Source organism: Loxodonta africana, chromosome 2, assembly GCF_030014295.1.
Source record: "Loxodonta africana isolate mLoxAfr1 chromosome 2, mLoxAfr1.hap2, whole genome shotgun sequence".
NCBI lineage: Eukaryota > Metazoa > Chordata > Mammalia > Proboscidea > Elephantidae > Loxodonta > Loxodonta africana.
Genome location: NC_087343.1, coordinates 109428925 through 109501013, shown reverse-complemented (window position 1 = coordinate 109501013; position 72089 = coordinate 109428925).

Genomic DNA, 72089 nt, shown 5'->3' with positions numbered 1-72089 from the left:
AAAAAAGCACTAAAAAATAATACAATACATGAAATTGTGATACACTGGGAAGTCCTTGATGATAAGGACAAAATGACTCATCCCCAGGATCTCTGTAAAAAACTTACAAAAAGCTTTTGAAACAATGTGCTCTTGTCATTTTCTGGCTCTTGCTAAGCCTTTGCATTTCTTATTTCTCTTTCAATTTTTATATTTTTCCAGAGCAACTGGCCTTTGTTTTATAAATTTTGACATTTTCATAACATAAAAGTCCTTTGCAGCATCATTTTGTTCCATCTCCTTTAACTTCTGTTGACATTTTGCATTTTGTAGGTGGGTCACATGATGTCCCTGAGAGAAAACAGTGACTGGAAGGGTTACAACATCCACCTGCACTGCAGACTGTGACAGAGACTTCTCAGTGATCACAGTAACTAGATTTTTATAATGGGGGACTATTAGAAATAAAGTCCTTTTGATATAATGTTGTTTTGTTAATTCATAGTTAAATCACCTTCTGTTTGAACTCCTCCATGTGTCCACCTGGTTTCCAGAATCTCCTGGAGACAAAATTTCCCTGTGGAAAGAGAATGAAACTTTGCGGAGTTTAAATAAACCTAAGTTTGAATTCATGCTCCACTCCTTACAATATGAGTGATGTTGGACAAGCTATTTAACTCTTCTGAGCCCCCATTTCCATTTTTTTTCTGTAAATGAGAACAATCTCTTAGAGGGTGATTTTCTAACTTCAGCACGATTGGTGTTTTGAGTTGGATAGTGCTTTCTGGGGAATGGGCTGTCTTGTGCATTGTTGGGTGTTTAGCAGCATCCCTGGCCTCTCCCCACTAGATGTCAGTAGTCTCTCCCCAGTTTTGATAATCAAAAATCTCTCCCTACTTGGCTAAATATACCCTGGTGGGGGGCGGGGGGGAGGTGGAGACTGCCCTGGTTGAGAACCACTGCCTTACAGGATGTTAAGATTAAAAGTGATAATATTTGTGAAGTGCTTGGTATATGGAAATAACTGACCGAGTAATAGCTGGTAACCTCTTGGATATCATTCTCAACTCTGATTTCAGTTGATATTTTGGATGCTGAGAGTGAAAATACGTAGAACCAGGAGCCAGAGGTCTTCGAATCATAAGAAAGAATTTAGGGGATCATTGAGCTGTAGTCAGGCATGAAAACAATCTGGAAAATACATGTTTGGTGCCATATATTACAGTGTGATGTGGAACTTCAGACTCACTGTTATCTCCACCTGCCTGTTTTAATCAGGCAAAGATGAGGGCAGTGCCCTTGGTCTTACAAGGAGGTAAGAGACAATTTGGGTGGACAAGAGGTGATTTGAGCATATTCCATTAGTCAACAGTGATGCTAGGAAGTCAGAAAGAGTAACAAAACAAATAAGGAATGTCAGCCAGGAGGCTGTCTTCTTGGGAGAAATGCATATTGCAATACAGGATCCGTTAGTCTTTCAGTAAGATCTTAAAAATGACTCCCAAGAGCAAATTTCAGTTTTCAATTGTCTCTTCTATGTTGTTGTTTTATTGTGTAATATGTGATATTTCACCTTGATTTATAATGCAGTATATGAATTATCAGTTGTGAATTCCAGGAATCTATGCCCATATTCTCCTACGCAGCTATAAATATTGCCTTGGAAATCTTTGTGGCAATACACCATATACTCTGGATATTGCTCTATGTTCTGCGGACAGTGCTATAAATTAGCTTGAAAGGAAAAGGGTAGTAAATGTGAGTCATAGCACCAGATGCTGCTATAAACAAACTGGGGTGGGCCCAGTGACATTTTGAAATCATTCAGAAGGGTTTCGTGAGGTCATCTGTCCTACTACAGGCATATTCTTATTAATGGTTTCTCTGCATTCCCCTCCCCCCTCCTTTTTTTTTGAGACGTGAGAAAGAGGAGTCAGGGAAGAAGTAGAGGACTGGAGGCAAATGGGAGGAAGTGTCAGCTTTAGCAATTAAATTTATTAACTCAATTACCTGGGGTACCAATAAAAGCTGTAATCATGAAGCCATCTAAAAGGCATTTGCTGTTTTACTGCTAATGGGGCCCTTGCCAACAGGAAATGGAACCAGATGCTCTTGGTGGGTGCTGGCAGCTGTTTGGTAGCACAGAATCAGATAGGTTGGACTGAGTTAGGGCATCTGGACTAATGACAAAAATGCTTTGTATTCATACAGTGTCCTCAACCAAGGAATACCAATGCATACGTTGTAACAATGAACTCATCAATCCTTACCAGGCCTCCCCGAGGGAGATAGCTGAAAAGGTAGGATGATTATTTTATGGATGGAAAGAACTTTAAGCCAGGCTACACAGAGGTGCATCTTCACAGGCCAGCTGTGACTGAACCTGCTATAAAATCGTAGCTGAGGTACGCCTCCGGATTCCCTTCTCCTTCCCTGCTCTGCAGGAAAGGGCTCTTCTAGATGTTTTAAGACTTCCTTTAAACCCGTCAACCTAAGCATCCAGTGGGTTGCTCAGGAGGTGGCATCTTCTTGGTACCGTGAGGTCTGTAATCAATTATTATTTTATGAACAGTTATTACAAGGGATTTCTTGGGTTACTAGGACATCAGGGAATGTATCTAAATATTTAGGTGATTTATTTTCTTTTTTATATACATTTATTAAAAATCTTCTAAATGCTAAGCATTGGGTTCAAGAAATAAAATTGAGGAAAATAGTTTTGTCCCACTCAGAGCTCTCAGGACAGGCTGCCAAGTGGTATTTACAGTTCATGTAGGTGGTTGTGATGGGCACACACATTCTAACACGTTCTTGGGTGGTTGGGGAGGCATCTTGGAAGTGATGAGAAGGACATGTTTAAGTGAGGTCAGAAACGAAAGCAAGAGATAACTAGATAACCAGTAGCTAGAAAGGACAATTTCATGTAGATAGCACAGTATGTAAAAAGGCCTAGAGGCAGCAGAACATGTTCTCCTCTAAGAACAACAAATGGTACAGAAAGTTAGGAGATAGGTCAGAAGGTGTAGAAAGGAAGTTTCATTGTAGAAGGTAAAATAAAAGTTATTAAAGGGCTACATTTACCACAGGCCTCAAAAGGCAGGGGAAGGATTTAGAGCATATGCTGAGATCAGTGGAGGACAACATTGAAAGTGCTAAAATAGAATTTTCATTTTGTAAAGTCATTCTGGAGTTCTGGAGATGAGTAAAACTACAGGTAAGAAGGCCAGTCAGGTCACAGCTACAGTAATCCAAGAAAGAGATGAGGAAAATCTGTCCGTGTGCAAGAAATAATGGAAGGGTTTTAGAAATACATATTGAATGGGATCCTCCAGATATGGTAATTGTTTGGATGAGTTGAGCCAATGATTTGAATTGAGCATTAGTTCCTACTAGGGCCTGACCCAAGCCATGGTATCTTCAATGGCCTCATATGCATGTGAAAGCTGGACGATGAATAAGGAAGACAAGAGAATTGATGCCTTTGAATTGTGGTGTTAGGGAAGAATATTGAATATACCGTGGACTGCCAAAAGAATGAACAAATCTCTCTTGGAAGAAGTACAGTTGGAATGCTCCTTAGAAGCAAGGATGGCAAGACTACGTCTCACATACTTTGGACGTGTAGTCAAGAGAGATTAGCCTCTGGAGAAGGACATCATGCTTGGTAAAGCCGAGGATTGGTGAAAAAGAGGAAGGCCCTCAACAAGCTGAATTGACACAGTGGCTGCATAGGGTCACTATGAGCCAGAGCCAACTCGACAGCACCTAACAACAGGGTTGTTCTATTCCTGATTCTGACTTACTACTGAGTTCCAATCCAAGGTGAGTTGAGAGTACCAGAGTCCTGAATTGTTGGCATTCCTTGGACTGCAATAATTTCCCCCTAGCTTGTTGATACCATTAAAAACAGGACTACCAATTTAGTTGTTACTTTTATAATTTTGTGAAAAGCAGTAACTCTCTATTTCTTATTTTGGAGATAGAAAACTATCCAATGATTATTATTAATTATAATAAATAGCCTTGGAGATTGTTGAAACAGTTTATGCGAATGTAAACAGATTTACAGGCCTATAGAATTTCCATGTGCTCTTCCTACTTCAGGATACATTGCAATCATCTAACAGGCCAATGGAGAAAACAGATAATGCCTAATATATTCTCCTCTGATTTCCATAAAAGAGCACTTCTACAAAAGATTTATGGAAGTGTCCATCTCATTATACTACTTCCAAAGCATTGAGCATTGTGTTATTGTTTTTAGGTGTCATCAAGTTGGAACTGACTCATAGTGACCCTGTGTTCAATAGAACAAAACACTGCCTGGTCGTGCACCATCTTCATGATCATTGTTATGTTTGAGTGCGTTGTCACAGCCGCTGTGTCAATCCATCTCATTGAGCCTTCCTCTTTTTTACCGACCCTCTACTTTACCAAGCAAGATGTCCATCTCCAAGGACTGATCCCTCCTGATAACATGTCCAAAGTATGTGAGACATGAACAAAGATATTGTTCAATAATTTCTACATTTGTTTGGATCACCTTTCTTTGGAATAGGCGTAAATAAGGATCTCTTGCAGTGGGTTGGGCGGGTAGCTCTTTTCCAAATTTCTTGGTATAGACGAGTGAGCACTTCCAGTGCTGAGTCTGTTTGTTGAAACTTTTCAATTGATATTTCATCAATTCCTGGAGCTTTGTTTTTTGCCAGTGTCTTCAGTTCATGTCTTAGATATCTTGTGCTGCTATAGCAGAAATACCACAAGTGGATGTTTTTAACAAAAGAGAAACTTATTCTCTCTCAGCCTGGTAGGATAGAAGTTCAAATTCTTGGTGTCAGCTCCAGGAGAAGGCTTTCTCTCTCTGTTGGCTCTGGAGGAAGCTCCTTGTCATCAATCTTCCCTGGACTAGGAACTTCTTAGTGCTGGAACCCTGGGGCCAAAGGAAGCTCTTTTTTCCTGGCACTATTTTCTTGGTGGTATGAGGTCCCCATGTCTCTCTGCTCACTTCTTTCTTTTGTATCTCAATAGAGATTGGCTTAAGACACAGTCTAATCTTGTAGATTGATTCCTGCCTCATTAACTGCCAATAATCCCATCTCATTAACATCATAGAGTTAGGATTTAAACATGTAGGAAAATCACATCAGATGACAAAATGGTGGACAATCACACAATACTGGGAATCATGGCCTAGCCAAATTGATACACATATTTTTCGGGGACACAATTCAATCCATTACAGTGCAGCTTAGACGTCTTCCTTCAGTAGTATCCATTCTTAATCATAAGCTACCTCCTGAAGTGACTGAATATCAACCAATTCTTTTTGATACAGTGACTGTATGTATTCCTTCCATCTTCTTTTGATGCTTCCTGCATTGTCCAGTATTTAGTCCATAGAACCCTTCACTATTGCAAGTCAAGGCTAAAATTTTTTCTTCAGTTCTTTCAGCTTGAGAAATGTCTCCAGATCTTTGCACGTATCATTATAATACTTAACTTTATCTTCTTGAGCTTTGAAATCTTCTGTTCAGCTCTTTCACTTCATCATTTCTTCAGTTCAATTTATCTACTCAGAGTTCAAGAGAAAGTTTCAGACTTCAATTTTGGTCTTATCTTTCTTTCCTGTCTTTTTAATAACCTCTTGCTTTTGACATGTATGATGTCCAGGATGTCATTCCACAGCTTGTCTGGTCTTCAGTCATTAGTGTTAAGTGCATCAAATCTATTGTTGAGATGGTCTCTAAATTCAGATGTGATATACTCAAAATTGTCTGTTGGCTCTCGTGGACTTGTCCTAATTTTCTTCTGCTTCAGCTTGAACTTGCACATGAGCAATTGATGGTCTGTTCTGCAGTCAGCCCCTGACCTTGTTCTGATTGCTGCTATTGAGCTTTTCCATCTTCTCTTTCCACAGATGTAGTTGATTTAATTCCTGTGTATTCCATCTGGCGAGGTCCAAGTGTCTAGTTGCTCTTTATATTGTTGAAAAAAGTATTTGTGATGAAAAAGTCACTGATCTTGCAAAATTCTATCATGTTATCTCTGGCATCATTTCTATCACCAAAGCCATGTTTTCCAACTATTGATTCTTCTTCTTTATTGCCAACTTTCACTTTCCAATCATCAGTAATTATTAATGCATCATGATTGCATATTAGATCAATTTCAGATTGCAGAAGTTGGTAAAAATCTTCAGTTTCTTCATCTTTGGCTTAGTGGTTGGTGTGTAAATTGGAATAATAGTCCCATTGACTGGTCTCCCTTGTAGGTGTATGGATATTATCCTATCACTGATAGCATTGTACTTTAGGATATATCTTGAAATGTTCTTTTTGACAATGAATGCAATGCCATTCCTCTTCAATTTGTCATTTCCAGCATAGCAGACCACATGATTGTCCAATTCTAAATGGCCAATAAAAGCCCATTTCAGTTCATTAATGCTTATTAATGTTTGCTTTCCATTTCATTTTTGATGATTTCCAACTTTCCTAGATTCATAGTTTGTGCATTCCACGTTATGGTTATTAATGAATGTTTGTGGCTGTTTCTTCTCATTTTAAGTCGTGTCACATAAGCAAAAGGTCCCAAAAGCTTGACTCCATCCACGTCATTAAGGTTGACTCTACTTTGAGGAGGCAGCTCTCCCTCAGTTGTCTTTTGAGTGCCTTCCAACCTGAGGGACTCATTTTCCTGCACTATATCAGACAATGTTCCACTGCTATTCATAAGGTTTTTTTTTTTTTAATTTTTATTAAGCTTCAAGTGAACATTTACCATTCCAATCAGTCTGTCACATGTAGGTTTACATACATCTTACTCCCTTCTCCCACTTGCTCTCCCCCTATTGAGTCAACCCTTACAGTCTCTCGTTTCGTGCCAATTTTGCCATCTTCCCTCTCTCTCTATCTTCCCATCCCCCCTCCAGTCAAGAGTTGCCAACACACTCTCCAGTGTCCACCTGATTTAATTAGCTCTCTCTTCATCGGCATCTCTCTCCCACCCGCTGACCAGTCCTTTTCATGCCTGATGATTTGTCTTCGGGGTTGGTTCCTGTCCTGTGCCATCAGAAGTTCTGGGGAGCATTGTCTCTGGGATTCCTCTAGTCGCAATCATACCATTAGGTGTGGTCTTTTAATGAGAATTTGGGGTCTGCATCCCATTGGTCTCCTGCTCCCTCAGGAGTTGTCTGTTGTGTTCCCTGACAGGGCAGACATCGATTGTGGCCGGGCACCAACTAGTTCTTCTGGTCTCAGGATATTGTAGGTCTCTGGTTCAAGTGGCCCTTTCTGGCTCTTGGGTTCTTAGTTGTCGTGTGACCTTGGTGTTCTTCCTTTGCCTTTGCTCCCGGTGGGTTGAGACCAATTAATGTATTTTAGATGGCTGCTTGTTGGCATTTAGGACCCCAGGTGCCACAATTCAAAGTGGGATGCAGAGTGTTTTCATAATAGAATTGTTTTGCCCATTGATTTAGAAGTCCTCTCAAACCAAGTTCCCCAGACCCCAGCCCCTGCTTCGCTATCCTTTGAAGCTTTCATTTTATCTCGGAAACCTCTTTACTTTTAATCCAGTCCAATTAGGCTGACCTTCCTTGTTTTGAGTGTTGTCTTTCCCTTCACCCAAAGCAGTTCCCATCTACAGATTGATCAATAAAAAGCCCTCTCCCTCCCTCCCTCCCTCCCTCCCCCCTTTGTAACCACAAAAGTATGTGTTCTTTTCCGTTTTTTCTATTTCTCAAGATCTTATAATAGTGGTCTTATACAATATTTGTCCTTTTGCAACTGACTCATTTCGCTCAGCATAATGCCTTCCAGATTCCTCCATGTTATGAAATGTTTCACAGATTCGTCACTGTTCTTTATCGATGCATAGTATTCCATTGTGTGAATATACCACAATTTATTTACCCATTCGTCCATTGATGGACATCTTGGTTGCTTCCAGCTTTTTGCTATTGTAAACAGAGCTGCAATAAACATGGGTGTGCATATATCTGTTTGTGTGAAGGGTCTTGTATCTTTAGGGTATATTCCGAGGAGTGGGATTTCTGGGTTGTATGGTAGTTCTATTTCTAACTGTTTAAGATAACGCCAGATGGATTTCCAAAGTGGTTGTACCATTTTACAATCCCACCAGCAGTGTATGAGAGTTCCAGTCTCTCCGCAGCCTCTCCAACATTTATTATTTTGTGTTTTTTGAATTAATGCCAGTCTAGTTGGTGTCAGATGGAATCTCATCGTAGTTTTAATTTGCATTTCTCTAATGGCTAATGATCGAGAGCATTTTCTCATGTATCTGTTGGCTGCCTGAATATCTTCCTTAGTGAAATGTGTGTTCATATCCTTTGCCCACTTCTTGGTTGGGTTGTTTGTCTTTTTGTGGTTGAGTTTTGACAGAGTCATGTAGATTTTAGAGATCAGGCGCTGGTCTGAGATGTCATAGCTGAATATTCTTTCCCAATCTGTAGGTGGTCTGTTTACTCTTTTGGTGAAGTCTTTAGATGAGCATAGGTGTTTGATTTTTAGGAGCTCCCAGTTATCTGGTTTCTCTTCATCATTTTTGGTAATGTTTTGTATTCTGTTTATGCCCTGTATTAGGGCTCCTAGGGTAGATCCTATTTTTTCTTCCATGATTTTTATCGTTTTAGTCTTTATGTTTAGGTCTTTGATCCACTTGGAGTTAGTTTTTGTGCATGGTGTGAGGTATGGGTCCTGTTTCATTCTTTTGCAAATGGATATCCAGGTATGCCAGCACCATTTGTTAAAAAGACTATTATTTCCCCAATTAACTGACACTGGTCCTTTGTCAAATATCAGCTGCTCATAAATGGATGGATTTATATCTGGATTCTCAATTCTGTTCCATTGGTCTATGTGCCTGTTGTTGTACCAGTACCAGGCTGTTTTGACTACTGTAGCTATATAATAGGTTCTGAAATCAGGTAGGGTGAGGCCTCCCACTTTCTTCTTCTTTTTCAGTAATGTTTTGCTTATCCGGGGGTTCTTTCCTTTCCATATGAAATTAGTGATTTGTTTCTCTATTCCCTTAAAGTATGACATTGGTATTTGAATTGGAAGTGCGTTGTATGTATAAATGGCTTTTGGTAGAATAGACATTTTTACTATGTTAAGTCTTCCTATCCATGAGCAGGGTATGTTTTTCCATTTAAGTGTGTCCTTTTGAATTTCTTGTAGCAGAGTTTTATAGTTTTCTTTGTATAGGTCTTTTACATCCTTGGTAAGATTTATTCCTAAGTATTTTATCTTCTTGGGGGCTACTGTGAATGGTATTGATTTGGTGATTTCCTCTTCGGTGTTCTTTTTGTTGATGTAGAGAAATCCAAGTGATTTTTGTATGTTTATTTTATATCCTGAGACTCTTCCAAACTCTTCTATTAGTTTCAGTAGTTTTCTGGAGGATTTCTTAGGGTTTTCCATGTATACGATCATGTCATCTGCAAATAGTGATAGCTTTACTTCCTCCTTACCAATCTGGATACCCTTTATTTCTTTGTCTAGCCTAATTGCCCTGGCTAGGACTTCAAGTACGATGTTGAATAAGAGCGGTGATAAAGGGCATCCTTGTCTGGTTCCCGTTCTCAAGGGAAATGCTTTCAGGTTCTCTCCATTTAGAGTGATATTGGCCGTTGGCTTTGCATATATGCCCTTTATTATGTTGAGGAATTTTCCTTCAATTCCTATTTTGGTTAGAGTTTTTATCATAAATGGGTGTTGGACTTTGTCAAATGCCTTTTCTGCATCTATTGATAAGATCATGTGGTTTTTATCTTTTGTTTTGTTTATGTGATGGATTACATTAATGGTTTTTCTGATATTAAACTAGCCTTGCATACCTGGTATAAATCCCACTTGATCAGGGTGTATTATTTTTTTGATGTGTTGTTGGATTCTATTGGCTAGAATTTTGTTACGGATTTTTGCATCTATGTTCATGAGGGATATAGGTCTAAAATTTTCTTTTTTTGTAATGTCTTTACCTGGTTTTGGTATCAGGGAGATGGTAGCTTCATAGAATGAGTTGGGTAGTATTCCGTCTTTTTCTATACTTTGAAATACCTTCAATAGTAATGGTGTTAAGTCTTCTCTGAAGGTTTGGTAGAACTCTGCAGTGAAGCCATCTGGGCCAGGACTTTTTTTTGTTGGGAGTTTTTTGATTACCGTTTCAATCTCTTTTTTTGTTATGGGTCTATTTAGTTGATCTACTTCTGAATGTGTTAGTTTAGGTAAGTAGTATTGTTCCAAGAATTTATCCATTTCTTCTAGGTTTTCAAATTTGTTAGAGTACAATTTTATGTAGTAATCTGATATGATTCTTTTGATTTCATTTGGTTCTGTTGTGATGTGGTCCTTCTCGTTTCTTATTCGGGTTATTAGTTTCCTTTCCTGTTTTTCTTTAGTCAGTCTAGCCAATGGTTTATCAATTTTGTTAATTTTTTCAAAGAACCAGCTTTTGGCTTTGTTAATTCTTTCGATTGTTTTTCTGTTCTCTAATTCATTTAGTTCAGCTTTAATTTTTATTATTTGTTTTCTTCTGGTGCCTGATGGATTCTTTTGTTGCTCACTTTCTATTTGTTCAAGTTGTCAGGACAGTTCTCTGATTTTGGCTCTTTCTTCTTTTTGTATGTGTGCATTTATCGATATAAATTGGCCTCTGAGCACTGCTTTTGCTGTGTCCCAGAGGTTTTGATACGAAGTATTTTCATTCTCGTTGCTTTCTAAGAATTTCCTTATTCCCTCCTTGATGTCTTCTATAACCCAGTCTTTTTTCAGGAGGGTATTGTTCAGTTTCCAAGTATTTGATTTCTTTTCCCTAGTTTTTCTGTTATTGATTTCTAGTTTTATTGCCTTGTGGTCTGAGAAGATGCTTTGTAATATTTCGATGTTTTGGATTCTGGAAAGATTTGTTTTATGCCCTAATATGTGGTCTATTCTAGAGAATGTTCCATGTGCGCTAGAAAAAAAAGTATATTTTGCAGCAGTTGGGTGGAGAGTTCTGTATAAGTCAATGAGGTCAAGTTGGTTGATTGTTGTAAGTAGGTCTTCCGTGTCTCTATTGAGCTTCTTACTGGATGTCCTGTCCTTCTCCGAAAGTGGTGTGTTGAAGTCTCCTACTATAATTGTGGAGGTATCTATCTCACTTTTCAATTCTGTTAAAATTTGATTTATGTATCTTGCAGCCCTGTCATTAGGTGCGTAAATATTTAATTTGGTTATGTCTTCCTGATCAATTGTCCCTTTTATCATTATATAGTGTCCTTCTTTATCCTTTGTGGCGGATTTAAGTCTAAAGTCTATTTTGTCAGAAATTAATATTGCTACTCCTCTTCTTTTTTGCTTATTGTTTGCTTGATATATTTTTTTCCATCCTTTGAGTTTTAGTTTGTTTGTGTCTCTAAGTCTAAGGTGTGTCTCTTGTAGACAGCATATAGATGGATCGTGTTTTTTTATCCAGTCCGTGACTCTCTGTCTCTTTATTGGTGCATTTAGTCCATTTACATTCAGCGTAATTATAGATAAGTAAGTTTTTAGTGCTGTCATTTTGATGCCTTTTCATGTGTGTTGTTGGCCATTTCATTTTTCCACATGCTTTTTCGTGCTGAGACGTTTTTCTTAGTAGCTTGTGAGATCCTCATTTTCATAATGTTTAACTTTGTGTTTATTGAGTCGTTACGTTTTTCTTGGCTTTTTTCTTGGGTTATGGAATTGATATTCCTTTTTGTGGTTACCTTTTTATTTACCCCTATTTTTCTAAGTAAAAACCTAACTTGTATCCTTCTATTTCGCATTGTATCACTCTCCATCTGGCAGTTCAATGCCTCCTATATTTAGTCCCTCTTTTTGATTATTTTGATCGTTTATCTATTGATTTCCATGATTTCCTGTTGTGTGTATTATTTTGTTTATTTATTTATTTTTTAGAATTAGTCTTAATTTGTTTGTTTTTGTGCTTTCCCTGTTTGAGTTGCGTTGATATCAGGACGTTCTGTTTTGTGACCTTGTATTGTGCTGGTACCTGATATTATTGGTCATCCGGCCAAACAATCTCCTTTAGCATTTCTTGCAGTCTTGGTTTAGTTTTTGCAAATTCTCTAAACTTGTGTTTATCTGTAAATATCTTGATTTCTCCTTCATATTTCAGAGAGAGTTTTGCTGGATATATGATCCTTGGTTGACAGTTTTTCTCGTTTAGTGCTCTGTATATGTCGTCCCATTCCCTTCTTGCCTGCATGGTTTCTGCTGAGTAGTCTGAACTTATTCTTATTGATTCTCCCTTGAAGGAAACCTTTCTTTTCTCCCTGGCTGCTTTTAAAATTTTCTGTTTGTCTTTGGTTTTGGCAAGTTTGATGATGATATGTCTTGGTGTTTTTCTTTTTGGATCAATCTTAAATGGGGTTCGATGAGCATCTTGGATAGATATCCTTTCGTCTTTCATGATGTCAGGGAAGTTTTGTGTCAGGAGTTCTTCAACTATTTTCTCTGTGTTTTCTGTCCCCCCTCCCTGTTCTGGGACTCCAATCACTCGCAAGTTATCCTTCTTGATAGAGTCCCACATGATTCTTAGGGTTTCTTCATTTTTTTTAATTCTTTTATCTGATTTTTTTTCAGCTATGTTGGTGTTGTTTCCCTGGTCCTCCAGAAGTCCCAGTCTACATTCTAATTGCTCGAGTCTGCTCCCTGACTGTCTATTGCGTTGTCAAATTCTGTAATTTTATTGTTAATCTTTTGGATTTCTACATGCTGTCTCTCTATGGATTCTTGCAACTTGTTAATTTTTCCACTATGTTCTTGAATAATCTTTTTGAGTTCTTCAACAGTTTTATCAGTGTGTTCCTTGGCTTTTTCTGCATTTATCCTAATTTCATTTGTGATATCTTTAAGCATTCTGTAAATTAGTTTTTTATATTCTGTATCTGATAATTCCAGGATTGTATCTTCATTTGGGAAAGATTTTGATTCTTTTGTTTGGGGGGTTGGAGAAGCTGTCATGGTCTGTTTCTTTATGTGGTTTGATATGGACTGCTGTCTCCGAGCCATCACTGGGAAACTAGATTTTCCAAGTAGTCAGCTGGTGCGCTGGCTCCTAGTTCTGAAAACAGTCGCTGTCTGCCCGTATTTGTTCATTTTCCATCTCTAAGTCTGTGCTTGTTGTTCAGAGTTCGTAGATTGTTATGTATGTGATCGATTCCCTTGTTTTTCCGAGTCTTTGTTGCAAGAGGGATCTGCGGTAGCGTCCACCTAGTCCGCCATCTTGGCCCCGCTTCCTATTCATAAGGTTTTCACTGTCTAATTTTTTTCAGAAGTAGATAGCACAGTAATTCTTCCTAGTCTCTCTTTATCTGGAAGCTCGGCTGAAACCTGTCCACCATGGGTGACTCTGCTGGTGTTTCAATACCAGTGGCACAGCTTCCAACACCACATCAACGTACAAGCCCCCATTGTATGACAAACTGACAGGTGAGTGTGGGATTTGAGCACTATATTAACATTTAAAGAAATGTTTTCAGTTCAGAATATAGAGTGATGGATTTAATTAACATTTCTTTGTAATTTCTAACATTTATTGGTAAGGAGGCACAGTGGCATATATTTAATATTTTTCATATTGATAATTTTTCAATAATTATTTTTATTTTTGGCAATATTCACTTATAAAAGTTTTTTTTTTTTTTTTTTTTTTGTGGCAGATGCGCCCTAAGGTGATCTCCTAATGAGCCATACCAATATGTAATCCCTTCCCAATAGAAAAAGGCAAACATGATGAGACGTCCTTCCCTTAGTTGTGTTGTATAATATAAGACTCTCACTTAGCAGAGTGGGAGACTTGGTGGCTTTATGGTTAAGAGCTCAGCTGCTAACCAAAAGGTCAACAGTTTGAATCCACAAGCCGCTCCTTGGAAACCCTGTGGGGCAGTTCTACTCTGTCATATGGGGTTGCTATGAGTAAGAATTGGCAATAAGTTTGTTTTTTCTTGTTTTCTTAGCAGAATGGAGACAGCGATTTCCTGATGGAATTGAAGACATAAGCTTCCATGTTATGAGAAGTCTTGTGAAAGGGCTACGTGGCAAGGAATTGTTGGCAGCATATAGGTGCTGAAAGCAGCCTCTGTCTGACAGTCAGCAACAAGATGAGGCACTTCATTCTACAACGGAAATTAACTAAATTCTATCAGCAACCATGTGAGCTTGAAAGAGGATACTGAGCTCCAGATCACAGTCCATTTGCATTTTGATTGCAGCCTTGTGAGACCCTAAGAATCCACTCTGTACCTGGAAACGTAAACCATAAAAACTGTGAGATAATACATCTATACTGTCTTAAGCTACTAAGTTTGTGGTGACTTTTTATGAACCAATAGATAGCTAATACAGTTTTTATATAATCAAATGTATTTTATGTGATTTTCTCACTATTTTAATTTTGTATAAATACTTTGCCAGTATCAAGATCATAAATAGTCATCTTACAGTGAATTCAAGGTCAGAACAGATATCCAGTATTTATTTGGGAAGAAAATAAAGAAGTGTCTGTATTTCCCATTCATTCATTCATTCTCTTACTCATAAAAAAAATCAACTCCTTTTACATCAATTATGTATGAGGCATGGGATAAATAAGCCACAGTCCTTGTCTTTGAGAGGTTGCAGTCTTGTGTGTATAGAGACTGAAGGTAAGTAAATATTTTCTCTGTAATGGGAAAACGAGCTTTGCAAGAGGTGATAAAAATATCTGAACCAAACTGAGCAAGAGGGTAGTCTGAGCAGCTATATACTCCCGTCACCCCACAAATATGCCCCAAATAACAAACGAAAAAGTAGCAACAACTTTGTCAGAACTCTAGAAACCAGTCAAAGGATTGCAGCAACTAAGTAAATGATGAATCAAAAGAAAGGTGACAAGTAGATGGAATGAAAGCTTTGATTTTCTACTTGCCTGCACCCCACCACCTCCCGGGCTTATCAGAGCCATCTTTTATTTATTTATTTTTTTATTGTGTCTTTTTTTTTTTTTTAGATGAAGGTTCACAGAGCAAATTAGTTTCTCATTAAACAATTAATACACATTGTTTTGAGACATCGGTTGCCATCCCCATGACATGTCAACACTCTCCCCTTCTCAACCTTAGATTCCCCATTACCAGGTTTCCTGTCCCCTCCTGGTTCCTCCTCCTTCCTCCTGGGATGGTGTGCCCATTTGGTCTCATTTAGTTTTATAAGACTGTCTAATCTTGGCTGAAGGGTGAACCTCAGGAGTGGCTTTAGTACTGAGTTAAAAGGATGTCTGGGAGCTGTACTTGTGGGGTTTCTCCAGTCTCTGTCAGACCAGTATGTCTGTTTTTTTGTGTGTGTGAGTTAAAATTTTGTTCTACATTTTTCTCTAGCTATGTCAGGGACCCTTTATTGTGATCCCTGTCAGAGCAGTCAGTGATGGTAGCCGGGCACCATCTAGTTGTACTGGCCTCAGTCTGGTGGAGGCCATGGTAATTGTGGTCCATTAGTCATTTGGACTAATCTTTCTCTTGTGTCTTTGGTTTTCTTCATTTTCCGTTGCTCCAGACAGGGTGGGACTTGTGGGGTATCTTAGATGGCCACTCACAAGCTTTTAAGACCTCTGACACTACTCACCAAAGTTGGATGTAGAACATTTTCTTTATAAACTATGTTACACAAGTTCAGCTAGATGTTCCCTGAGACAATGGTACCCAGGCCTCAGCCCATTAATTCAATCCCTCAGGAAGTCTGGATATCTCTATGGAGCTTCCATGACCTTGTCTTGGTCAAGTTGTGCTGGCTTCCCTGGTATTGTGTACTGTCTTACCCTTCACCAAAGTTATCACTCATCTGTTGTCTATTTAGTGTTTTTCCCTCCCCACCCTGGCCCTCCCTCAGAATCATTAACAATTGTTTCCTTTTGTGTATAAACCCTTTCATGAATTTTTATAATAGTGGTCTCATGGAATATTTGTCTTTTCTTGATTGACTTATTTCACTCAGCATAATGCCCTACAGATTCATCCATGTTGTGAGATGCTTCGTAGATTCATCATTGATCTTTATCATTGCTTAGTATTCCATTATGTGTATGTACCATAGTTTATCCATTCATATGTTAATGGACACTTAGGTTGTTTCCATCTTTGTGCTGTTGTGAAATAATGCTGCAATGAACATGGGTGTACATATGTCTATTTGTTCATTATTCCGAGGAGTAGGATTGCTGGATCATACGGTATTTCTACTTCTAGCTTTTCAAGGAAGTGCTATATCATTTTCCAAAACAGTTATATTATTTTATGTTCCCACCAGCAGTGCATAAGAGTTCCAATCTCCCTGCAGCCTCTCTAGCACTTGCTATTTTCTGTTTTTTTGATTCTTGCCAGTAATGGTAGAGTGAGATAGTATCTCATAGTGGTTTTCATTTATAGTTCTCTAATGAAATTGTTTTCTTTTTGTTATAGAGGTGTTGGATTTGCCCATAGATTTTAGAGACTAGACCTTTGTAGGATTTGTCATAGCCAAAAATTTTTCCCCAGTCTGTAGGTTATCTTTTTACTCTTTTGATGAAGCCTTTTAATAAAAAAAATAAGCACTATTATTTTTAATTTTTAAAAGATTCCGGTTATCTGGCTTATCTTCTGCTGTTTGTGCATTGTTAGTTATGGTTTGTATCCAGTTTATGCTGTGTATTAGGGCTTCTAGCAATGATCCTATTTTTTCTTCTATGATCTTTGTAGTTTTTGGTTTTATATTTAGGTCTTTGATACATTTTGAATTAGTTTTTGTGGATGGCATGAGGTATGGGTCTTGTTTCATTTTTTTTTTTTTTTTTTTTTTTGCAGATGGGCATCCAGTTTTGCCATTTGTTAAAAAGACCGTCTTTTCCCCATTTGTGGGACTTTGGGCCTTTGTCAAAGATCAGGTGTCTGTAGGTGGATGGATTTACATCTGGGTTCTCAATTCTATTCCATTGGTCAACGTGTCTGTAGCTGTACCACTACCAGGCTGTTTTGACTACTGTGGCTGTATAGTAGATTCTGAGGTCAGATAGGGTGTGTTCTTCTGCTTTATTCTTCTTCAATAGTGCTTTACTTACCCAGGGTCTTTTCTATTTCCATGTAAAATTAATGATTAGTTTTTTATATTTTTAAAGAATGCTTTTGGTATTTGGATCTGGATTGCATTTTATATGTAGATTGCTTTGGGTAGAATTGGCATTTTCACAATATTGACTGTACTTATCCATGAGCAAAGTATGTTTTTTCCATTTAGGTAGGTCTCTTTTGGTTCCTTGAAGTAGAGTTTTATAGTTTTCTTTGTGTAGGTTTTTTATATTCCTGGTTAGATTTATTCCTAAATATTTTATTTTTTTATGGGCTATTATAAATGGTATTGTTTTCCTGAAGTCTTTTTCGTAGTTCTCTTTATCCGCATACTAGAATCTAACTGATTTTTGCATGTTTATATTGTATCATGCTACTCTGCTGAATCTTACTATTAGTTCCAGTAGTTTTCTCATGGAGTCTTTTGGGTTCTGTACGTACAGTATCATGTCATCCTCAAATAAGGACAGTTTTACTTCTTCCTTACTAATTTGGTTGCCCTTTATTTCTTTTTCTTACCTTATTGCTCTAGCTAGAACTTCCAGCACAATGTTAAATAGGAGTGGCAATAAAGGGCATCCTTGTCTTTTTCCTGTTCTCAAAGGGAATGTTTTCAGTCTCTCTCCCTTAAGAATGTTGGCTGTTGGTTTTGTACAGATGACCTTTATTATGTTAAGGAATTTCTCTTCTATACCTATTTTATTGAGTTTTTATCGGGAATGGGTGTTGGACTTTGTTGAATGCCTTTTCTGTCAATTGAGATGATCATGTGATTCTTTTATTTATGTGGTGTATTATGTTAATTAATTTTCTAATGGCAAACCATCCTTGGAAACCTGGTATGAATCCCACTTTGTCATGGCATATTATTTTTTTGATATGATGTTGAATTCTATTGACTAGAATTTTGCTGAGATTTTTGCATCTCTATTCATAAGAGATAAGAGATATTGGTCTGTAATTTTTTCATGTGCGTGTGGTGTCTTTGCCTGGTTTTGGTGTCATGGTTATGCTGGCTTCATTGAGTGAATTTGGAAGTATCCTCTCCTTTTGTATGTTCTGAAATAGTTTGGGTAGTACTGGTGTAATCGCTTCTATGAATATTTGGTAGAATTATCCAGTGAAGCCATCTGGGTCAGGGCTTTTTTTTGGTTGTTTTCCAATCTCTTCTCTTGTTATGAGTCTGTTCATATTTTCAACCTCAGTTTGTGTCAGTTTAGGTAGGTAGTGTGTTTCTAGAAATTCATCCATTTCCTCTAGGTTTTCAAATTTGTCAGAGTATAGTTTTTCATAGTACTCTGTTATGATCCTTTTTATTTCAGTTGGTTCTGTTGTAATGTCCCCCATTTCATTTTTTATATTGGCTATTTGTGTCTTCTCCTGCTTTTCCTTTGTCAGTTTGGTCAAAGGTTTGTCAATTTTGTTGATCCTTTCAAAGAATCAACTTTTGGTTTTATTGATTCTATTTTCTGTTTCATTTATTTCTTCTCTGATCTTTATTATTTCCTTTTTTCTGGTGGCCACGGGCTCCTTTTGCTGTTCTCTTTCTATTTGTTCAAGTCACATAGCTCGTGTTTTGATTTTGTTCTTTTTCTTCTTTTTAACTTGTGTGTCTAAAGCTGTAAATTGACCTATGAGCACTGCCTTTGCTATGCTCCAACAGATTTTGGTATAATGTGTTTTCATCCTCGCTTGATTCTAGAAAATTTTTTATTCCATGTTTGATTTCTTCTATAACCCAGTGCTTTTTAAGCAAGGTGTTATTTCATTTCCATATATTTGGTTTTTTCTCCTTGCTCTCCCTGTTATTAACATCTATTTTTATGGCATTGTGATCAGAGAAGATGCTTTGTATTATCTCAATGTTTTGGATTTCATTGAGCGTTGCTTTGTGGCCTAACATGTGACCTATTCTGAAGAATGTTCATGTGTATTGGAAAAGGATTTGTGCTTTGCTATTGTTGAATGGAGTATTCTATATATGTCTATGAAGACAAGCTGGTTGACTGTGATCTTTAGATCTTCTGTATCTTTATCGAGTTTCTTTCTAGCTGTTCTGTCCTTTACTGAGAGTGGTGTGTTAAAGTCTCCTACTATTATTATGAAACCGTCAGTTTCTCTTTTCAGTGTTGTTAGGGTTTGTTTTATGTATTTCGGAGCCCTGATTTCGTGGGTGGTCACTGGGTTCATAGATATTTATTAGGGTTATGTAGTCTTCGTGGATTGTCACTTTAATCATTATATAATGCCGTTCCACTTCTTTTATGATGGATTTTTTAAAGTCTATTTTATCTAAGATTTAGTATTGCCACTCCTGCTCTTTTTTGCTTGCTGTTTGCTTGATATATATATATTTTTTCCATCCTTAGATTTTTAGTAAAAGTATGTCTTTGTTTCTAAGGTGTGTCTCTTGTAGACAACATATTTATGGGTCCTTTTTTTTTTTTTTTTAATCCTTTTTTTTTTTTTTAATCCATTCTGTCACTGTCTCTTTCTGGGTGCATTTAAACCATTTACATTCAGTGTGATTATTGATAGGTGTGAGTTTATTGCTGTCATTTTTGAAGTGCTTTTTTGTGGTGCTACCATTTTCTTTATTCTTTTTACTCTTCTGTGCTGAATTACTTTTGATTGTGTTTTTTTTGTTTCTTTCATTTTTGCAGATTTTTTGTTTACTGAGATTGTTTTTCTTTATTTTGGTGAGTAGGCTTGTTAACTTGTGTTACCTTGAAATTTACTCCTATCTTCCTAAGTTTAAACTGGTCTTTTATTACTTGATAATGCCTTGACTTCCTCTCCATTTGAAAGTTCTATACCTACACGATTTATTACTGCCTTTTAACTGTCTGGTCCCCTGTTGTAAATATTTCTTAGTTTTTTTTTATCCTCGAAAGTTCATTTTCTAGATTGGTACCTGGCTAATGCTGTCTTACATGTTAGATTCAGGTTCTTTTCTGATATTGTTGGTTCTCTAACTGAAGATCTCCCTTTAGTAATTCTTGTAAGTTTGTTTTGGTTTTTACAAAGGAAAAGGGAGAAAGTGAAAGATAAAGAAAAATATGGCACTGAGGGAGCTGGCCTGTGGAGACGATGCAGACCCAGGAAGGCTGTATGCCAGAGGCTCTCCAGCTGAGCCATACAGCACAGTACACAAAGAAGGGAAGTGGGTGGTGAATAGGGCTAGTTGGGTGGGAGAAAGGAAAGGAAGGAAGGGAGAGAGAGAGAAGAAACAACAAAAACAAAAGAAGAAAGAAAAGTAAAAACAAACAACAAATACATAAATAAAATGGCACTGAGCGAGCTGGTTGGTGATGGCGATGCAGACCTAGGGATGCTGTGTGCAGTGACTCTACAGCTGAGTAGTGCAGCACGACCCTCAAGAATGGGCAGGTGCAGTGCCCAGGGCTCTGTGAGTGGAAGAAAGGAAAGGAGAGAGAGAGAAACAACAGAAAAGAAGAAGAAGAAGAAAAACAAGGAAATAAACCAAAAAATCAAAGCCAGTCAAGAAGGGGAAGGGATGGCACACAGGCACAGCTCAATGGAAGAAAGATAAAGAAGGCAGGGACAGAAAGAGAAGCAACAAAAAAAGCTTCCCAGTGGGGGAAGGGCAAACCCCTGTGGCAGGGAGTTCATGTCTCTCTGGTTAAGCAACTGTGGCCCATCGGAAAGTGACAGGGGCCTTGTACAGGGAAAAATGTTGGGAGTCGGAAAGTGTGTATCCCTGGTTACTGGGTGCTCTATCTCTTGTTGGTAGCTCTGTGAAACTGCCTTCTTGTACTCCCTGTCCGAGGTCTTTTTTGGCTGAGTCCAAGATCATGAATCGAGGCAGCAGTGAGCTGGTATCTCTCCAGTAGAGGAACCCTGGTCTTTGGAAAGTTGCCGGGGCCACGTAGAGGGGAGAAGGGTGGGGGGTGGGAAAGCATGCACCCCAAGTTACCAGGTGCTCTGTCTCCTGTTGGGAGCCCCGTAAAGTTGTATTCCTGTACTCCCTGTCTGCATTCTTTGCTGGCTGTAGTCCAAGATGGCAAATCTGTGCTGTGTTAGCTGGTAGGAGACCTCCACTGCATAGCTCTCTGCATTCTCTCTTCTCTGTTTTTCTTATTCCATTTGGTGCTTGATTGAGTCACTTATTTCTTCATTTGGTGCTTAGGATTCCAGGATTGACATTTGTATGTGTTTTACTTAGTTCTTTGGATCTTTGCTGCAGAAAGACACCATGGTTCTTCTGTCTATAGCACCGTGTTGCTGGCATGGCCATCTTAAAGCAGTGGCAGCCAATAGTCCTAGAGAGGAAACCATGACCCTATAGGACAGAGTGAAACTGTCCCATAGGGTTTCCAAAGAGCAGCTAGTGGGTTCAAACTGTTGGTTTGTAGCCATAGCTCTTAACAACTGCACCACCAGGGCTCCAACTGCAAATCATTTCTGACTCATAGTGACTGTATAGGAAAAAAGTAAAACTGACCCACAGAGTTTCCAAGAAGTGGCTGTTGAATTTGAATTGCCAGTATCTTGGTTAGCAGGCAAGCTCTTAACCACTGCACCACCAGAGCTCCCTAGAGGGAACATAAAGTCTTTATTTGAAAACTATTGTGTGTGTCTGTATTATTGTATTTTTATGCAAATGATGCTAGTCTACCATCTATGTTTGTTTACCAACTGTGCCCTCCCCCTCAAGGTGTTTTTTTTAGTGCTATGGTATTTTTTTTTTTTTTTTTTTTGCATGCTCCTATAAAAAATTACCATGCATGCTTACAAAAATACCTGGCGTGGGGGAGCAGCTGGCAAACAAACATAGAAAGTTTGCATTATTTGCATAAAAATATGATAACCTGTCTGGGGATGCCTGAAGAGCTGAAGCAAGGCACTCTTCTTACTTTATCCTGTCTTGGAGCTTATATAGGACTATAGAGAAGTGGGGAATGATCTAAGACTGTAGAAACTTATAGCCACCTGGAGCTAGAGTGCCATTAGGAACTGAAAGACTGGAAGGAGAGTCTGCATAGAAAGTTTCCATTGGAGATTAAGGCTTTCAAAAGTGCCATTTATATGGGGGAATTGAGAAGGCTACATGCATGTTGAGGGCATGATAACATACCCAAAAATTTCCCAAGGAGATCTTATGCTTTAACCTTGGGCTGATCTCTAGGCTAAGTGTTGAATGAGGACTGCTGAATAAATCCAATTAGCAAAGACTGGGAGAGTTTTTCTTCCCCCCCCCGCCCCACCATGTAATTCAATTAAATCTAGTCAAAATACAAGCTGAACATAAGCTAAGCATCAAAGACTTCAGTGTCCACACGTATCCAGGAAAGTAGTCTTTGTAAATATAGTTAAGAAAATTCACCAAACGGATAACTATTACCTTCAACAATTTGAAATAAATAAATAAAGCAAACCATGGGGAAAGGTTACCACACATCTGTCAGTTTGTTGATGGATAAGGAAGACTGAAGAAGAATTGACTTCTTTGAACTGTGGCGTTGGCAAAGAATTTTGAATATACCGTGGACCAACAAAAGAACAAGCAGATCTCTCTTGGAAGAAGTACAACCAGAATGCTCCTTAGAAGTAAGGGTGGCAAGACTACATCTCATGTACTTTTCATGCTACTGGTAGGGATCAGTCCCTGGGGAAAGATTTCATGCTTGGTAAAGTAGAGGGCTAGTAAAAAAGAGGAAGACCCTCAACAAGATGGATTGACACAGTGGCTGCAACAATGGGCTGAAGCATAACAACGATTGTGAGCATGGTGCAGGACCAGGTGTGTTTCGTTCTGTTGTACATAGGGTTGCTATGAGTCAGAACTGACTTGAGGGCACCTAACAACAGCAACAACAACAACATGGAGACAGGAAAAATCTGATTTCAAGAATGACCACCGTATAATATTCAAGTGTTCTAGTTAAAAAAAAAAAATCCTAAGGCATACAAAGAAACAGACAGGATGGGCCATTCAAAAGACCAAAATAAGTGACAGAAAAACATTTCCAGTTAATGGATTCCCTAGAGAAGACATTACAACAAAGATCAAAGAACTCAAGAGAAACATGGTGAAAGGACTTGCTAAAGGAAAGCAGGAAAACAATACATGAATAAAAAAAAAAAATCAGTAAAGAGAATTTATAAAAAAAGGCAAAATACATATTGGAGCTGAAAAACAATAATTAAAAAATTAAGTAGAGAGATTTCACAGCAATTTTGCATTGGCAGTAGAAAGAATCAGTGAACTCAAAGATAATTGAAATAATAATTTGAAATACAAAAAGAAAAAAATGATGAAGAAAAGCAAACATAGCCTAAGGGACTAAAGGGACACAATCAAGCACATTGGCATATGCATTACTGGAGACATAGAAGGAGAAGAGAGAGATGAACAAGCAGAAAGAATACCTGAAGAAATAAAGGGAAACATTTCCCAAATTTGATGAAAGACATAAATCCACATATTCAAGGAGCTCAGCAAACTCCAAGTAAGATAAACTCAATAATGTACAGAACATCTAGACAGAAGTCCAGTAAGGAAATAGACAACCAGAACAACACTAAAAACCACTAGACCTAACAGACATATATGAAACACTCCACGCAATAATAGCAGAATACATATTCTTCTCCAGTGCACATGGGTCATTCTCAAGGACAGACCATATGTTAGGTCACAAAATAAACTTTAATAAATTTAAAATTATTTATATTTTACAAAGTGTCTTTTCTGATCGCAGTAGAATGAAACTAGAAATAAATATCAGGAGGAACACTGGATATTACACAAACGTGAAGATTAAACAGCTCTCTATTAAACAATCAATGGGTCAAAGAATAAATCAAAAGCAAAATTAGAAAATGCTTATAAACATATGAAAATAAAAACACAGCATACCAAAAATTATGAAATGCAGTGAATACAGTGCTAAGAAGGAAGTTAATAGTTGTAAACAACAACATTAAAAAAAGAAGATCTCAAACCGAGTAACTTTACATCTTCAGGAATTATACAAAGAAGACCAAACTAAGCCTAAAGGTACCAGAATAAAAAAAATAATAATAATAAGGATAAGAGTGGAGATAAATAGTAATTAGAAAAACAATGCAGAGAATCAGTGAAACCAGAAGCTGGTTCTATAAGAGATCAATTAAATCAACAAACCTTTAGCTAGACTGACAAGGATAATAGAAAGAAGATGCAAATAAAATCAGACATGAAATTTGAGACATAACTAATGACTCTACAGAAAAAAAGACTGTAAGAGAATACTATGAACAACCATATGTGAGCAAATTAGATAACCTGCATGAAATGGACAAATTTCTGGAAATACACAAGTCACGTATTTGGACTTAACAAGAAATAGAAATTATCGACAGAGGTATAACAAGCGAAGGGATTGAGTAAGTAATCTGAAACCTCTCAACAAAGAAAAATCCAGGCGCGGTGGCTTCATTGGTGAATTCTACCAGATATTTGAAGAATTAACACCAACGCTTCTCAAACTCATCCAAAAAGTAGAGAAGAGTACTTATCCTAACTCATTCTATCATTTCACCTATACCAGAGAAAGTTAAAAACACCACAGGAAACTACAGACCAATATCCCTTTTGAATATTGTCTCAGTTGTTTCATGCTGCTATAACAGAATTACCACAAGTGGATGGCTTTAACAAAGAGAAATTTATTCTCTTGCAGTTTCAGAGGCTAGAAGTCTGAAATCTAGGCGCTATGGGAAGGCTTTCTTTCTGTGTCTGCTCTGGGGGAAGGTCCTTCTCATCAGTCTTCCCCTGGGTCTAGCAGTTTCTAGGCACAGGGTCCAAAGGACGTACTCAGCTCCCAGCTCCCCTTTTTTGGTGGTAGGAGGTCCCTCTCTTCTCTGCTTGCTTCTCTCTTTTATATCTCAAAAGCGATTGACTCAAGATACAACCTCATCCTGTAGATTGTGTCCTGCCTCATTAACATAACTGCCTTTAATCTTGCCTCATTAACGTCATAGAGGTTAGGAGTTACAGCACACAGGTAATTACATCACATCACAAAGTGCAGGACAACCAAACAATACCGGGAATCATGGCCTAGCGAGGTTGACACACATTTTTTGGGGAAACAATTCAATCCATAACAAACACAGATGCAAAAATCCTCAATAAAATACTACCAAAATGAATCCAACAGCATATCAAGAGGATTATACATCAAGACCAAGTGGTATTTATGACAGGAATGCAAGGGCCGTTCAATATAAACAAACCAACCTACGTAATATGGCACATTAATAGAATGAAGGAAAAGAGTCACATAATTATCAATTGATGCAAAAAAGGCCTTTGACAAGATTCAACATTTTTCATGATGAAAACACTCAGCAAATCTGGAATAAAAGAGAAATTCCTCAATATGATACAGAGCATTATGAGAAACCTACCACTAACGTAATACTCAATGGAGAAAGCTTGAAAACTTTCATCTTAAGATCAGGAATAAGACAAAGATGCCTGTTTTCACCATTGCTATTCAAAATTGTACTGGAAGTCCTGACCAGAGCAGTAAGGGTAGAAAAAATAAATAGAAGGCATTCTAATCATAAAGAAAGTAGTAAAATTATCTCTATTCATGGATGGCATAATTATATAAATGGAAAGTCTCAAAGACTCCTTGAGGAAGTTGCTAAAGCTAGTAGATGAATCCAGCAAAGTTTCAGGGTACTGGGTCAACACCCTCAAATCAGTTGTGTTTCTATATTACGACCAATGAACAACCTGAGAAGACATTAAGAAAACAATTACATTTATAAAAGCAACTAAAAGAATAAAATAGGAATAATTTTAACACAGGTGGAAAAAGGCTTGTACGTTGAAAACTATAAAACATTTCAGAAGGAAATTAAAGAAGACCTAAATAAATGGAAAAAAAATCCCATCTTCATGCACTAGAAGGCTTACTATTGTTAAGATATCCATATTTTTTTATCCATACTACCCAAAGCAATCTACAGAGCCAATGTGATTCCTGTCAAAATTTCAACAGCTTTTTTTTTTTTTTTCAGAAATGTAAAACCCAATCCTCAAACTCATACAGAATCTCAAAGGGCCTTGACTTGTCATAACAATCTTGAAACAGAAGAACAAAGTAGGAGGACACACACTTCTTTCTTTCAAAATGTATTTTAAAATCACAGATATCAAAACAGTGTAGTACTGGTAAAAGGATAGATACATGGTCCAATGGGGTAGAATTGAGAATCCAGGAAAAATCCATATATCTATAGCCTTCTAATTTTCGATAAGCATGCCAAGCCCATTCAATGAGGAAAGAACATCCTCTTCAACAAATGGTGTTGGGACAACAAGCAAATCCTTAATATTTTTCTGAATACATGGACAAATAAATGCATGCAATCACGTCAAAGAACAATAAATGTTCAGGAAACAGAAAGAAGTTTGGTTTAACTGGAGCATGGGGTGGGCTGCTGATGGGGCTCTGGGTGAAGAGAGTGACAGAAGATAAAAGGCCCTGTATATGAAGAGCCCTTATACCTACATCCATTCAGTCCTTGACGGCATGGGCTTATCTGATAACACAGCAAAGTTATTTCATTACACATGACTTCTGATTTGATAATAGTTAAATTACAAATACTGGTATATATCGACTTTCTAATTTTTTTTTAATTCACTTCGTTAAGTTTTCCTTATACCAATAGCCCAAAATAAATTAAAAGCATTGGTAAGGATGCCAATATATTTATCGTGTAAAAAGAATGTAAAATTGTTGTCCAAGCACCAACTTAGTTTGTAACTTAAGAAAGTATGCTTTGAAAAGAAAGCCCAGGGTCTGGATAGACAATTTTTTGTAATTGTTATGATAGGATCAAAATTATAGATCCCTCGGAAATCTCTGGAGAACCTAAAACTAGAGAAGAGCCTTTCCAGAAAAGATCTGTGGGGCCTCTTGTTCAGTTTCTTCACTGTAAAGTTACTATACATATGTAGTCTTTGAGAGGATGTCACTATGTGCAGAGCATACTTTAGTAAAATTAAGAAAAAATTTTTTTCAAGAAAATTTTTTATGATATTTTTTGAAAAAGAAATTCAGTCACAATTTGCATAAAATAGGACTCAACAAACATTATCATATAATATTGAATTAAATTATTGTTATTAGTTGCTAAATATTGGATAATGAAGTTTTATTTGTTGCTATTCTAAGTGTGCAACTTGAGAGTATATGTGGAGTAATTATCCTGTGTTTATTGCCTCAAGAAAGGAAATACAGGAATAACAGATATAATGAAAGAAAAACAAATCTGAATCCTATTCCTGTTTATTGTATAAATAAAAACAATACTGGGTAATACCAAATAACTCAAAACCACAATCTTTTGAATTATCTGTTTCTATGAACAGAATTTTTTAAATTACTACTAGACAAAAATCTGTAAGTAAACTTTGCCCCTACAAAGTTTAAGAATAGGCCAGTTAAGAGAAAACCATGCCCTTCACAGTACTGAAAGAATATCCAGCAATCTCCAGTGCTTATTTACAATTTTTGAAAAAAAATTATGACAGTGGACATTGTGAGTCCTTGGTAAAGAAGGGACTCTATAACCAATTATTTTTCTAATTAAGACAGAGAGGGAGAGAGCAACAAGATCCTAGGTTAGAAATGATCATAAGAGACAGGTGTCTCAGCTTCCTATACATTCAAGAGTAGCACAAACGCAGTGATGTACTAGAGATAGCCCCAAATGATTCCTGTGCCGTACCATAGAGCTATTATACTGTTGTTGTTTGTTACCATTGAGTCATTTCTGACTCATGGTGACCCCATTTGTGCAGAATAGAACTGTTTCATAAGGTTTTCAAAGCTGTGACCTTTTGGAAGCAGATCTCCGGGCCTGTTTTCTAAGGCACTTCTGGTTGGGTTCCAACTTCTAACATTTTGGCTAGTTGTCAAGCAGTTAGCCATTTGCACCACCCAGGGACTCCTTGAGACTCAGATCTTGCTTCATATTGTTTTTCTTCCATAAAATCTACTATTTATTAATTGTCTGTTTTTGCATGCTAGAATAAAAATTCCATGAGAACTATAGTTTTTTGTAGTTTGTGTCAACTGCAGCAATATTAAGTGCCAAGCTCAGTCTATGGAACAAAGCAGACATTAATTAACTATATTGAATCCTAGTAAGTACAGTCATAAAAAGTGGTGAGCTTTTGTATAAACAAAGCAGGGGAAATTATTGAAAATCTTACCAGTATTCTAATTTAAAGAAAGAACTTCTGTGTGCATAAAAGTTAATTAATAAATTGAAGCAATTTTTCTTCTTTCAAATTAAAAAAAATATTTAAAGATCAAATCATGAAATTATTCAGGCATACAGAATATAATAATTTGATAACATGAATAACACATCTAATACTCAAACTTTAGAACTAAAATATTATTAATAAAATTGATGCATCATATTTTGCAATACATCTTAAGCTTCCATATATTCCTCACTTAGAAAAATAGCCAGTATCCTAAACTTTGTTTTTATTATTTCCTTGCTTGTCTTAAAAATTTTGCTATACACATATGTATCCCTGTTTATGGTAAGAATAACAAATTTCGTAAATTTAAATGAATGAGTTCATTCTGTAAGTAATGTTTTATGATTCGCTTTGTGTTGTTGCTCAACATTATATTTTTGAAGGTATTTTATATTTTGTGTATATGTGTAGGTTATTTTCAGTGCTGTATTAAATTTTATGTATTTCAAATTAATTTTTCTGTCCATAAACTCTAAGTTTTTTTTATTTTTTTCTCATTTCATGTATTAACATGTATTCCATAAAGATGAGTATGAGTTTGCTTGAAACATATCCTAAGAGTAGAATTCAAAGTAACCATTTAGATAGTCAAAGAAACAGGTACAACCCAAAATGTCTGTCAAATGAAGACTATATTAAAAAACTGTAGTATGCTCACTCCAGTGGAATACTGTCCAGTAATATAACAAAAAAATTACTTGCATATACAACCAGTTAGATGAATCTCAAAAGCATATTGAGCAAAAACTGTTAGACATAAATGGGAACATACTGTATAATTTTTTTTTTTCAAAATCAGGCAAAATTAACCTACGGTGATAAAAATAAGAATAGTGGTGGCTTGAGTAAAGAGGCAGAAGAGAATTTTCTGGGCTGATGGAAAGTTCTATATACTCATCTGGGTGATGATAACAGATGGTAATTTATAGTTTTTACGTTTACTTCTATAACCTCTATGAGGTCTTAGTAAAAATCTTACTAGTAAACTTATTAAAATGACACTAGCTTACTTTAACATGGCAGAGACTTTCCTAATCAGAAAAGTTGCATCAGTAGCAACAGTCTAGTTCTCAAATATTAGAGTGCTTCAGAATCAAACAAAGTGCTTGTTAAAACTCATGTCTCCGGGCCCCACACCCAGAGTTTCAGTAGGTCTGGGGTGGGGCCTTATAACTTGGATTTCTGACAAGTTTCCATGTGATACTGATGCTGTTGTTCCAGTGACCACACTTTCAGAATCACTGGAACTGAATATACAGCAGTAGAAAAAGAAAAGGAAGGAGGAAGAGGAAGAAAGGGAGGAGGGGGGAGGAAGAAGAAGAACGACATCAACAATATTTGATTTATGAATCAACAGAGTTGGTAAGGAACAAAGACCTTTGATCCACCTACCCACTCTTGGGATCCAGGCTGATAGAGAATTAACAATCTCACAGCTCCACTATCTCAAAAATACAATCTTCTTGAGCATAGTATGATTAGGGAAGAGAGTCCAGAGAATCATTCATGTGCTCTTCTCTTCCTCATCTAGTTTCACTTTAGTCCTCATGACCAGAAATAGCACAAACCAGCTAGAACTTAGTCAAAGTTCCCATTTTACAGTAATAGGGCTAAATATTTGGGAGAATATGTGAACTATTTGGTGAGCATTTACTTCTGCTAAAAAGCAAAGGCCAATAGATAATGTTGGATTATTTGAAAGACATGAACAAAACTTAAAGCAGCAGAGTATACAATGTGTGGGGGAAAGGAAAAATATGTCTTCAGAAAAAGAATGCCAATCAAAAATAGGTCTGTTTCCAACCATTATTCCTTGCAAATGGAGCTAAATCATCCTGAAATGGGAGTGGTTTCTAGAACTGGATATTCCTTACATCTTACCTTTAACAAACTGAGTAGTCCTCACACTCAACAAATAAAAACTTCTGGAATGTGGCTGGACAGGGCCATACTATGAATATAATTAGGGTTCTTATATAAACACTTTGGAGTCATTGAGAAAAATTGATGGAGAAAAATTGCCAGTGTGGGAGAACCTTTCACCCCAGCAGATTCTTTGATACACTTGGGGTGCTGAATGGCTAAAATGGACTATTCAATCTATATCAACCTGCAGATTACCTAAGTTTTAAAGTGAACATTTTAATGCTGCTCAGATAAACAGGAAAACATCCCAAAAAGAAAACAACCACATTATTTGGTGATAAACAGAAGTCATAAACAGATTTCTATCCTTTCAAAGATTAAGAAATAAAAACAGCAATTTGGGATTTTGCAAACATTCCATGTTAAAAAAAAAAAAACCTAAGGGACTATTGAGTACGACAAAGAAGTGGAACTCATATTTGAAGAGCTTTAATCTGTCAGAAACAATCCCCCCAAATAAGCAAGCAGGGTCACTATCATAGAATAATAAAACAATGGACTAATAATTATAGCTTCAACGTCAGGTAACAATATTATGTTAACCTTTTTGTATAAAATATTTCAATAAATTAAAAAAAAAAGAAACATCTGTAAAGTGATTGGTATTACCACCATCTATAGTGATGAAACTGAGCCTCCAAGTGGTTAAATGACTTGTGCAAAGTCATATGACTATATTTCACCTAAGCCCTTTAAGAACAACTGTCTTAGTATTATTATTATTATTTTTATAAACTCCTGGTAGCATCACACAAGGAATTTAAGAAGCCAAAAACATAACTGGTGAATGTAAAAATGAATTAGAAATACTTCTAAATAGAATCAATAACACAAGACATTATAAAGCAGAAGTATGAAAGCTAAATAGAGAAATGGCTTAGAATAAAAAGAAAACAAATAAATAAAGTAAGTCATTAAAGACAGGGGATAGATATGTTTTGTTAAGCTCTTCCATCTTCCAGGGGCTTCTTCACCTACATTTCTTAATTGGATTTTGTATTTCTTCACTACTTTAATTTGGGAATATACTGTCAAAACTTACATTAGAGATAAGCAGTATTACAAAGAATTATTTCAGAGCCATAAAAAAGACAAAGAGTGACAAGTTGATGCAAATTGTGATCACTCACCTTGAAATTAAAACAAAAAAAAAAGTAACTTACACACAGATAGTCTGGTGAAATTACTAAATATTGAGAATAAAACTCCTAAAATCATCTACCACAACACAATGAATAATTTATAAAGTCGTAAATAGGCTTTATGATTATACTCTGCAATGTTACAAAAAAAAAAGTGTTAATGTCTACAGAGTGTGGGAGTGTGGGGTAGAGGTAGAATTTGTGGCCTAAATTTCTTTTTTTTTTAAACAAATTCTTATTTATATATGAATAAAAAGCAACAAAGGCATAGAACAGAAATAGCAAAAGCGTATTACCCCCAAGCCCCTACTTAAACTTTTTTTGCTCTAGTCAAAATAAAAAAAAGAAAATCCCAGTGAAAAGATATGACGTGAAAGAGATGATTGTGATCAATAAAAACATTTAAACAGAAAGTGAAATTGAATTACCTACAAATACTGTAATGGTTTATCTTGAATTTATTTTGATGAGTAATTCAGAAAGCCACTTTTGCTGAAACTAAAGTCAGGTTCAAGCAAAGTAACCTTATTATTGCCAATCCTAAATTTTAGATTCATGTATCCTAAGGAGTCTCATATCACAGAAATGCAGCTCAGACGTGGGTAGAATTGCTTGAGAGTGATGGGTCCTGGACAGTAACAATAAAATGACGAATGTCCATTAGTGTGGATAGTTTCACTGCCCAGACAGTTTTGAATGATAGCAAGAACTTGGTGACATTAACCATTCTTGTCTGGCCTCCAACTTGACCACAGGAGTACCGTAGCATTATGCTAAAATGGGGCTGGTGTAAGATTTTTACATAGAATTTTCTTAAGGTAATTAACTACTAAATCAAATGTCACCAAAGCCTTTTAGAAAATTGTGATCTGCTTAAAAAAATACTTTATTGGAAAACAGAATTTCACATTATGACAGGATGTAGACAGAAGTTTTCAAAAAACGCAGCTAAAACAATTTACTTCTCTTTTAAGCAGGCTCTCTCAGGCAGTAACATATAATGATGATTTGAATAAGGAGAAGGAGCCAGCCATGTAAGGTTCTTTCAAGACACTGAGAGATTAAACTATGGGTTATGTTGGGCACAAACAATTCTAAAAAATGGAGATATACCATGTAAAAATTAATGAAAAATTAGAAATCCTAAAAATATTTCATACAAACGCTTGGACACTTACAAAACATAATCATTCTAGAAAATCTGTTCGTTCTTTTGGCAGTCCATGGTATATTCAATATGTTTCACCAATACCACAATTCAAAGGTGTCAATTCTTCTTCAGTCTTCCTTGTTCATTCTCCAGCTTTCACATGCATATGATGCGATTGAAAATACCATGGCTTGCGTCAGGCGCAGCTTAGTCTTCAAGGTGACATCTTTGCTCTTTGACATTTTAAAGATGTCCTCTGCAGCATATTTCCCCAATGCAATGAGTCTTTTGATTTCTTGACTGCTGCTTCCATGGCTATTGATTGTGGATCCAAGTAAGATGAAATCCTTGACAACTTCAATCATTTCTCCATTTATGATGATGTTGCTCAATGGTACAGTCGTGAGGATTTTTGCTTTATCTTTAATCTCTGCTGAAGGCTGTGGTCTTTGATCTTCATTAGTTTAAGTGCTTCGAGTCCTCTTCACTTTCAGCAAGGAAGGTTGTGTCATCTACATAACAAAGGTTGTTAATGAGCCTTCCTCCAATCTTGATGCCCTGTTCTTCTTCATATAGTCTAGCTTCTTGTATTATTTGTTCAGCATACATATTAAATAGATATGGTGAAAGAATACAACCCTGATGCACACCTTTCCTGACTTTAAACCAATCAGTATCCCCTTGTAGTGTCTGAACAACTGCCTCTTGACCTATGTAAAGGTTCCTCATGAGCACAATTAGGTGTTCTGGAATTCCCATTCTTCGCAATGTTATCCATAATTTGTTATGATCCACACAGTCGAATGCCTCTGTACAGTCAATAAAACACAGATGAACAACCTTCTGGTATTCTCTGCTTTCAGCCAGGATCCATCTGACATCAGAAATGATATCCCTGGTTCCACGCCCTCTTCTAAAACTGGCCTGAATTTCTGGCAGTTCCCTGTTGATATGTTGCTGCAGCTGTTTTTGAATGACCTTCAGCAAAATTTTGCTTGGATGTGATATTAATGATATTGGTTCTATAATTTCCACATTCGGTTGGATCACCTTTCTTGGGAATAGGCATAAATATGGATCTCTCCCAGTCAGTTGGCCAGGAAGGTGTCTTCCATATTTCTTGACATAGACAAGGGAGCACCTGCAGTGCTGCATCTGTTTGTTGAAACATTTCAATTGATATTCCATCAATTCCTGGAGCCCTGTTTTTTGCCAATACCTTCAGAACAGCTTGGACTTCTTCCTTTATTACCATCGATTCCTGATCATATGCCACGCCTTGAAATGCTTGAACATCAACTAATTCTTTAATATTTAATATTTTCCACATAGAATCCTTTACTATTGCAACTCGAGGCTTGAATTTTTTTTTTCAGTTCTTTCAGCTTGAGAAACGCCGAGTGTGTTCTTCACTTTTGGGCTTCCATCTCCAGCTCTTTGCACATGTCATTATAATAGTTTACTTTGTCTTCTCGAGATCCCTTTGAAATCTTCTGTCCAGTTCTTTTATTTCATCAATTCTTCCTTTTGCTTTAGCTGCTCGACATTCAAGAGCAAGTTTTGGAGTCTCTGACATCCATCTTGGTCTTTTCTTTCTTTCCTGTCTTTTCAATGACCTCTTTCTTTCTTCATGTATGATGTCCTTGATGTCATTCCACAACTCGTCTGGTCTTTGGTCACTAGTGTTCAATGCATCAAATCTATTCTTGAGATGGTCTCTAAATTCAGGTGGGATATATTCAAGGTCACATCTTGGCTCTCTTGGACTTGCCCTGATTTTCTTCAGTTTCAGCTTGAACTTGCATATGAGCAATTGATGGTCTGTTCCACAGTTGGCCCTTGGCCTTGTTCTGACTGATGATATTGAGCTTTTCCATCATCTCTTTCCACAATTTGATTTCTGTGTGTTCCATCTGGTGAGGTCTATGTGTATAGTCACCATTTATGTTGGTGAAAGAAGGCATTTGCAATGAAAAAGTCATTTGTCTTGCAAAATTCTATCATTTGATATCTGGCATGTTTCTATCACCAAGGCCATATTTTCCAACTACTGATCCTTCTTCTTTGTTTCCAACTTTCGCATGCCAATCGCCAGTAATTATCAGTGCATCTTGATTGCATGTTCGATCAATTTCAGACTGCAGCAGCTGATAAAAATCTTCTATTTCTTCATTTTTGGCCCTAGTGGTTGGTGCATCAATTTGAATAATAGTCGTATTAACTGGTCTTCCTTGTAGGTGTATGGATATTGTCCTATCACTGATAGGTTGTACTTCAGGATAGATCTTAATACATTCTTTTTGACCATTCCTCTTCAAGCTGTCATTCCCAGCATAGTAGACTATATGATTGTCTGATTCAAAATGGCCAATACCAGTCCATTTAAGCTCACTAAGGCCTTGGATATCAATGTTTATGCATTCCATTTCATTTTTGATGGTTTCCAATTTTCCTAGATTCATGCTATGTACATTACAGGTTCTGATTATTAATGGATGTTTGTAGCTGTTTCTTCTCATTTTGAGTCTTGCCACGTCAGCAAATGAAGATTCCGAAAGCTTTACTCCATCCACGTCATTAAGGTCGACTCTGCTTTGAGGAGGCAGCTCTTCCCCAGTCATCTTTTGAGCGCCTTCGAACCTGGGAAGCTCATCTTCTAGCACTATATCAGACAATGTTCCTCTGCTATTCATAAAGTTTTCACTGGCTAATGCTTTTCAGAAGTAGACTACTGGGTCCTTCTTCCTAGTCTGTCTTAGCCTGGAAGCTCAGCTGAAACCTGTCCTCCGTGGGTGACCCTGCTTGTATCTGAATACTGGTGGCGTAACTTCCAGCATCACAGCAACCCGCAAACCCCCACAATATGACAAACTGACAGACACATGGGGGAAATGAACAAATAGTAAGAAGTATTATTAAGATAAATAATAAAACAATGTGACAAGGAACAGTGAGATGTCTACTTCAGACTGGGTGAAAAGGTATGAACTCTCTAAAAATGTGATGTTGAAGCTGAGATGTAAAAATAAAGGACACCTAGCCAGGGAAGATAGGGAGGCACACTTTGCGCAAGGCAACATTTAAAGCTTAAAGCCATAGAATCATCCAGTGAAGTTGCTAAAGTGAAATGAACTTGCAATATTTGAGGACCAGACAGAAAGTATCACTAGGTTAGAATAAACAAAGGAGAAAGTGGTTAGGTATCAAATCAGAAAAGTTAATTATGGAGGTATTTCTCATATATAAAAAAATGCATGTATTTCTGTAAGTTTATTTGTATATAAATACATATAAATAGTCCCATTGGCATGCACAGCAAATCATTACTAACAGTGGCTATCACTAGGGGAAAATGGGGATTTCAAGAAGTGTAAGAGACAACTTCCATGTTTTAATCTGTAAGTTTCTGAATTTTTGAATTTTGTTTTAACACCGTGCCCATACATTACCTATAAAAAAAAAATTTTTTTTTTAACCTATCAAGCTTAAATAAAAGTATATAAAGGGCAATAATAGAGAATTTTTGTTTAGTGTATCAGACTAGTCCCTCCTGAAAACATCTCCAAAGCATGCGAGGCTAACTTTTGCCATCCTCATTCTAAGGAGCATTCTCACTGTACTTCTTCCCAAACAGATTTATTCCTTCTCCTGGCAGTCCATGGTGTATCCAGTATTCTTTGCCAACACCATCATTCAAATGCATAAATATAGAATAAAGAAATTTCAATAGGCTCTACATGCTTAAAGTAGCTAAAAATCAAGGAATGAAGGTCATGACACCAATGAAAGCAACACACTTTCTCTCCTGCTTAAATTCTCTGAGTATCACTCAGTATCTACAATACCCTGTTGGGTATTCTGATCCTTTGATGTGCTTTTCAAAGTTGTCAGAGTGCATATTTTCTTCTCTGTCCTACCTGGGTGCAGTACCGCATGGAGCAGGGGATGCTGCCCCTCTGCCTAGGGCCTGATGTTGCAGTAGATCCAAGGCCAGGCCCCTCTCTTACTCCCACCTGGGAATGAACACAGGGGCAACTACTTCTCTGGGGACTCTTTCTTTATTCCCTCAAATTTCTTTGTGTGTTTTAGCAAACGCATCTATTGTAAGCCAAAATATCTTCTTTTTTTAATAAGGATTAAAGAAAAAGTGGGATGGGGGGCTAATATCTTTCTCTCTGTAAGTGAAATTCTTATACTGAACACTCAAGTGAGAAAAATACTTTTTTTTTTTTTAATTTAGATACAGCATCATTCACATGGAAAAAAAGGAATGTTTACTAAGTCAAACCTGTAAGAACAATTCATTGACCAAAACAGTCACCTTGAGTATTGATTATTAACCTTGGTTAAATAATTCTGTTTAGACAATATGCAGTATGATGTTTAGTCATTTTCCCTTCTCTGCCTGGCCATTGCCTGGCAAAGTCTTGCAGGGCAGCTCTTTGATGAAATTTTGGTGTTCTTCCTTGACAGTTTGATGAGGCAAAAAACTGAAACTTCTCTTTGTGATAGATGTCTGTAGTTTCAGCTGCTGGGGAAGCTCACTAAAATGCAGAAATGGTGGGCCGGTCTCTCAAGATATTACCACATACTTGACATTTCCAAAAGCAACTTGTCTTTAAAAAGAAGATATCTTCTTTCCTCTCACCCTACACAGAAGACATGTTAAAAAAAGAAAAAAAGTAGGTCAGAGCAATGATGAAATGATAGCTTTTTTACCAGAAATGGAAGAAGAGAGACTTAAGGGGAAATACAGGCAAGACAATGACAATGGCTATGTATATCTCATAAAAAAAAAGAAAAATTGCCAAATTGACTCTGACTCATGAAAGTCTCATGTGTGTCAGAGTAGAAATGTTCTCCAAAGGGTTTTCAATGTCTACTTTTTCAGAAGTAGATCACCAGGCCTTTCTTACAAGGCACCTCTGGGTGTGCTTGAGCCTCCAACCTCTCTATTAGTAACTAATCTCATTAACCATTGGCACCACCCATAGCCTTCTCTTTTAAATAGGATCTAAGGACTTACATAGAAAAGCTATATTATAAGAGGAAAAATATCATTAAAATGAATTCAGGGAACAGTGAATGCACTAAAGATTATCAACACCAAATTTCCTTTCTGTATTACTGATGTGAATTATATACAAGGCAAATTTATAACTGTCATTCTTTTCTCCAACTTTACACGCCTAATGTGTGGATGATAAACATTTTAAATGAACCCTAACCTTTAAGTGAATAAGAGGCATTTCAAACATGTTAAAACTTGCTGTGTTTAAAAATTTTTTCATGTGTTTTTTTTTTACTTTAAATCAATGTTGATTTTGCCCTTGATTTATGTGCAGCATAATAAAAACAAACAAGTACTTACATTAAAAATGAAGAAATTTCTTCATAAAATATCTTACAATATTCTTAATATCACTTTCCTATTTTTTGTTATTTAATAGCTAAAAAAGGATATTTTAACTAAAGTCTGGAATCTTAAAAATTGCTAAACACTGATTGAGATCTATGGAACACAAAATGTTCTAACTATGCAGCAAAAAATCTCTAAATATAAAAAATATTTCAAATAAAAATAAAACTTTACCTGATTTAAAAACAAGGTTAACATTGCCCTTTCCTGGCATCACATTCAAATAAGGACAATGTCAAACAGCACATTTCATTCTTTGAGCAAGAAGTCTGAAATTGTACAATGATCTATAATACTATAGCTAAAAAGGAAGAGCATGAGGTTATATTTCACCAATGGGAAGGGCCAAGTAGAAGTTAGAGGGACCTCTACTGGTATTTTCTCAGGTCATTAATCCAAGAACCTGGACTATATGAAGAAGAATGGGACATCAGGATTGGAGGAAGGCTCATTAACAACCTGCATTATGCAGATGGCACAACCTTGCTTGCTGAAAGTGAAGAGGACTTGAAGCACTTAAATTAATGAAGATCAAAGATCACAGCCTTCAGTAGAAATTAAAGATAAAGAGAAATCCTCACAACTGGACCAATAAGCAACATCATGATAAAAGGAGAAAAGATTGAAGTTGTCAAGGACTTCATTTTATTTGGATCCACAACCAATATCCATGCAAGCAGCAGTCAAAGAATCAAAGGACGCATTGCATTGGGCAAATCTGCTTCAAAAGACCTCTTTAAAGTGTTGAAAAGCAAAGAAGTCACCTTGGAGACCCAGGTGTGCCTGACTCAAGCCATGGTGTTTTCAATCGCATCATATGCATGTGTCATGGATTGAACTATGTCCCCCAAAAAATGTGTGTAGCAACTTGGTTGGGCCATGATTCCCAGTATTGTGTGGTTGTCCTCCATTTTGTGATTGTAATTTTATGTTGAGAGGATTAGGGTGGGATTAGAACACAACCCTCACTCAGGTCACCTCCCTGATCCAAGGTAAAGGCAGTTTCCCTGGGGTGTGGCCTGTACCACCTTTAATCTCTCAAGTGATAACAGGAAAGGGAAGCAAGCAGAGAGTTGGGGACCTCATACCACCAAGAAAGCAGCACCAGGAGCAGAGCACATCTTTTGGGCCCAGGGTCCACGTGCCTGAGAAGATCCTCAACCAGGAGGAGATTGAGGACAAGGATCTTCTTCCAGAGCAAAGAGAGAGAGAAAGCCTTCCCCTGGAACTGACACCTTGAGTTTGGACTTTTAGCCTACTTTACCATGAGGAAATAAATTTCTCTTTGTTAAAGCCATCTACTTGAGGTATTTCTGTTATGGTGGCACTAGATGACTAAGACGGCATATGAAAGCTGGACAATGATAAGGGAGACGGAAGAAGAATTGACACATTTGATTTGTGGTGTCAGCGAAGAATATTGACTATACCATGGACTGCCTAAAGAATGAACAAATCTGTCTTGGAAGAAGTACAACCAGAATGCTCCTTAGAAGCGAGGATGGAGAGAGTGCATCTTACATACTTTGGACATGTTGTCAGGAGAGATCAGTCCCTGAAGAAGGATATCATGCTTGGTAAAGTACAAGGTCAGCAGAAAAGAGGGTCAGTGAGATGGACTGACACAGTGGCTGGAACAAGGGGCTCAAGCATAACAATGCTTGTGAGCATGGAGAAGGACTGGGCAGTATTTCGTTCTGTTGTGCATAGGGTCGCTATGAGTCAGAACAGACTTGACAGCACCTAACAACAACAACAACTACTGGTATATGGCTCACATGGACATACATGAAGGCCTAATACTGAACAGAAACTCATGACACTAAATAATTACTAAAATAATTAATGTGTAAATTTATTTCTAGCTACTTTCTGTTTCTTTTAGTCTCTCGACCATCACACACCTGCTTAAGGACCTCAAGATAAGAGAGAGTTTAACCGTCTCTATGGAATATATAGAAATGCTCTGGTGGTGCAGATCAGAAAGAAGACCTGCCACACATGGACATGGTTTGCCACTTCGGCTTCTATACACTTGGCCTCAGCTCTTAGAAAAATTCGCCAAATGCAGTTTATACAGGTTAATTTAGAAACCATGTCATAAATTTACTTCCAGATTATTAGAATTGACATACTATTGTTAACTTTCATGTATCCCTGAAAAAATAATAGAAAGGAAAACACACACCCCTTTGGGTAAATTTAAGATCCTACTTGACCTTGTAACAGTCTAATACTCTGGATCTTTAATCCCTGCAAGGAAAGTCAAAATTGTCTTTTCTCTCATCCTTAAATTTCCAGAAAAGGCAAACAGGAAAATTAATTCCAGGTTCACTTTTAAAGACTATTTTTTTTTTTTATAATAATTTTTATTGAGCTTTAAGTGAACGTTTACAAATCAAGTCAGTCTGTCACATATAAGCTTATATACACCTTACTCCTTACTCCCACTTACTCTCCCCCTAATGAGTCAGCCCTTCCAGTCTCTCCTTTTGTGACAATTTTGTCAGTTTCTAACCCTCTCTACCCTCCCATCTCCCCTCCAGACAGGAGATGCGAACACAGTCTCAAGTGTCCACCTGATACAAGTAGCTCACTCTTCATCATCATCTCTCTCTTACCCATTGTCCAGTCCCTTCCATGTCTGATGAGTTGTCTTCGGGAATGGTTCCTGTCCTGGGCCAACAGAAGGTTTGGGGACCATGACTGCCGGGATTCCTCTAGTCTCAGTCAGACCATTAAGTCTGGTCTTTTTATGAGAATTTGGGGTCTGCATCCCACTGATCTCCTGCTCCCTCAGGGGTTCTCTGTTGTGCTCCCTGTCAGGGCAGTCATCTGTTGTGGCCAGGCACCATCTAGTTCTTCTGGTCTCAGGATGATGTAAGTCTCTGGTTCACATGGCCCTTTCTGTCTCTTGGGCTCATAGTTATCATGTGACCTTGGTGTTCTTCATTCTCCTTTGATCCAGGTGGGTTAAGACCAATTGATGCATCTTAGAAGGCCGCTTGTTAGCATTTAGGACCCCAGATGCCACATTTCAAAGTGGGATGCAGAATGTTCTCATAATAGAATTATTTTGCCAATTGACTTAGAAGTCCCCTCAAGCCATAGTCCCCAAACCCCCGCCCTTGCTCCACTAACCTTTGAAGCATTCAGTTTATCCCAGAAACTTCTTTGCTTTTGGTCCAGTCCAGTTGAGCTGACCTTCCGTGTATTAAGTATTGTCCTTCTCTTCACCTAAAGTAGTTCTTATCTACTAACTAATCAGTAACTAACCCTCTCCCACCCTCTCTTCCTCCCCGCCTCATAACCACAAAAGTATGTGTTCTTCTCAGTTTATACTATTTCTCAAGATCTTATAATAGTGGTAAAGACTATTTTTGAGGCTAGATGTAGTATATAGCCAGTGCAAATACTACGAAACCAAACCAAACCTGTTGCTGTTCAGCCAATTCTGACTCACGGAGACTCCAAGTATTACAAAGTAGAACTGGTCCATAGAGTTTTCTTGGCTGTGATCTTTACAGAAGTACATCACAGGGCCTTTCTTCCACTGAGCCGCTGGGTGGGTTCTAACTGCTAACATTTATGTTAGTAGGTCAAGTGCAAACTGTTTGCGCCATGCATTGCAGTTAATTGCTGTCTGTTAATTCTGACTCATAGTGGCCCCATGTGTGCAGAGTAGAACTGCTCCATAGGGTTTTCAAGGCTGTGACCTTTCAGAACAGATTGCCAGGCCTGTCTTCCAAGGCCATAGTTTCAAACCGCCAATCGTTCAGCTAGGGTAGAATTGCCCCACAGGGTTTCCAAGGCTGTACATCTTTACTGAAGCAGTTTGCCACAACCTTCTCCCTTGGAGCAGCTGGTGGGTTAAAACCACCAACCTTATGGTTAGCAGTTGAGTGCTTAACCACTGTACTGCCAGGGCTCCTTGTCATCTTCAGCCCTGGATAATGCATGGCCTATAAGAGGTCCTGTTATGGTTAATTCTATGTGTTGACTTGGCTAGGTTATGATTCTCTGTGGTTTGGCAGACTTTGGACTGACTGCTCTTCCACAATGTAATATAATATAATTATCCTTCATTTTGTGATCTGATGTGAAAGTCAATCAGTTGAAAAGCCAATCAGTTGAAAGTCAGTCAGTTTCCTTGAGGGTGTGGCTTGCATCCAATATATGGCTGTTCTGGAAAAGTTCGCTGTCTCTCGATCGTGCCTCTGACTCATCATCCTCTGACCTCTGCTTCTTGGGACATGAGCCAGCAGCCTGCCAACTGACCTGCTGATTTTGGGTTCATCAGACTCTCCAACCTCATGAGTCAGGAGAAGCCTACAGCTTGACTCCTGAGTCATAGATTTGGGACTTGCTAGCTTCCACAAATTTATGAACCATTTCCTTGAAATAAGCCTCTAACTATATATTTATATGGAGTCCTGGTGGTGCAGTGATTAAGAGCTTAGCTGCTAAACAAAAGATCAGTAATTCAAATCCACCAGCCACTCCTTGAAAACCCTATGGGCAGTTCTACTCTGTTTTCTAGGGTCGCTATGAGTTGAAATCAACTCGATGGCATTTTTTTTTTTTCCTTTTTCATATACATAGGCCTTGCTGGTTTTGCTCCTCTAGAGAACCCAGACTAAGACATTAGGTACCAGGAGCAGTTCTAGAGGAACAAAATTGTAAGGACGAGGTTTCTGAATTGGTTCTCAAATCTGGCAAGACCTAAATACACTGATGACTCTAATTCCAGAAGGGGGCACTCCTAATCTATGGCATGAAGTGGCAGTAGAAATATGTAAAATATCACCACAATTGGATCAAATATTTGTGAGAAACAAGGCTCTGGGTAATTGTGTGTTTGATACCATTTAGCATTTCTGTCAACCCAAGAAGTATAGGTAGTCTGGTTGGTTGGTCATGCTTTTGTTAGACAAAGTGGTGAAAGAAAGAGATGAGCTCAGGGCTTCAGAGTTACAGCTCAAGTGCCACATAAAAGACCTGAAAGTTGCTGCTTGTGCCCTGAAAAAAGTCTTATTTCTTGTGGTAACAGAACTGATACTGTTGAAAATCAAACTTGAAATCTAATCATAAGAGTGGCTGAATAACAATGCTGATGGAATTCCCAACCTTGAAGCATGTCTGAAGTTAAAGTGAGCTCATTGATTGAGAAGAAATGGGATTCTGAAACTTGGGATGGGTACATATAGACAGATAATCAGGAAGCTGGAGACATTGAGCCCCTAAATTCCATGGAATCACTTCTGCCAACAGAACCAGCCGTCTTACTCTCATCTGAAGAGATTGCGCCATCTTTGCCAGCTTTCCCAGTAAAACCATTATCCCTTCCACTTCCATCTTATGAGATTAACCCAGCTGTGCCTGAAGACTCATAGGGTCACTATGAGTCAAAATCAACTCAATGGCAGTGGGTGGTGCCTGAAGAGCCCTTATCTGAGATATTGTCTGGGGCATTGCCTGGGGCATCACCTAGGGTAGACGCCTTATAAGATTTGCTGAATGTTCCCAGGACCCATCCCCACCACCCATTTTTGCTTCCAGGCCTATAAAAAGACTTAATTGTCAACGAGCCCCAGGAGGTGAAGTATGAAGTGTGACCCATGAAGAGGTACACTACACTCCAAAAACCTGCTTGAATCTTCTAATATAGACAAATAGAAATTTGGGGAATATGTGTGAGAATGGCTATCAAGAAAGTAGGATAATTGTGCACGGACAATAAAGTTGTATTAGTCTGAGTTTACTGATATAAACTCACTAAACACAGATACTTAATTCAGTGTTTCAGCTTGAGAAGTTAGAAAAGGATCTAATACTTTATTTGGTTAGTTCACTAAAGCATGAATTAAGCAGTGGCCTATGCCAAATCAAGTTGCAATATCAGACCTGCCTTAGAATAACTTAGGGGAAGAAATCCAAAGGCTTAGAAAAATTGGCATGTTAGAGTGGATTTATCAAGTTGGATCCACACTTCCTTCCATGGAATGCCCAGAGGACACGTTTTTTACCACAACAGTGAGGAGCAAATTTGTGAAAGGAGCCCCAGCATACTTGAAAACTGCTGTGATTGCTACTCTGTGTAAGTCAAATTTGACAGTGGGAATTGCCCTAACTGAATTCTGTCACCTAACTACGATGGATTGTCCCCTGTGGTGTAGGGACCAAGTGATGGAACTTAATCACCAATGACAAGGTGGAGATGGCTACCACAATGAACAGCAGAGTCAAAGTAGTAATCAAAATAGTCTGACTCGTATGGAATTGTGGTATTGGGTACTAAGTTATGGTGCCTCTAGGACTGAAATAGATGGGAAATCTACTAAATATTTACTTGATCTGTACAAGTGGAAGAATTCTAGATCAAGTGAAAGGCAATCTAGCTCAAATCACCGGAGTAGAGACTCACACCCCTCAGTCAATTTCCAGACTTGAGCCAATTTACAGACCCACAACTCTTTAAATAAAGGAGAGGCCAGTCACCTGAGCAAGGACTCCTTTGCACTGCCCAAACTGTACACTGTTAATCTTTCTCCCAGCATTTTCCAAAGGGATCTATGGCCTTTTACAAGAGTGACTGTTCATTGAGGAAAAAGAAATAATTAGAATTTGGGGGGATTACTGGACACTGATTCTGAATTGACGCTAATCCTAGGAGACCAAAGACGTCATTGTGGCCCGCCTGTCAAAGTAGGGGCATATGGAGGTCAGGTTTTTAATGGAGTCTTAGCTCAGATCTGTTTCACAGTCCATCCAGTGGTTATTTCCCATCCTTCAGTGATTTCCCCAGTTCTACAGTAAATAATTAGAATAGACATACTCAGAAACTGGCAGAACCCCCACACTGGATCCTGGACATATGGAGTAAGGGCTATAATGGTAGGAAAAGCCAGGTGGAAGCCACTGGAATTGCTCCTACCTAGGAAAATAGTAAACCAAAAACAATACTGCAGTCTTGGAGGGATTGCTGAGATTGCTGCCACTTGAAAGATGTAGGGGTGGTGATACCCACAACATCCCCATTCAACTCACCTATTTTGGCCTGTGCAAAAAAAAGAAAAGGTGGATCTTGGAGAATGACTGTGGGTTATTATAAACCTAACCAGGAGGTAACTCCAATTGCAGCTGCTGTTCTGGATGTGGTTTCATTGCTTGAGAAAATTAATACATCTCCTGGTACCTGGTATGCAGCTATTGATCTGGCTAATGCATTTTTCTCCATACTGTTTTGAAGAAACACCAGAAACAGTTTTCTTTCATCAGGCTATGCCAGCAATACACTTTCTCTGGTCTACCTCAGAGATATATCAAGTCTCCAGGCCAATGTCATAATTTAGTCTGCAGGGACTTGGATCACCTTTCCCTTCCACAAGACATTACACTGGTCCATTATACTGAGAATATTATGCCGATTGCAGCTAGTAAAGAAGAAGTATCAATGCCCCTAGGCTTATTGGTAAGACACTTGAGTGCTAGAGGGTAGGAAATAAACCCAACAAAAATTCAGGTACCTTTTACCTAAGTGAAATCTGTAGGGGTCCAGTGGTATGGGGCATGTTGAGTTATTCCTTCTAAAGTGAAAGACAATTTCTTGCATCAGGCCCCTCCTACAACTTGAAAGGAGGCACAATGCCTGGTGGGCCTTTTTGGATTTTGGCAACATATTTATCATCTGGGTGTGCTGCTCTGGCTTATTTATCAAGTTACTGGAAAAGCTGATGGTTTTGAGGGTGGCCCAGAACAAGAGAAGGCTCTGCAACAGGTTCAGGTTGCCATGCAAACCACTCTGCCTCATATGAGGGCCACCTGATCTGACTGTCCAGTGATGCCTTGAAGTGGCAGTGGCAGAGAGAGATGCTGGTTGGAGCCTTTGACAGGGGCCTATTGGTGAATCCTTAGGATTTTGGAGCAAAGTACTGCCACCCTCTGCAGGTAACTACTCTACTTTTGAGAAACAGCTTTCGTCTTGTTACTTTGGACCTTAGTAGAGACTGAATAACTAAGTATGGGCCACAAAGTCACCATGCAGCCTGAGCATCCCATCATGAACCGTGTGTTGCCTGATACACAGAGTCATAAAGTCAGAAGTGCACAACAGCACTCCATCATTACATAGGAGTGGTATATACAGAGATCAGACTGAAGCAGAACCTGAAGGCACAAGTTGCATGAGGATGTGACCCAAATGTCCATGGTCTCTACTTCTGTCACATTACCTTCCATCTCCCAGCCTGCACCTATGGCCTCATGGGGAGTTCCTTATTTTCAGTTGACTGAGGAAGAGAAAACTCCTGCCTGGTTTACAGATGGTTCTGTGTGATATACAGGCACCACTTGGAAATAGACAGCAGTAGCACTGCAGTTCTTTTCTGGGACCTCCCTGAAGGACAGTGGTGAAGGGAAATCCTTCCAATTGTCAAATTTTTGAGCAGTGCACATCTTTGTTCATTTTGCTTGGAAGGAGAGATGGTCAGATGTGCAATTTTATGCTGATTCTTGGGCTGTGGTCAATGATTTGGCTGAATGGTCAGGGACTTGGAAGAAACATGATTGGAAAATTGGTGACAATGAGGTACGGGGATGGGGCATATGGATAGACCTCTCTGAATGAGCAGAAAAAGTGAAGATATTTGTGTTTCATGTGAATGTTCACCAAAGGGTGACCTTGGCAGAGGAGGATTTTAATAACCAAGTGCATAGGATGACGTGTTTTCTGGAAACCGATCATCCTCTTTCCCCAGCCACTCCTGTCATTGCCCGATGGGCTCATGAACAAAGTGGCCTTGGTGGCATGGATGGTGGGCTCAGCCACATGTACGTTCACCCACAATGTCCAAGCTGGCTACAGCCGCTGCTGAGTGCTTATTCTGTCAGCAGCAGAAACCAACACATAGTCCCCAGTACGACACCATTTCTTGGGACAATCAGCCAGGAAACTGGTGGAATAGGACCACTTCCATCATGGAATGGGCAGCATTTCCTTCTTACTGGAATAAACACACTAGATACAGGTTCGTCTTCCCTGCAGACAGTGTTTCTGCAAAACTACCACCCATGGACTTGCAGAATGCCTTATTCACCGTCCTGATACCCCACACATCATTGCCTTGGATCAAAGAAGTCATTTCACAGCAAATGAAGTGCAGCAGTGGTCCCATGTTTGTGGAATTCACTGGTTTTACAAAGTTTCCCATCATCCTGAAGGAGCTGGCTTGATAGAATGATGGAATAGGCTTTTAAAGACATAATTATGGTGTCATCTAGGTGGCAGTATCTTTCAAGGTTGGGGAACTGTTCCCCAGAAGGCTGTATGTGCTCTAAACCACCATCCAATATATGTTGCTATTTCTCCCATAAGCAGGATTCATGGTTCCAGGAATCAAGGGGTGCAAATGGGGTGGCATCACTATTACCTCTAGTGACCCACTCACAAAATTTTTGCTTCCTTCCCTGCAACCTATAGTCTTTGCCTCTGGAGGTCTTTGTTCCAAGGGGAGCAATGCTTGCACCTGGAGACACAACGTGTATTCCATTGAATTGAAGTTAAGAATGTCACCTGGCCACTTTGGGCTCCTCACACCTCTAGATCAGCAGGCATATTGGCTGCTGTTATTGATCCTGATTACCAAGGGGAAATCAGATTGACATTGCATACTGGAGGTAAAGAAGTATATATCTGGAATACAGGAGATCCCTTAGGGTGTCTCTCAGTACTACCATGGCCTGTTAAAGTCAATGGAAAACTACAGAAACCAATTCTGGCATGACTACTAATGATCTGCACCCTTCAGGAATAAAGGTTTGGGTCACCCTAGCTGGCAAAGAACCATGACCTGTTGATGTGCTTGCTGAGAGCAAAGGGAATATGGAATGTGTGATGGAAGGAGGGAGCTCTGAATACCAATTAAAATCATGTGATCAGTTGCAAAAATGAGGACTGTAATTGTTATGAGTATTTCTTCCTTGTTTCATTATATAAATATGTATGTATATATATATATATATACACACACACCAAATATTTTTGTTTTCTTCCCTCTCTTATCCCATTACTTATAAAATATAAGATATAAACAGGGCTAGTGCGTTTCTCTTTGTATGCACGTTAGTTATATTGTTAGGTGTAAGTATGAATTTATAATTGTCTTTATTTAGAGATTATATATGGCTTAAGATATGTGTACAGGTGCCAAGTTGACATGGGGTGGATTGTGATGGTTAAAGTTATGTGTCAACTTGGCCAGGCTATAATTCTTGGTTACTTGGCAGATATTGTTCTGATTGTGCTTCCATAAGGTAATATAATTATTTTCCCTTTTGTGATCTGATATGAGCACTCAGTTGAAAGTCAATCAGTTTTCTTGGGGGTGTGGCCTGCATCTAATATATATGGATGTTCTGGGAAAGCTTGCTCTCTCTTGATTCTGCTTCTGGCTCATCATCTTTTGACCTCCTGATGTCTAACCTTCTGATTTTGGGATTCGCCAGCTCCTGTAGCCCATGAGACAGCAGCCTTGCATTTGACTTTACAATTTTGGGTCCATCAGACCCTATGACCACGTGAGTCAAGAGAATCCTGCAGCTTGACCCCTGACCCATGAATTTGGGACTTGGCAGCCTCTACAACTGCATGAGCCATTTCCTTGAAATAAATCTCTCTCCATATATCTGTATATACACACTTCACTGGTTTTTCTCCTCTAGAGCACCCAGTTTCAGACAGGTCTCTACAAAGAATATAGCAGGTGAAATTTATTTTTGCTTTGGCAGTTGCTGGGACAAGAGAGTAGTGCTAGACTCCATCTGTCTTGAGCAGCATTTCACAACATCAATATTGATGATGGGGAATGCACATGTTTTCTGTGATTTCCTCATATGCGGTACACTAAATGCTCAGCATAAGAGTTCCTGGGACTCTTAAGCTAATGTTCAGAATCCTTTGACCGGGCAGGCATGTACAATGCTCAGCCTGCAAAATTCCGAGTAAGGGGATAAATAAAACAAAGCAAAGGGTAATTAACTTTTAGAACATATGTTCCACCCTGAAAACCAGACTTCCCTTTCTTAATATCTGATAAATTTAACAAAAGAAGTTTCAACATAATATATTCTATGGTGTAAAGCTAAGAAATATATCACTTAAAGTGTGGATGCTGCCCATTCATTCTATCCCAAACTATCTTATGCACAAAAGCAAGCTTTTTTGGGGCTTGCTGAAGGGGTGTCTACCATGAAAAGCAGTAAATCTAGAACGGATGTAAAATGAATGAGAGAAAGCAATGAGCCTTCAGGGATGCTGGAGAGTTTGCTGAATAAGCAATCATTTGGAGTCTCTCCTCAACTTCTTTCTACACGACAACCAAATCCAAAAGTATAAGATGGAAGGAAGAAGACAGAAGAATCACCTCTTATTTCACAAGCTTAGAGCAATAGAAGCAGCCATGGCTTTAGGAAGAAAGGACAGCAGAGCCTGACATCAATCACAATCTCTCTCTGAGCAAAAAAAAAAAAAAAAACATTAAATAGAATAGAATATTATGCTGTCTTGTTGCTAAGGAAATGTGTAATAAATAGAAAGACTCAGAAAATACAAAGCCTGCATTTCACTTCAGCCCGCAGAGAAACATCACAATACCTAATTGCAATGTGATTTAAATTTTCTATATGACAGCTTCTGTCTTCTATATGTAATTTCATGTCATAAAGCAATAAGAAATATTGATTACCCTCTGTGATGACCAGTGAAATCCGTGATCTCATCAACTTTTTTTTCCCAAAATAATTAAGAACATAGATCATATACTACTAAAGCTGCTGACATTGGTTTAACAATGAGTATGTGTTTGTGACACTTAATCGTATACTGGTTAGCACACATTTACTTTTAAGATATGTATACACAAAATTAGTTTCTAAAAAATCATTTTCTGTAATAGTATAAAGAAAAAAATAGAAGAATACTATATAACAAGACTATTAAGGGTCTTTAAAGCCCTGGGAAATTCAAATAGAAAATGAAATCATAAAATGGGAACAATTCAATTTTCTTTCATATAGATATGGTCCCCAAAAAATATTGTCTGGGATATTCCTGAAAGTCAAAAGACTGGTTTCCTGGGGAGAAATCAACTTATATATTCTAAACTCCATAGCTCTAGCATTCTTGACAGCCAAATATTTCCGGAATGCCCAGTTGGGGGACAGTGAGATTATGAACATTACTTCTTACCTTGTTAAACATGTAATTTCTTCTAATCCATTTTATTTATTATTTCAATGCATTTAAATTCACACAGTTCAAAGTCCAACCAGAGATGGAACAACCATGTTGTTGCTGTTAGGTGCCATTGATTCAGTCCCAACTCATAGCGACCCTATGTACCACAGAATGAAACACTGCCTGGTCCTGTGCCATCCGTACAATCCTTGTTATGCTTGAGCCCATTGTTGCAGCCGCTGGGTCAATCCATCTCACTGAGGGTCTTCCTCTTTTTTGCTGACCCTCTACTTTACCAAGCTTGGTGTCCTTCTCCAGGAACTGATCCGTCCTGACAACATGTCCAAAGTATGTAAGACATGGTCTCACCAATCTTGCTTCAAAGGAGCATTGTGGTTGTACTTCTTCCATGACAAATTTGTTCGTTCTTTTGGCAGTCCATGGTATATTCAATGTTCTTCACCAACACCACAATTCAAAGGCCTCAATTCTTCTTTGGTCTTCCTTATTCATTGTCCAGCTTTCAGATTCATGTGATGTGATTGAAAATACCATGGCTTGGGTTAGTCTTCAAGGTGACATCCTTGAACAATCATAGAACAGACCTAAGGAATTGAGACCCAAGGCTTCTGATTGCAATTTTATCCAAACTTAGCATTGCATGAGGTAAATATAATTGGCACCAGGGATCAGGATATCTGTGATTTTTCCCTAATTCAATTGATTCACTCAACTTCTAATTATTTGTTAAATTTCTTTTTTTTTCCCTATTGTTGTTGAGAATATACATTTCAGCAGTTTCTACACATACAATTCAGTGACATTAATTACATTCTTCAAGTTGTTCAACCATCTCCTCCTCTCTTTCTGAGTTATTCTTCCTCTATTAACATAAACTCACTGCCTCCTAAGGTTCATGCCTAAACTTTCAAGGTGCTGCTGTCAAATAAAAACCAAAAACAAAACAAACTCACTGCCGTTGAGTCAATTCCGACTCATAGCGACCCTATAGGACAGGGTAGAATTGCCCCGTAGAGTTTCCAAGGAGCGCCTGGTCAATTAGATCCCATATAAACCAAAAACCAAACCCAGTGCCGTCGAGTCAATTCCAACTCATAGCGACCCTGTGAGACAGAGTAGAACTGCCCCATAGAGTTTCCAAGGAGAGCCTGGTGGATTCGAACTGCCGACCCTTTGGTTAGCAGCCATAGCACTTAACCACTATGCCACCAGGGTTTCCATATAGACAGTTCTTAAAAGAGAATAATGCTCAATGCAGACATTTTTTACTAGTTAAGCTAAACTATTGTTCAATTTTAAGAAGACTTAATGGGATATTTTCAGATTAACGTTTAAAGATTATCTCAGGGCCATAGTTTCAGGGGTTCATCCAGCCTCCATGGCTCCAGAAAGCCTGGAGTCTGTGAAAATTTGAAATTCTGTTCTGCATTTCCCCCTTTTGATCAAAATTTTTCTATAGAATCTTTGATCAAAATGTTCGGTAATTGTGGCTGGGTACCATCCAGCTCCTCTTTCATGGCAAAGGAGGCAGTAGTTCAAGGAAGCAATTAGCCATACATTCTATATCCTCCATGTATTCCTAACTGTCCTTCTTCTGCTGTTGCTCCAGGTGAATAGAGACCAATTGTCGTGCCTTGGATTGCCACTTGCAAACTTTTTAAGATCCCAGGCTCTACACAATAAGCTAGGAGGTAGAATAGAAGCAGTAAGCATATTATTAGGCCAATTAACTGGGATGTTCCATGAAACCATGACTCAAAACCTTCAAACCAAGAAACCAAACCCTGTGAGAATTTTGGTTGTACATAAGCATCCCAGCAGCCACTCTTTTTTTGTCGTTGTAAATATCTATCACACAACTTTTGCCAATTCAACATTTTGCAGGTGTACAACTTATTGACAGCAATTACAATAATCAGTTATGCAACCCCACCCTTACTCACTGCAGTTTTTCCCTTATTTTTAACCCCCACATTCACCCTCTCTCCTAATCCCTGGTCACCACTGATAAACTTCGGTCTTGTGGTGTAATGGATCACTTTTGTGTGTCCTTTCTCTGCACGGTCTTCTAACTATCACCGAAGTGACCGGGCAGGACGATGCAGATAGAGTAATTGTGGCCCACCAAAGGGATTGGTCAGTTTTGCCATCCCACTGTGCTTGAGGTGAGTCATCCCAAAGATGGGAGAGAGAGGACCCCACCACCACCAAGGAAGAACAGCTAGGAGTGGAGATCACATCCTTTGGACCTGGCATCCCTGCACTGAGAAGCTCCTGGAACCAGGAAACAGAGAGAGAGAAATAGAGCTCAAGAAGTAGTGACAGAGAGATGACAGCAGGAGATAGCGTGGAAGGCTTCCTGGCCCACTGAGTGAGAAAGCTGAGTGCCTTTGTGAAGGAGGCTTGCTGGTGGATTAGAGTGCCTCTGGACACTTACTGACAGAGCTAAAATACTTACAATGAGATGGATTGACACAGTGACTGCAACAATGTGCTCAAGCATAACAACTATTGTAAAGATGGCACAGGACCGGGCAGTGTTTTGTTCAGTTTTACATGAGGTCTCTGTGAGTCGGAACCAATGCGACAGCACCTAACAACAACAAAGTCTTGTAGCACTTTCCCCAACAGGGTAGAGGCTGAGGACTAGAGAGGCATGCATATGAGTATGGCTGGGAAGAGGCTGTTCTGATGTAAGAACTATATCCTGAGCATTCCTGAGCCTGAATTATAACCTTTTACTTCCCTAAAAATCCCCATAATTGTAAGTATTGTCTGTGAGTTCTGTGTGTCCATTGCAATGAATTATCAAACCTAGCAGAGAAATAGAGAGTGCCGTGGGAAGGACAGTTGATGTCAGAATTGATAAAATGGTGGACAGAGGAAGAATTTCTGACTTCTGTCTCGTAGGAATCAGCCTTGGGGTGTTGATGTTGATTCTCCTTCTCCCTTGTGAAGATAGAGGAGGTCAGACACCACTTCATGCCATTTTTACAGGTCTCTATATATTTATCATTTCTTGTTCTTTTGGAAACTCTGGTAGTGTAGTGGTTAATAGCTACAGCTGCTAACCAAAAAGACAGCTGTTCGAATCTACCAGGCACTCCTTGGAATCCATATGGGGCAGCTCTCTGTCCTATAGGGTCACTATGAGCTGGAATTGACTCGAAGGCAATGGTTTTTTTTTTTTTAATGAATGTATGGGTTTATTTCCAGACTCTTAGTTGTAGTCCATTGGTCTATGTGTCTATTGTTTTACCAGTGCCAGGTTGTTATCATTCCTGTAACTGTTTTGTTGTTGTTTTTAGGTGCCTTTGAGTCCGTTCCAACTCATAGCAATCCTATGTACAACAGAACAGAACACCAAGGTCATATTTTCCAACTACTGATCCTTCTTCTTCATTTCCCACTTTCACATTCCAATCCTCAGTAATTATCAATGCATCTAGATTGTGTGTTTGATCAATTTCAGACTTCAGAAGTTGTAAAAATCTTCAGTTCCTTCATCTTTGGCCTTAGTGGTTGGCGCGTAAATTTGAATAATAGTCATATTAACTGGTCTTCCTTGTAGCCGTATAGATATTAACACTCACAGCATTGTACTTCAGGAAAGATCTTGAAATGTTCTTTTAAACACTGAATGCCGTGCCATTCCTCTTTAATTTGTCATTCCTGGCATAGTAGGTCATATGATTGTCTGATTCAAAATGACCAATACCAGGCTATTTCAGCTCACTAACACCTAGGATATGGATGTTTATACATTACATTTCATTTTTGACAACTTCCAATAATCCTAGATTCATACTTCTTCCTGCATTCCACGTTCCTATTCTTAACGGATGTTTGCAGCTCTTTCTTCTCATTTTGAATTGTGCCACATCAGCCATATCATCAAGTGAATGTACCAAAAGCTTCAGTCCATCCACATCGAGATTGACTCCACTTTGAGGAGTCAGCTTTTCCTCAGTCATCTTTTGAGCACCTTCCAACCTGAGGGGCTCGCCTTCTGTCACTATATCAGACAATGTTTTGCTGATAGTCATAAGGTTTTCACTGGCCAATTGTTTTCAGAATTAGACTGCCAGGTCCTTCTTCTTGGTCTGTCTTAGTCTGGAAGATCAGCTGAAACCTGTCCATCAAGGGTGGCCCTGCTGGTATTTGAAATACTGGTGGCGAGGCGTCTAATATCACAACTTGCAAGACACCATAGTAGAGCAAACTGACAGACATGTGGTGGCTGTAGCTGTATAGTATCTTTTAAAATCAAGAATGTAAGTCCTCACACTTTTTTCTTCTCTTTCAACATTGCTTTAGCTGTTTGGGGCTCCTTGCCATTCCAGATAAAGTAGAAGATTGTTTTTTGCATTGTTGTAAAGAAGGCTGGTGGAATTTTCATTGGGATTGCATTGAATTTATATATTGCTTTGGGTCGTATTGGCATCTTAACAGTATTGTCTTTCAATCCGTGAACACAGAACATGGTCCCATTTCTTTAATCTCTTTCATCAGTGTTTTATAATTTTCATTGCATAAATCCTTTACATCCCTGATTAAATTTGATCACTATCCAACACACTGAGAGCTGTGTTATGCCAATTGACTGGATTGTTTCGTGGGAACACTGCCCTAAGCCTGTAAACCAAGAGACCTAATACTTTTTCATTAGACTTTGTAATGTTATCCCCTTCACCTTTAAAGAAGCATCTGAGGGGAACAGTATATTGCACTGCAGGAAAAAAAAAAAAAATACATCAAGGAGAAATTCTTATTGAAAATGCCCACATCTTTATCTTATTGCCCATTTCATTTTTCTATTACTTCCCAGATACAAAGACATTTTCATTATTTGAATACACATAGCTATTCAAGCCATGTAGCTAATCTTTTTACATTGAGAAAACAAAATCATGAAGTTGAATGAGTCATTTTCAAGAATAAGCTTCAAATAGCTTCCCTCCTCATTTTTGTTTCCACCAGCAATTTACTTTGTAATACAGTGATTTCTGCCCAAGTATCTTGTTGAGTTGAGGTATGGAGGAGGGAAGAGAGACTTAAAAAGCAATTTTGAACTGAATTGAATTCTGCCAATGCATACCCTTTAATCAAAGCATTTTCCCAAATGTTTCATGAGCAAATTATGTTCTGTTTCTTGTTTCGTGTATTCTTCTAAACTGAAATATTTTCTCTCTCCACCATCTTCACTACCTCTAACATTAATATGTAAATGTCAAGCATTCTTAAATGTCATCTCAAAATATTCACCCAAAATGCTTTTTCTAATTAGTCACGAGTTCACTAAACTTCTTCTTCCATATATGCCACTGTATATGATACAGTATACAGATATAGATCTGTACCTAATCATTTACTGTTGTATATTTTGGGACTGTCTCCACCATAGGAAGATCAGATTTTTGAGAGTCAAGAAATGTATATTACTTAATCTTTATGAGGCAATTTAGAATAGGAGAGTATGGACTTCTTAGATTTGGATATCATCCTTACCACATACTGGATGCTTTAATTTTCCGAAGTTATTTATAGGGCTTTATATTGGTTCTTTCCTATACAGTCAATGCTCATGAAGTGAAAATGGAATGGACTCAAATCTGTAAAATGTAGTTGTACCTGAATGATAACCAACCAAAAACCAAACACATTACAGTTGAGTCAATTTCAATTCATAATGATCCTATAGGACAGAGTAGAACTGCCCCATAGTGTTTCTTAGGAGTGGCTGGTGGGCTTGTACTGCCAACCTTTTGATTAGCAGCCATAGCTCTTAACCACTGTGCCACCAGAGCTCTGAATAACCAGAGGGGGAAAAATTATAGGTTGATACCCTGCTAAAAACTTAACCTCCCTCTTAACCTCCTGGCAAACAAGGTCAGCAGCATGCGCATTCATACAAACAAAATCTTTTAACCAATAGAGTCAGAAACAGCAGTGTCCTGCTCAAAGATGGCTGCCAACCATGCGTCTTTGAATGTGTCACTCTCCACAGTCCTGGCAATAATCCAAGCTCCCACATCGGTCTCATGAAAGGGCTCAGTACACCTCTTCCTAGTCTCCCATTCCAGGGCTTTGACCTGTAATTTCTCCATTCCAGTTAACATTTGCTTCAAAAAATTTTTTAAATTCAGGTCTGTTCCAATTTCACTATATCTGCCATGACTGTGGTGGTTCTAGCTGACTCAAAGTAATTGTTATTTACCCTTTCTGTGTTCATTTTTATAAACTGTAAATTAGGGATAATCATGGTTTCTACTTCCTGTATTGACAAGAAATTTAAATGTGACAATCTATAAAGCATACTAAGGCTTTGGCAAATAAGAAAAACAACAAAGGCAGCCTGTTGTTATTGTTGCTGTTGTTATTAATATATCCAATGTAGCAAACTTAATAACATTGATAATTTATTAGAAACTTAATAGATACTTGTTACTTCTGTAAAAATTTTAAGAATTCTTTAATTCAACATTTTCACATAAGTATTTTTTTTTTTTTTTTTGTAAATGGTGCCTAGTCTTTAGCCCTTGCAGTTTCCCCTATGGACTTTCTTCATCTCTTTAAAAAAAATGAGAAAACAGCATTGTGTATTTGTATGTGGATACAATCAATGCCATGGAATATCCATGGAAGCAGCCGTTAAATCAATCAATGTATTACATTGGACAAATCTGCTGCAAAAGATCTCTTTAAATTGTTAAAATGCAAAGATGTCACTTTGAGGACTTAGATGCACCTGACTAAAGCCATGTCTTTTCCATGGGCTTATATGCATACAATAGCTGGAAAATGAAAAAGGAAGAGTGAAGAAGAATTAATGCATTTGAATTGTGGCGTTGGTGAAGAATATTGAACATACCATGGACTGCCAAAAGAAAGAACAGATCTGTCTTGGAGGAAGTACAACCAGTGTGTTCCTTAGAAGCAAGCACAGTGAGACTTCATGTCACTTGCTTTTGATATATTATCAGAAGAGACCAGTCTCTGAAAAAGGACATCATGCTTGGTAAAGTAGAGGGTCAGAAGAAAAAAGAGAGACCCTCAATAGGATAGACTGATATAGTGGATGCAGCAACGGGCTCAAACATAGCCACAATTGTGAGGATTGTGGAGGACCAGGCAAGGTTTTGTTTTATTATACATAAGTTCATTGTGAAACGGAAGTGACTCAACAGCACCTAACAGCAACAACAAAAAATATGGATACATATTAAGATTTACATACTTTTTTAAAATAATATGAACCCCTTAAAAAATAGGCATTAGGAGGCCATGTTGACTGTGCTTGTTAATGACTTAAAAAAAGTTAAATAAGAGGAGTAATGCCAAATCTCAAAAAGAAAATGATAGTCAATATACAATTAAATTTTAACATTTGTTCAGCCTACTTAGTCTTCAGATGATATGACCCATTTCTACCCTATTCTTTTCTATTAGAACTCATCTATCTTTTTGATAGTAAGGTGAGTTTTTAAACAATTGCAATTAGTGTATTTTAAAAAACAAACAATTTTTCAGTAAAAAGGAATTAAAGTTTATAAATTATAAACAATAAAAAAAAGCTAATGCAACTCCTTTTATATGAGCATTATACATTAGATACTCCAGAATAAGAGTATTTTTTTTTTTTTTTTAAGGATTCCTAAACCTAGAGATGAGGAACAAAACAAGAAAATCAAGTCTCATTTTCTCAGCAAGACACCCTCTACCTGGTGATCAGAGCATCTCTTTTATCTAGCTTACTTGAATCTCTTTCTTCTTCTCAAATTTTTATCATGTCCTTGCAAATAAATTTTTCTATCTCACCAATGGATTATGTGACTTTTCCTTCTGAAGCTCAAACTACTGCTCTGAAATAAGAATAAAAGAAAATAATGCATACACAAACATCTCTTTTTTCTTTCTATGCATGTGGTCTAAGAGAACAGAAGACATACATTATGGTAGGTGTTGTTTTCCCCTATTTGCATGCATCATTTGCCACATAAGTTCTGCTAGACAGTTTTCAAGATGAGTGTGGAACCCACTAGCTCTAATACAATGCAGTCATCCTTCTTCTACTACAGACTCCTTCCTAAGCCCCTGGTAACTGCCAAGCACCTGCTGTCAGGAAAAGATGCTCCTCAGGTTAGTAAACATATAGACAGAGTAGAAAGGCCCCATAGGGTTTTCAAGGCTGTGGTCTTTACAGAAGCAGACTGCTTCATTTTTCTCCCACAGAGCACTGGTGGGTTCTAAACACTGACCTTTCGGTTAGCATCTGAGTGCTTAACCACTGTGCCACGAGGGCTCTTTTCTAGTAAAGATAAGGCAAAAATGCGATGTAACTGGTCCTGCTTCCTTTTGGAGGAAGTATGTTTCATATTTACTTTATTTTCAGAAATAGAATAGATGCAGTGAATAAGTAATAAGCAATTCTGTCTGAAAGTAAGTGGCTCATGGAGTGCTATTTTTTTTATTTTTTAATATTTTATTTTGTTTTTGGTGAAGATGTACACAGCATTTTAAGTTCCCATTCAAAAATTTCTACACAAATTGTTCAGTGACATCGGTTATGTTCTTCACAATGCATGAACAGTTTCATTATTTCTGTTCTCATTGTCCTGTTTCCACTAATCTGGTTGCCCTGCCTCCCTACATTCTCATCTTTTTTTTTTTTGAACATTTTGTTGTGTTTTAGGTGAAAGTTTACACAGCAAATTAAACTCTCACTGAACAATTCATACACAAATTGTTCTGTGGCATTGGTTACAATCCCTGTAGTGTGTCAGCACTTTTGCAATTTCCATCCTGCCTGTCCTACTTCCACCCATCCACCTTCCCTGCCCCTCCTTGCCTTCTCATCTTTGCTTTTGTGTTAATGTTGACCATTTGGTCTCATATAGTTGATTGTTTAAAGGAGCACACTCCTCACAGTGTTATTATTTATTTTTTAGGTCAAGAGATTATTTGGCTGAAAGGTTACTTCTGGAAGTGGCTTCAGTTCCAGAGTAAAAGGGGTAAAGGGCGATAGTCTCAGAGATTCCTCTAGTTTCTATCAATCAGTTCAGTACATCTGGTCATTTTTTTATGAATTTGAGATTTGTTCTACATTTTTCTCCCATTCTAACCGGGACCTTCTATTGTGTCCCTGTCCAGAACTGTCAGCAGTGGTAGCCAGGCACCATCTAGTTCTGGTCTCAGGCTAGAAGAGACTGTGATTCAAGTGGGCCATTAGTACAGTGGACTAATTTCTCCCTTGAGTCTTTAGTTTCCTTCACTCTCCTTTGCTCCGCATGGGAAGAGATCAACCGTTTTATCTTAGATGGTTGTTCACAAGCTTTTAAGACCCCATATGCTACTCTCCAAACTAGGATATGGAACCTTTTCTTTATGAACTAAGTTGTGCCAGTCGATTTGATTGTTCCACAAGACTATGGTCCTGAGCCTTCAAACCTAGTAAATAAATCCCACGAGGTGTTTGGATATGTCTAGGAAGTAGCCATAACTCTTCCTTTTATGTGCTTTATTGCATATATGACTAGATATGCAGCACATAAACCAACACCCATTGCCATGGAATCGAATCTGACTCCTAGTGACCTACAGGAGAGAGTAGAACTGTCCCATAGCATTTCCAATGAGTGGCTGGTGGATTTGAAATGTTTTTGGTTAACAGCCAAACTCTTAACTACTGTGCCACCAGGGCTCCATATATGTAGCAATACCAATATACTGATATATACATATGCCCACAAATGTGCTTATATACGAATGTGCATATACTTGTGTACTACTTCCCAAACCCACACAGCATACATATCTACCTATATAACTACTCACATATTTTTTGCTTGTTATTACTGTTGTTTCAAAATTGTACATGTAATAGCATTACTGTAACCAAAAAAAAAAAAAAAAAAAAATGCCTTTGAGTCAATTCTGACTCATTAGAGACCCCATAGGACAGAGGAGAACTGCCTCATAGGAGCAATTGGTGGATTCAAACTACCAACCTTTTAATTAGCTGCCAAACACTTAACCACTGTGCCACCAGATCCCACTGTATTTGTTCTTTATTCTTGAGTACCCCTCGGTATCTTCCTTTACCTTGGTAAAGTTGTGCTGACTTCCCCCATACTGTGTATTGTCTTCCTCATCGCCAGAATTATGGATAACATTGCAAAGAATGAAAAATCCAGAAACCTTAATCGTGCTCATACAGAACCTGCACATAGACCAAGAGGCAGTCTTTTTAACAGGACAAGGGATACTGTGTGGTTTCTAATCAGGAAAGGTGTGCATCAGGATTGTATCCTTTCACCATAAGTATTCAATCTGTATGCTGAGCTGAAATTAGTGAGGTGAAATGTACTGGTATTGGTCATCTTGAATTGGACAATCATATGCTCTACTATGCCAGGAATGACAACTTGAAGAGGAATGACAGTGCATCCATCATCAAAAAGGACATTGGAAGATCTATCCTGAAGCACAACACTGTCAGTGATAGGATAATATCCGTACGCCTACAAGGAAGACCAGTTAATATGACTATTATACAAATTTACACACCAACCACTAAAGCCAAAGATGAAGAAATTGAAGATTTTTACCAACTTCTGCAGTCCGAAGTTGATCAAACATGCAATCAGGAGGCACTGATAATTACTGGTGATTGGAATGTGAAAGTTGGAAACAAAGAAGAAGGGTTGGTAGTTGGAAAATACATCCTTGTTGATAAAAACAATGCCAGAGATTGCATAATTGGATTTTGCAAGACCAACGAATTCTTCAGGGCAAATACCTTTTTTCACCAACATAAATGGCAACTATACACGTGGACCACACACAGGAACAAAATTGACTACATCTGTGGAAAGAGAGGATGGAAAAGCTCAATATCATCAGTCAGAACAGTGTAAAAGGGTGACTGGAGATCAGACCATCAATTACTCATATGCAAGTTCAAGTTGAAATTGAAGAAAATTAGAATAAGTCCACGAGAGCAAAAGTACAACCTCGAGTATATCCCACTTGAATTTAGAACCATCTCAAGAACAGATTTGGTATGTTGAACACTAACAGCCTAAGAGCAGAGGAGTTGTGGAATGACATCAAGGACATCATATGGGAAGAAAGCAAGAGGTCATTAAAAAAGACACGAAAGAAAAGACTTAAATGGATATCAGAAGAGACTCTGAAACTTGCTTTTGAATGCTGAGTAACTAAAATAAAGAGAAGAAAATGATGAAGTAAAAAAGCTGAACAGAAGATTTCAAAGGGAAGTTCAAGAAAACAAAGTAAGGTATTATGATGACATGGGCGAAGACCTGGGGATAGAAAACCAAAAGGGAAGAACATGCTCAGCATTTCTCAAGCTGTAAGAACTGAAGAAAAAATTCAAGCCTCAAGTTGCAATACTGAAGGATTCTAAGGGAAAAGTATTAAACAGCTCAGGAAGCATCAAAAGAAGATGGAAGGAATAGTCACTATATTAAAAAAAAATTGTCGACGTTCAGCCATTTCAGGAGGTAACATATGATCGGTAACTGATGGTACTGAAGGAAGAAGTAAACACTGCAGTGAAGGCATTGGCGAAAAATAAAGCTCTGGGAATTAACAGAATACCAATTAAGGTGTTTTAACAAACAGACACAGCGCTCGAAGTGCTCACTCATCTATGACAAGAAATTTGGAAGACAGCTACCTGGCCAACAGACTGGAAGAGATCCATATTTACGCCTATTCCCAAGAAAGGGGATCCAACCAAATGCGAAAATTATCAAATAATATCATTAATATCACATGCAAGCTAAATTTTGCTGAAGATCATTCAAAAGAAGCTGCAGCAGTATACCAACAGGGAACTGCCAGAAATTCAAGCTGATTTAGAAGAGGACGTAGAGCTGGAATATCATTGTTGATGTCAAATGGACCCTGGCTAAAAGCAGAGTGTGCCAGAAGGATGTTTACCTGTGTTTTATTGACTATGCAAAGGCATTTGACTGTGTGGATCATAACAAATCATGGATAACATTCCAAAGAATGGGAATTCCAGAACACTTAATTATGCTCATGAGGAATCTGTTTGTGGATCAAGAGGCAGTCGTTTGAAGAGAATAATGGGATACTGCATGGTTTAAGCATGGTTTAAGCAGTATCCCCTTATTCATGTCCTTTGCCCATTTTTTGGTTGGATTGTTTTTTTGTTGTTGAGTTGTTGAAGTTTCTGTATATTTTAGAGAGTAGACCTTTGTCAGATATGTCATTGCCAGATTTGTTTCCCCAGTCTGTAGGTTCTCTTCTTGTTTATTTGTTAAGGTCTTTTGATGTTTTTTTTTTTTTTTTTTTTGATGAGAATATTTAATTTTTAGGAGGTCCCAGTTATCTAATTTATATTTTGTTGTTCCTGCATTTTTAGTTGTGTTTCACAGAGTATTTATGCCAAAAATTAGGACGCCTAGCTTTGTCCCTGTGTTCCAGGAATTTTATAGGTTTAGTTTTAACATTTAAGTCTTTGATCCATTTTGAGTTAGTTTTTTGTGTATCATGTGAGGGATGACGGATCCTGTTCCATTTTTCTGCAAATGGATATCCAGTTTTGTCAGCACCATTTGTTAAAGGGACTGTTTCTTCCTATTGAATGGACTTTGACGATTTGTCAAAGATCAGCTGTTCATAAATGGATGAATTAATTCTGAATTTTTCTGTTTTGGAAATCCTGGTGGTATAGTGGTTAAGTGCTACAGCTGCTAACCGAAGTGTTGGCAGTTTGAATCCACCAGATGCTCCTTGGAAACTCTTTGGGGGAGTTCTACTCTGTCCTATAGGGTCGCTATGAGTCAGAATCAACTCAATTGCACTGGGTTTGTTTTGTTTTTTTTTGGTTTCTTCTCTTTCAGTACAATATTGAATTAGGGTGGTGATAATGGGCATCCTTGTCCCACTTCCATTCTCAAGGGGAATGTTTTTTAATCTCTCCATTGAGAATAATGTTGGCTGTTGGTTTTGCATATATGCCCTTAATTATGTTGAGGGGTTTTCCTTCTATTCCTATAGTGCTGAAAGTTTTTATCAGGAAAGTGTCTTATCAAATGCTTTTTCTGCAACTATCGAGATAATTATGTGATTCTTTTCCTTTGTTTTATTTATGTGTGAATTATGTCGATCGATTTTCTAATCTTGAACAATACTTGCGTCCGTGGAAGCTATCTGTGCCACGGCTTATTTCATTGCGAGTTTTTTTTTTTTTTAAATGATATCTTCTTTTCTTTTATTAGATTTTCTGCCTCTATTTGTGTTAGTTTAGGTAGGTAGTGTGTTTCTACAAATTTGTCAATTTCTTTTAAGTTTTCAGTTTGTTGGAGTACAATTTTTCATAATATTTTGTTATGATCCTCTTTATCTCAGTCTGCTGTGTTATAATGTCTCACATTTCATTTCTTATTTTATTTGTGCCTTTTTATTTTTTTCCTTTGTCAATTTGGACAATAGTTTGTCAATTTTATTGACCCTTTAAAGAATTAACTTCTAGTTTTGTTGATTCTTTCTATTATTTTCCTATTTCATTTATTTCTGCTCTGATCTTTATCATTTACTTTTTTTCTGGTGACTGGACTTCTTTTGCTATTCCTTTTCTATTTGTTCAAGTTACAGGGTTAACTTATTGATTTTGGACCTTTCTTTCATTTATTGCTACAAATTTTTCTCTGAACACTGCTTTTGCTATATTCCAGAAGTGTTGGTATGTTGTGTCTTCATTCTCATTTGATTCTAAGAATTTTTCATTTTCAGTTTCTTCTATGACCCAATAGTTTTTAAGTAATGCATTATTCAGTTTCTATGTATTATTTTTTTCTTACTCTTTCTATTACTGATTTGTAGTTTTGTAGCATTGTGGTCAAAGAAGATGCTTTGTATTATGTTGATAATTTTTAATTTATTGAGGCTTAGTCTGTGGCCTAGAATATGGTCTATTCTGGAGAATGGTTCATGTTCATTGGAGAATAATATATACTATGCTGCTCTTGGGTTATGTGTTCTGTATATGTCTATGAGGTTCAGTTTGTGGATTATGTTATTTGGATTTTCTGTATCTTCATCGAGTTTCTTTCTAGTTGTTTTGTCCATCATTGAGAGTGGTGTGCTAAAGTCTCCTACTTTTATTGTGTTGTCATTGTTAGTTGTCATCAAGTTGGTTCCAACTCTTAGTGACCCTACGTACAACAGAACAAAATACTGTTATACTTCAGCCCCTTGTTGCAGCCACTGTGTCAATCCATCTTGTTGAGGGTCTTCCTCTCTTTCGATGACCCTTTACCAAGCATGATGTCCTTCTCCAGGGACTGGTCCTTCCTGATAACATGTCCAAAGCAAGTGAGATAAAGTCTTTCCATTCTTTCTTCTAAGGAGTATTCCAGCTGTACTTCTTCCAAGACAGATTTGTTCATTCTTTTGGCAGCCCGTGGTATATTCGATATTCTTTGCCAATACTATAATTTAAAGGCAACAATTTTTCAGTCTTCCTTATTCATTGTCCAGCTCTAGCATGGATATGAGATGACTGAAAATATCATGGCTTGGGGCAGGCATACCTTTGTTCCGAAAGCGACATCTTTGCTTTTTAACACTTTAAAGAAGTCTTTTGGAGCAGATTTGCCCAGCGAAAATGTTTGATTTTTTGACTGCTGCTTCCATGAGCATTTATTGTGAATCTAAATAAAATGAAATCCTTGACAACTTCGATCTTTTCTCTGTTTATCATGATGTTGCTTATTGGTACTTTTGTGAGGATTTTTGTTTTCTTTACATTTAGGTGCAATCCATACTGAAGACTACAGTCTTCGGACTTCATCAATAAGTGCTCCAAGTCCTCTTCACTCTCAGAAAGCAAGGCTGTGTCATCTGCATTTCTCAGATTGTTAATGGGTCTTCCTCCATTCTTGATGCCATGTTCTTTATATAGTGTAGCTTCTCAGATTATTTGCTCAGGATTCAGATTGAATAAGTATGATGAAAGAATACAACCTGACACATTTTTCCTGACTGTAAACCATGCAATATCCCCTTGTTCTGTTCAAACAACCACCTTTTGGTCTATGTACACATTCCTCATGGGCACAATTAAGTATTCTGGAATTCCCATTCATTCACAATGTTATCCACAGTTTGTTATGATCCACTTAGTCCAATGCATTTACATAGTCAATAAAATACAAGCGAACATCTTTCTGGTATTCTCTGCTTTCAGCCAGGATTCATCTGATATTGGCAGTGATATCCCTTATTCCATGTCGTCTTCTGAGTCTGAGTGGATTTCTGGCAGTTCCCCGTTGATATACTTCTGCAACTTCTTTTCAATGATCTTCAGCAAAATTTTACTTTAGTGTGATATCACTGATATTGTTCGATAATTTTTACATTCTTTTAGATTACCTTTCTTTGGAATGGATAAAAACACTTTTATGGTAGAGCTATCTATTTCTCTTTTCAACTCTGTTAGAGTTTGTTTTTTTATGTCTTTCGGAGCTCTGTCATAAAGTGCGTAAATATTTATTATAGTTATATCTTCTTGGTGGAATGACCCTTTCATCATTACATAACGCCTTCTTTATCTCTTATAATGGATTTTGACTTAATTATATCAGAAATTATTATTGCCACTCCTGCTCTATTTTGGTTACTGTTTGCTTGATATATATTTTTTCCATCCTTAGATTTTTAACCTTTTTATATCTTTGCATCTAAGGCATGTTTGTTGTAGGCAAAATATTGATGGGTAGGTTTTTTTTTTCTTTTGAATATGTTCTTCCACTCTCTGTCTCTTATCTGGTTCATTTAATCCATTTACATTCAGCAAGATTAACTACAGCTATGAATTCACTGCTGTCATTTTGTTAACTTTTTTATTTTTTGGTTTTCAGTCTTTGTTCTTAATTTTCTGTGCTGACTTTTTTTGTATATGAATTTTTTGTCAATCATTGTTGCCATTTTTCTGATTACTGAGTCTTCTTGATTTCCTTCTTTATTTTGGTGAGTAGATTTATTAATTTTCTTTGTGCTTATCCTGAAGTTTACCTTTATCTTCTTGAATTTAAAACAGTCTCTTATATCTTGGAATGGCTTCGATTTCATCTCCATGTGGAAGTCCTATAACTTCACAATTTATTTGCCTCTTTTGTTTTAAAGCTGTCATTGTTTATAGCTTAACACCTCTGGATTCCTGTAGTGAGTTATGTAGATTTATTTTACTTTTGTGAAGTCTTTATCTGGGTTGGCATCTGGGTAATGCTGTCATGTGTCTTTATCTCATGTTGATGTCTGATGTTGGATCTCAGTTGACAGACTACATTTGCTATTACTTGTAAGTCCGGTTTTTACAAATATCCTTAATTTCTGCTTGGGAATGTCTTGGTTTCACTAATATTTTTTGAAAGACAATGTTGCTGGATATATGATACTTGATTAGCAATTATTTTCTTTCATGATTTTATATAGTCATCCAAATGTCTTCTTTCCTGCATGATTTCTGATGACAAATCAGTGCTTAGTCTTATAGGTGCCCCTTTGTAAGTGATTTTTATTTTTTCACAAGCTGCTTTCAGGATTTTTCTTTGTCTATCATTTTAGAAAGTTTGATTATGATATTTGTGAATTTCTTCTGGGATCTATCCTGTACGGGGTTTGTTGGTCTTCTTGAATGGAACTCTCTCATCTTTCATGGTAATTGGGAGGTTATCTGTCAACAAATCTTGAAACATTCTCCCTGAATTTTTTCTTCTCCTCCTCTTTTGGAATTTCTATTACATGTAAATTATTCCTCTTGATGATGTCCCAATAACTCTTAGGCTTTCTTCATTCTTTTCTCAAACAAATTAGTATCAAGGGATTTGTCATTTATTTCACTGATTCTTTCTTCTATTCAGTCATTTCGACTCTTGAGTCCATTGTGTGGCATAATGGTTAAGAGTTAGGGCTGCTAACCAAAAAGTCGGCAGTTTGAATCCACCAGGTGCTCCTTGGAAACCCTAGGGGCAGTACTACTCTGTCCTATGAGGTCATTATGAGTAGGAATCGACTTGATGGCAGTGAGTCTGGTCTGGTCTGGCCCATCATGTTATCTATTTCTGATATTTTACTCTTAATCTCCTGAGCTTCTAGTTGTTTTGTATGGTTTCTAATTGTCTATTCATTCTGTCATTTTGTTCTTGTATCATTTTCCTGAATTCTTCTAGTGTTTTTCTGTTTTCCTTGAGGATCCTAAATATGTCTTTTGAATGAATTCTCAGGTATTTCTATTATCATTTCTTTCTCAGGAAGGTTTTCTTTCCCTTTGCTCACTTGTTTGAGCCGTCTTATCCTGTTTGCTCATACGGTTTGTTGCTGTCTGCTATTCTGAGGCCCTAAGGTATTATTTTATTTATTTATTGATAGTAGGTTTATTTGTATTGTCCTGATCTTTTTGTTTTGTTTTGATATATCAGAGTGGGCAGTGTGAGCTCATTCTGCTGATTGCCTGTCTGGTGGCATAGAAGTGCCTTTCACCTACCGTCAGATGTGTGGGGCAGTGGTGGAGGACGCGTGAGTGAGGCAGGTGCCCATGGCTACCAGATCATTGATCCAGTGGTGTAGGAACACACACGGACTCTCGCTAGGTGGGCAAGGAAATTGTACATGCCAGCACCAGTCTGGTGGCATGGGAGTACACACTGCCACTTGCTGGATGGGCGAGGTGGTGGGTGGGAGGTGGTGCGTGTGGCAGGCAAGTAACTCTGCCGGCTGTTGCTCTGGTGGTACAAGAGCACACACTGATGCTCACTGGGGTGGTGGTGTGGGTACTCACCACCTCTGGCCATCTTTCTGGTGGCACGGCAGCACATATTGCCACTTGTCTGGTGGGCAGTGTGGTTAGGGCAAGTAAGTGCCATTGCCAGTCATCAATCTGGTGGCATGGGAACACACACTGCTGCTCACTGGATGGGCAGGTGACTAGGGTGGCAGAAAGGAAGGAAGTATGTTTCCCGTCACAGGTGGCGTGAGCTGGGTGGGAGGTAAGGGAAGACTTGTACAAATGTCCCCAGATGGGTAGGGCAGCAGGGATGTGGGAGCTCACACTGCTGGTCACAGGAGAGTGGGAAGGATGAAGAGTATGCTTCTCTGGTCAGTGCGCATGGGTGCCAGGTTACTCCCTGTAGACTGTAGCCAAAAATTGGAACCTGGCCCTGACCAAATGTGATGAGATGGGGGCTGCCCTTAATCTAGTCCAGTGGGGTTAACTCCTGCTGACACTCTGTGGAACTACTACTCCATGTGTGACACCCACCATAATAGTTGGGAACTACTGCTAGTGAGTTATCCTGTGGTTCCTGGCTCCCTCTCTGCTCTGTGTCCACCAGGATCCTTGGAGTTTCCACTCATCTTCCTGTAGTTTACCTTCTTAAATCCAGTTCAAGTCCTGCTCACCGGGCTTCACTCTGGGGTTGTCTACACAATTTCCTTGTCTCCTGTTGGGAATTCCATAAAGTTGCCTTCCTGTGCTCCTTGCCCAGGGTCTATGCTTGCTTTTTCTCAAAATGGGCACGCCCTGCTGGGCCTACTAGCAGAGCACCTTTGATCTGTAACTCTCTTTGTTCCTTATTTTCATTCAGTTTCTCCTTCCAACTTGTATTCAGTCTAATTTTTCATCCTTCTTTTTGATGCTCAGGTTTTCAGGTTTGTCATCTGTATCTGTTTCACTTGGTTTCTTGGGTCTTTGCTGTAGGGAGACAGCACAATTTGACTAAGCCAGAATCTTGGTTCCAATATGTTTTAAAAATGAAGTTACCAAGTGATTTCATTGGAAAATAATGTAAAATTGTTTTCAGTGATTATTCCATATATCTGTATGGTTTTAAATATTCACAGGAAGTTGACTTTTCAGTTCAACTATCAGAGATTTCTGTTGTCACACCTTTGATCTTGGTTTTAATAGGGAAGAACATAAACACACATACAGAAATAGGTAATATTAGCTGCATAATATTACCTTTTCTAATAAATCTGTCCACTACTGCCCATGTTATTAACCTTAAATTTTACATCCCTTTAATGACCTGTGGAGTAGAGAGTATCATTTTAAAAATTCTTAGTATTTTAATGACTCTCAAGAAAACCAGATAAGCTTATATTAAAAAAAAAAAAAAAAAAGGTTGATGAAGTTCTTCTCATGGCTTTTCTCTTATGTAAGTACTGTCGATAGTGGAGTAAAAAATGTAAAAAATGCCTATGATAAAAATCATAACAATATGTATGCATCTCCCACTCCTCTTGAAGAATGTGTTATTACCAGAGAAAAAAGTTCATCCAGGAAATCTGAAAGGCAGTTTACCTTACTCTCTAAGCAGTTGGTACTAAAAGACTGAAATAAATACTGAAGACATTAGTTAAAGCACAGAAACTAGAATTGCTATGAAACGAATGTATAATTTAACACTTGGATTATTATTGTAAAACTTTATCAGATGTAGAATTAATTTTACTCAACAACAAAACAACCTTCATGCAAACAAGATTGTTACTCGACCTTGAATGCAAGTAAGCACTCTCACTCTATGAGTCATACCCACAGATCATATATATTGTTTATTTTAATGGACTAATTCATTTTACAAATCGTCTATACAGATAATAATACCAAGTTCAAAACACAAACAAATTGTACTCATGTTTGAGGATCACAGATGTTATTATGGATGAATATATTTTTGCCAGAAAACATAAAATTAAATTTGAACAGAAGTCCAAAATCATAAACATCGCTTGAATAATACAAAGTGTATATTATCAAGTTTTAGTATACCGGGTTTTTATTGTTATCTTTCTTTTTTGTTGCATTTGGAATTCACAGTTCTTGTATGAGTATTCATTAAGAAATTTTCTGGAATCTTATTTACATTTGATGGATCTTATCAAGAAAACACAAATTTTAAATAAAGTCACTTATTACTCAGGCTCAAGGTAAATGTGATTTCTTCTAAAATGTGATTACTGTGAATAAGCCAGGCCTCACTTACTGGTATATAAGATTCTGACCCACAGACTTTAAATGTTGTTCCAGCTACACCCATTTATTTACTAAGCATTTATAAAATGCCTCTTATGTGTCAAATTTCATGGCTATGAACTCATAATACAAAAACAATAGCTCACCATTCATATCCCCATGAAATTCAGACTCTTGGAGGCAACAAACATATGAAGAGATAATTTTAATATACATGGTAGTGCTATTATGTAGAGATAAATGGTCAGAGAGATGGTCCAAAGAAGAGGCATGACTTTCCTGTGGCAGAAAGAGTTGAACTGGTGTTCAATAGCTGAAAGCTCACCAGTCAAATGAAAGTGTTCTGGGCATGGAGATCAACAAATGTAGAAGACCTAAAGCGTCTGAAGACTTCAGGTGACTGCCAGAAATATGGTACATCAGGAGTGTAGTAAGGGAGAAATGAGGTGAGGAGATGCAGGTATGTGGTTTGAAAAAGAAGAATCAGGTACGGGTTAGATCATGGAGGTCCTAGTGGTGTGAAGAAGAAAAAAAAAAAAAAAAAAACTGCCCTCCATCCATAGACACAACCAAAAGATATTGTATGATCTAGTAAAACAATCAGTTTAATCAGGCATTTTAAAAAGATATTTCTTTGTTATGGTGATGAAATGCTTGGCAATGGATACTGGCAATATTTGCACAACATGATTAATATAACTGATGTCACAGAATTATACACATAAAAACTGCTGAATTGACAAAAATTGTGTTGCATATTTTTTTACAATAAAAAAAAAATATTTTTTAGACCAAATGCTTCCAGTAAAATGATAAGGAGAAAGAGACCAGTTAGGAAGTCATGGCAATAATCCATATGAAATATGTTAAGCTTAAAGTGGGAAAGTTAGAGTTGATACTAAAGAAGTCAGTAGATTCAAGAGACACCAGCCTGGCCTAAGATTTACCTTACGTATGAACCAAATCTTCAATTACTTAAAATAAAATTTTAGAATATATTACTTCTTTTTAGAATATATATATATATTAGAATACATTCTATATATAGTCTATGTAAATATACATATATATATATATATATTTTTTTTTTAGATTATGGAGCCCTGATGGCACAGTGGTTAAGCATTCGGCTGCTACCCGGAAATTCGTCAGTTCGAATACACCAGTCGCTCCTTGAAAACCCTATGGGGCAGTTCTACTCTGTCCTATAGGGTCACTATGAGTCTAAATGGACTTGAGGGCAACAGGTTACTTTGTTTGTCTTAGTATATTCTAAAACGTATAGACGTGATCCAGAGAAAGACAGGACTTAAAAACCATTCTGATAAGGGTCAGTCACATATCCTTGTGGTGTTTCCATTATTCTATCTGTAACTACAACAAAATTCCTTTGAGATGAACAAGGCATATTAATGAAATAACATTTAAAATCATGATTCCCATTCATTTTATGTATTATTTGTAGAACAATTGACATTCATAAAACAAGTATTTCAACATGTGTGTTAATTCCCTTGAATAGTAATAGCAGAATTATGAATAAAAATCTCCTTTTGAGTGACAATTTCAGTTTAGTTAACTCTTTCTTGTCAATTTTTAGAGAAGGGGAGAACACTATGCAGATATAAAGAGAGATTAATTTAAAAAATTAAAATAAAAAATTAATTTCTTTTAGGATCTATTTTCTTTCATGATATAGAAATTATTTAAATAAACTCGATCTATACTGGAAACTTCCAATCACGGTTAACTAACAAA